Source organism: Diadema antillarum, unplaced genomic scaffold, assembly GCF_040938485.1.
Source record: "Diadema antillarum isolate AM-2024a unplaced genomic scaffold, OU_Dant_1.0 seq00000798_RagTag, whole genome shotgun sequence".
Taxonomy (NCBI): domain Eukaryota; kingdom Metazoa; phylum Echinodermata; class Echinoidea; order Diadematoida; family Diadematidae; genus Diadema; species Diadema antillarum.
This window is the reverse complement of record NW_027271682.1, coordinates 1,148,683-1,220,771: the sequence shown is the minus strand read 5'-3', so window position 1 is coordinate 1,220,771 and position 72,089 is coordinate 1,148,683. Positions and strand designations below refer to the sequence as shown.

The window sequence follows — 72,089 nt, the reverse complement described above, 5'->3', positions numbered from 1 at the left end:
GATAGCACATACATTGTGGCATTTGTCAGATAAACAATTATTGATAGTCATTATGTACAAGGGCAGGTTAATATCTATTTATTTACTTGATTGAATGTTTGATGACAGAAATTTTTCTATAATTATATTTTGGGATACATACGTAATCTTGTGCTGAATCTTTTTTGGAAAAAATTTTGCAACTGACAATTACTAAATGAAGCTGTGTAATTATGTCAAAATGCTGTGACATTTAAAGAGGTACTTTGTGTCAAGGTTTGTTTTGTTTTGTTTTTTTTTTTTACACATTTTTGATATAATTTATGTGGTAGACTTGTGCACAATAGTTTTACACATATTTAGATGAGTACTGGAAGAATAGAGAAGAGATTCCATATAGCTGAAAGCTTTCATGATTTGCTTTGTGACAGCAGGTATTTTCCTTCTCTTTTTGACTGAGATTGACATTAGCTTCATAATCGGATGCTACATCCAGCCCACTTTCTCTGTCTTTTAGTTTGTCAGTGATATTGTGTTGTTGTCATTTGAAGCTCTTGCGTGAATTGCATGTTTGCCATTAATATTCTGCAATGTTTCTTTCAGTATTTATTGACTTACATCATGTGAAAGCACATGGTCACAAGCTGAGAAAACAAAAACACAAACAAATTGAAACAAAACTGATGTGACCCTGGCACACAAAACCCTCAAATAAGTTGCTTGACAAGATTTTTGTGTTAAGGTCAAATCCATGAAGAAGAGTCGCTGCTGTACAATGATCATCTATGAGATTGGATGTTGTAACCTCCCAAAATAATGAATGGAAAGTAAATGTGTGAAATAGCTACTGTAAAAGTGGAAATTTTCGCGCATTTCGCACAACCACGCGCAACCAGAAGCTGGCGCGAAAATAAAAGCATGCAAATATTTTTGCATGCCATGTGTTCCCGTAGTCGATGTCTTGATTCGGTGGAATTATAAACACGCGAAATTCTTCTTAACGGGCCAAGCATGAAAAATTAGTCGCACGAAACTATCCACCTTTACAGTATATTTAAAGGGACTGTACAGTACTGGATGAGGTGGGGATTCATGTTTTGAACATTCCTAAGTGAGATAATGAGAAAACTCTTTGAAAGAACATGTAATTTTAAGAAGAATTCAATGTCTATTTGATGAAAATTTGTTTTCAAATGGCTGAGATATCCAAAAAAATGGTAATTTTAAAAGGTGACAGGCCACGCCTTTTATTAGGATCTCTTTGTTTCACCTTGTTTTTTTGATATCTCAGCCATTTGAAAACCGATTTTCATCAAATAAACTTTTGATACCCCTTAGAATTGCATGCTCTTTGACATCTCATAGAGTGGTTTCTGAATATCTTGCAAATGTTAAAAGCTAAATCCTCACCTCTACCAGAACAGTACACACCCTTTAACCTTTACCTTGCTTTCTGTGCCATTTGGTTGTGATGTCTGGATGCCATCTGCAAATGGAATAGAGACTACCTAACGCTGTTAATCCCTATTGTGTAACCGTGGCTTTACAGTTGGCATACTACAACTTATAATATAGACAAGTTTGGGGAAATGTACTGAATACTGATGAAAAAAACATTACATGCTTTTCAGAGAACCTGGACATGTAAAGGATTTTGAGATAAAAGGGGCTTTGTAGTTGAGAATTTGATTTAGTAAGTGCACTGAAACACCTTTCATTTGGGGTAGAATAAAATGAACAACCACTGTGAAGGGATCTTCAGTTACGTAGACAAGAGGATGAACTGATTTTGCTATATATGTGTAAACGCGCATTTCCCATAGACTCCTCCATGTATTGCTTTTCCATCCTTTTCATCATTTCGAATTTTCAGTTCGTTCATACTTAAATGTTTATTAATTGGTTGACAGGTTTGACAGGTATTTGGCAGGTACATATTTGACAGGTACAACTCTATAATTGTCATTCATCTCTTTCATCATTTCAAAAATTGCAGTGTGTTGATACTTTGAATAGTATTGGTTAATGCTTTAACAGGTACTTCAATGGCCCCACCTCTTGTCTTCTCCGCCCATCTGTCTTGACATCAGCCGAGGTAGCTCAATGACATCGCCGTCCTCATCGGCGCAGACATCGTTATCATCATCATCATCATCAGAGTCATTTGGGTCCTCGGAAGACTTTGTCTTTCTCTCCAGTCAGCTCTCAAGGGAGACACACTGCTTTCAGTTCTCATGCAAGTAGATAATCAACCACATATATCCCACATGTGCTTGTGAAGTACAGTCATCTTCGGATACCTCGACGTCGGATAAGCCAAATATCACTTACCTCGGGGGCAAAATGAAAGTCCCAATTGTTCCTATGGAGTTTCCGTGTATTAAAATTCGCGTAGCTCGAAGAAAATAACTCGAAGTTCGGTTACCTCGAAGTAAAATATACTGTCCCAATCTTAATTAACTTATTGTTTTTCCCAGCATGTAGCTCGAATCGAAATTGCAAACATCACTCAGCATCTCCGATTAGGGCGGACGTCCACTTGGGCGCGGACAAGCCCCGGAAGGGTTGCGGAAGCAAATTTTGTTATTTCGGCATCCTGTCCGCGACAGACGCGGAATAACTTTGTGAATCGGCTTATCCTGGGACATTCCTAGGACTGTCCGCGGACTGTCCGCGGACTGTCCGCGGACTGACTGCGGACATTCCTAGGAATCTCTCCGGAAGAGCGCGAAATACCTCGGAATATGCTAATCGTAGCCGGGCAGCGCGGAAACATCTAGGATTACACCAGGAATGAACGCGGACAATCAGGATGCCTTCCGGACAACACAAGTTAGGCATGCGGACAAACTGCGGACAATACCAGGAAAATGGAAAGGTATAAATTTGGCGCTGACTTTGACTTTTCCTCATTTGACTGCTAGCCGTCGTTGATGCTCCTTGTTGTGCTTCCGCAGTAGCGGCTGATATTATATTAATATGATTGGTCAATATCATTTGATAAATGTGACCACCAAAAGTCGAAGAATAGGATTGTCTGCATGTCGGCTGACGACTCATTTTTTTTTTTTATTTGTCTCATCTGGGAGAACAATTTTTTCTCTGCCTACAGTCACATGGATGATATTCGCAAACTTTTTGAACCATATATATATATATATATATATATATATATATATATATACATAAAAATGTAAATGTACATATATATATATATATATATATATATATATGTATATATAATCATGCTGATAAGGTAGTCCACGTGTGGGCAAGATAAAAAGATAAGTAACAAAACTGCAACAAAGTTCATGCTGTATTCACCAATGATTTATTTCTTCACAAGAAATAAACCGTTGGTGAATACAGCATGAACTTTGTTGCAGTTTTGTTACTTATTATATATATATATATATATATATATATATATATATATATTCTTTATTCCCTTTTTTTAAGACATGTGCTTTATCCATCGTGAGGTATACACATGTTTTGTCTGATACTTCTGTAGAGCATGCCAAAATGATCCTAATCATTACATTTTTTTCTTTCTCTGATATTTACCCTTGTGCATCTCTAACCCTCTCTTATTTTGATCACTTTTGAACATTTTTAAGTCCGAGAATTTTTTTTTTCATGCTTAGAGCTTACTTGCCTATTGTCAATGAAGTGTAAGAAATAGGGAAATATTTTTAACCTAGTTTAATTTACTTTTTTTTTGGGGGGGGGTTCAGCTGGGCTGTCAAATTGGACAATCGAGTTTATTTGCAACTAAAACAAAAAGAGAAGAAAAAATATTAGATAATAACAACTACGAAAATCATTCAGGTAAAGAATATTTCTGAAATGATTTGTGATGCTTAATGTGTACTTAAATATATACACTCAGCAAAAAAAAAAAAAAAATAAGACAGAAATTCAACACTTTTTCGAGTTCATGATTTATTGCTTTTTCTCTCATTTCACTTGAATTTTGAAGTGACAGAAAATTCTTCATTTTCCTCTATCATCTTTATCTTTCATTGTTATTTTGGGCTTCAAAGATATTACATTGTAATGAGACCACAGGTATATCTTTGCAACTGAATTCATGCTTTTCAGTGTGATGAATTTGTCTTTTGTTCTAATATGTTGTATCATTAGAAAGCATTTACGTATGAATAACAACTTGTTCATTCAAATTCATGATTTTCTTCCGTCGAGATGTTTTCATTGCAACTGATTGACAAATTGCCCTACATCGACGTATATAATACATTAACATTTGGCCAAAAATTCTATGCTTTTTTTCTGAGTGTACTTCCACCTACTTTTGTGATTTTTCAGCTGGGCTGTCACATGGGACAACCTAGTTTGTTTGCAAATAAGATACGAAAACAACATAAAGGAAAATGTACTATAGTAAGTAATAGGAACCAGGAAAGTCACCCAGATGAAAAATAATGTCTGAAAAGATCAAATCAAAACAAACTTACTAGGAAGTTAGGGGGCTGATTTCACTTCTTTCTGGTTGCTTTTGGCACAGTCTCCACTACCTTATTCTTTGCCTTCTGGGACCGGAAATTCCTTAGATTTAACTGTTCTTCATCACTAGACGAAAGGTGTGCCTGTGATGGGGATATTTGCATGGGGGCCTCGCCTCCCTTCTTACTCATTTTACGTTTCATTGGCATGACGCTCGCGGAAAGTGTCGACATTTTCGAGTCTGGATCACAAAATTTCCGCATCGGTTCCGGACACTTGCATATATAGATCCGCATCGGCTCCGCGCTGTCCTAAAACATTCCTGGTGGCTTCCGCTTTCATTCGGGAAGCTTCCCCACACCGCGGGATTCTTTCCGGAGCGTGTGCAGAAGGAGCGGAAGGGTTCCGGACAAGCGGGACATCCTCAGGACATCGTCAGGACAAGTCGCCGAAGGTGTCAGGAAGTTCATTTCCGCGTCCAAATTTTGGTCTCGATCAAAATTTGGACGCGGAAATTTTTCTCTCTCCCGAAGGTGCGGAAACGCCCGGACATGTTTAGGACAGTGAGCGGACAGGTTCAGGAACGTGCGGACAGGTTCCCGAAGGAGTGCGGAATACCAAATTTGCATTCCGGAGCTTGTCCGCGTCTTGTCCGCGCCCTAGTGGACGCCTGGTCTTAAGCGCGCGTGGACAGAGAAGAAGACATGTCAAAAATCTTTTCACACTCGACAGTAAATATTCCCGACCAGAACAATCGCGCGCCCAAAGAAATACCAGGTACACAGCTGACAAGAAAAATCCCCAACACCTACACTGTGTATCTACATATATACACGGTATGCACATAGCACTCTTGCCAATGGAGTGCTTATGATAGCACTACGCTCTGCCCCATCATCTCTTCTTTTCTTTAACCACTGTGTTTTAATTCTTGATCATGATAGTCATACCGTGTGCGTAGATATCTTGACCATTGTGGCGCACCTGCGTAGGTGTTGAAAGTTATGTCTTTGGCATTAATCACGGTCCACTGTCCAAACATCAATCTCCTGCGTAGTGCCTTTTTTTAACTTTTTTTTTTTTTGCTTTTCACGAAGTATGTTTCATTTATTCTTCCCCGAGAACGCAAGCACTGATTTTTTTTTTCAGCAATGCGATTATGAAACTATTGTGGAATATGATGTGGAAGTATATAGGCCGAGCATAATAAAGAATAGAATAGACAGGGCTCCACACTAACTTTTATCGGGCCACCAGTATCACTGATTTGTATTTTTTGGTAGTAGAATTTTATACTCGAAATTAAAATCTGGCGACACAAAAACAAAAATGAAGAAAAACATTAGAAAAACTAAATCGGTCCTACTAAACATAGAAAAATGAATATTAAGCATTATTAAAGCGATACAAATGCCCATGTCTACAACAAATGAATAGAAAATCTAATCATCTTATTCTGTGTTTTAAGATTTAGCAAATAGGCGTATAGATTATTATAAAAGTTGATGCCTATATATTTAGGAGGTCAAAACTTACGTTTGAAATGAAAAAGTGGGAGCATTTGCCGACATTTGTTAGCATCCGACATTTGTTTTAGCATTGTAAAGAGCCGAAAGTTACCGTTATTCATTTCTTATTGTAAAAGCAATCATTCAACATTTATTACTCTGTTAGCACCTTACGGAGCCGAATATTACCGTTAATCATTTTTAAATGTAAAAGCAAGCAACCGACATTCATTTTAGCATCTTACGGAGCTGAATGCTATCCTTATCCAATTCCAAACGTGAAAGCAAACATCCGCTATTTGTTTCAGCATCTAACTGAGCGGACTAATACCGTTAATCATTTCCAAATGTAAAAGCAACAATCTGTCATTTATTTTTGCATCGTACGAAGCAGAATATTACCGTTATTCATTTCAAACATACGACATTTATCTTATCATCGTACGGAGCCGAATGTTACTGCTGTCCACTTCCGAAAGTGAAATGAATCATCTGACAATTACTTTATCATCGTACGGAGCCGAATGTTACTGTTTTTCATTTTTGAACGTCAAAGCTGATATCAGACGTTTATTTTACCATCAAACGTAGCTGAATGTTACTGTTATTCATTTCGAAATGTAAGAGCAAATATCCAATATTTTTTTAGCATCATATGGGGCAGAATGTTACTGCTATTCACTTCCAAACATGCCAAACGTAAAAGCAATCATTCGAGATGTATTTTATCATCGTAAGGAGTTGAATGTTATTGTTACTCATTTCCGAACGTCAAAGCAAACATCAAACATTCATTTAACCATTGAACGCAGCTGAATGTTACTGTTATTCATTTCGAAATTAAAAGCAAACATCAGACAGTTATTTTAGCATCGTATGGAGCAGAATATTACTGCAACTTCCGAACATAAAAGCAATCATCTGACATTTATTTTAGCATCTTCTGGAGCCAAATGTTATTGCTATTTCCGTTCGAAAGTATAAGGAAACATCCGACACTTATCTAACCATCGTACGGAGTTGAATATTGTTTTTCATTGCCGAATGTCAAAGCGAATATTCGACATTTATTTCAGCATCTTCCAGAGCCGAATGTTATCCTCATTCATTTCTGAACGCAAGATCAAATATCTGACATTAGTTTTAGCACCATACGGAGCTGAGTCTTATCGTTTTTCATGTCCAAAAGTATGAGCAAACATCCAACATGTATTTTAGTATCTTACGGAGCCGATTGTTACCGCTGTTCATTATCAAAAGTAAAGGCAAACATCCGACTTTTTTTGGTGGCGCGATAGGGCCACCAAAATCTTCATTTCTGAAATTTTGATTTCAATTCCGATTTTCATTCAATTCATTCTTATAAAAGTCGATTCAATTCCAATTGACAAGCATGCAAACAATCGGTAGGCACTATAACAGATACCATGTTGAACATCGATAAACGTCGCATAAGTCGAAGAAAATTCGACGTACGTACGCGTACCTCGAATTTCGCGTACCTCGAACCATTTTCTTCAGTCCCGACGAATTCGAGGTATCCGAAGTTAACTGTAATTGATAAAGAAGCTAGGGTCTCTAGTGCCTGAAATAAATAACATTATGTAGCATGTGTCTCGCCATAAAGAAGACTCTTTACTGGCATCTTTGATCTGTATCAGTGCCAGAATGGATGATGCAAGCAAGAGGTATCTTTGTGGAAATCGTCTACCAGTATGCCTATTTTGCCTATTTTCTCTCTGAGCCTTGTAGACAGGGAATTGTATTATTGGAACAGATTTGCCAGTTAGCCTGTTGAGGACGAGTCCCTAGTATACTCAGGCAGGTGTCTATGGGAAATGCGGGTTGTACACCATAGCAAAATCAGTTCATCCTCAGTGGGTTAAAAACACCATTCATGTTGATCAGACAGATTCTCCTTATTGCAGTTTTCTAACTTTGCAGCAATTGAAGATGAAAGTTTTGTCATGAAGCTGCTTAACCAAAGAGAAATTATTATACAAATAATGACTGCTATGAGGGGCACAGTTAAAATTATGGGCCCGAGGTGATGTGAAAACCGTACCATGCCCGAAGCGAAGCTGAGGGCATGGTTAAGGTTTTCACATCACGGAGGGCCTACATAATTTTAACTGTACCCCGAATATCAAGCAGTCATTATTTGTTTTATATACCGAAAATATAGATTCTAGTCTCTTTTACAGCACTTGTAAGTTGTAATCAATGCTGATCGACAGCGCAGCGGTCGTTCGTATCATTGGTGCGTACATGAGTGATCATCTATGTGTACACAGTGTATGTACGTACGGGGTTGCGAGTTCCGACTGTCTCCAAACCAGTCCGCTAGTCTCTTTTACAGCACGCTGATCGAATGCGCGGCGGTCGTATCATTGGTGCGTACATATGAGCGATCTATGTGTACGGGGTTGCGACTGTTTTTAAAACCTATTTACTAACTGTGCCCGGGCCCCGGTCACAGTAACTCAAAAATAGGGCACAGCTATTTTAATGACTCCCCTTTTAACCAATCAGATGAGAGGATTCTAGAAATGAGGTATATAATAGATAATTTTAGATGATTTGAATACATCTGGAAACCAGGTTTAGTCTTCTTGCTCTCTTGGACAATACAAACAATCAGTCACAACTGTATAATATACATTCATTGATGTTTTGAAAGTTTTCAGGATATGAATAATGCTCTAAACCATTCCTGCTTGATTTTTGTAGAAGACTTGTATATTCATCATAAGGATTACTGGCATATATGTGATTGACAGTGACTGGTTTGCCAAGGAGTACTTTAAGAGCAGTTCATTTGAAAGATATTCAGAAATTTAGAATTTTAATGATAGCCGCTATGTCAAAGTTTTTAACAGGACAGGCTGTAATATGATTTGCTCTTGAATATCACAATGACCTAAGTACTGATATACATGGTAGTAATCTGGTAGTTTCTTCAAACAAGGCTTTGAAAATTCAGGCATGACCAGTAAACTGTTCTTTTTTCCCCTTCATGTAGGTTCTGCTAGTCAAGCGCCAGTGACAAGAAAAGGACCATGGAAAATCGAGGATAACGAGTAAGAATCTCACTTGGTTTGTGTTTCTTGTTCGGTATCACCTCGCTTTTTATCTTTATCCTTCACAGGTTACCCACTCATGAACTGTGTAGGGATCATCACTGGCTGTTCATTACTGTCCCTGCATGTTTAATAACTGACTCAATTGCTTTAATGCCCCTTCCATATCTTATTGGCTCCCTGCTTTTGACACTTGGACTACCCTTTTTGTTGTAATTGTTCCATGTCCGTCCTTTTTAGATAGTACATGCTACATTGATATGATATGTCTGTAGTCTATAAGTATATGTCTACTTTTTATGTTTGTCATTTTGTCTCTGATGAAAATTTTGCTAGGGTCGAAAGCTCAGGTCGTCTTTTTACTCAGTTTTACTCAGCTGGCGCTCTATTATTGGATGTGTAGTCTTTGGCACTTTGTTTGTTTGTGTGTGTGTGTGTCGCTCTGTGCATGCTGACATGGTTCTTATGACAGGGTATTTCTACACCATATTCAAAATGACTTTGATAAAGTAACAATGTAAAGACCTGATGAAAGTAGTGGTATATGTTTCATCAAAATTGGACTTTTAAGATTGGAATTGCAAATAAACAGCCACCAAATAATGATACTGGTCACAACCACATATTAATATCAATGATTCATGACAATACAAAATTTGATTCTGTCATATTCTTATTCTAGGTGCAATTTAGATGAAAGATCTCTTTTTGTTTGATATGACGTATTAAAACCATTGTAAATACGATATGGACTTAAATGTTTCGAGAAAAAGCGTGTACATCCCCGTTTACTTGTTCATGCCAAGCAGTAAGTTAATGTCTGTTGTCACAAAAATATGTAGAATTAATGATCTTGTTCACTGCACCAAAATGGTTCCTTTATACCAAACCACAGCAATTCTGTTATACAATCTCCATGAACGTTTCATCTCTTGTAGTCGCTGGGTGGACTTGCTACCTTCCGTTCCTAGCTGTGGGTATGATGGAGTACGGAGCAGGCTAAAGAGCCCCCTGGTAGGCATGTGTGCTGGAAAGCTGGCTACAGAACATTCCAACAGTATCACTGTCTTTCAGGTAAAATACCATATAAAGCCTATCCCCATGAAAGCCATGTGAAAGGTTTTTTTTGTGTGTCTTTTGTCTTTGTTTTTTCTTTTTAATGATATGTCTTTCTTTTTCTCAATTGTCCAGACTCCATGCACACTGGTATATTAATTTGTCAGGCTTTATGCTCACAAAATGTACCACAGAATCAGCATGAATGCCAGCCATTATTTGGATGAACAATTTGGAGCAACATGGACAATAAAGTTTAGACACTGTAAAGCAGGCAGGAGATTAGGTATTCAAGCTCAGTTGGTGAAATCAAAATACCATATCAGCAAAGTAAATTTAGATAGGCTTTTAAATGTATTGCGGTAACTAGCAGTTACTCATTTGTATGTGAGTATATGGTATTTTAAAGTACTGGTCAAGAAAGAGTGAAAGCATTAAACGTTTGAAGAATGTTTTTTTGCAACAAATGTGAAAAGTATGTCAGTATGGCAGACTGACTTTTGATGGCAAAAGTTCAGAAATTTACACAAACCTTCTCTGAAGAATGTAATCATGTGATATCTATCCTCAAAATGGGAATAATCTATTGACCCACACACACATTTGCTCACACACTTGATCATTTGTTTGTTTTTTATTCTACCATGTGAAATAGCAGCAATAAATGATAAAAGATACATGTATATATAAATAGAAACCTCAGAAATAGTGTTTCTGGCACTACAAGTGGTGATTAATAACATGATTCTAAAACCCATGCACTGTCTGCGTATCTATATCACAGCCGTATTTGTCTTTGATTCCAATCAAAGATGTCTCAGGTAGGCGATGTACACCACCAGGTTTTTAGCATCGAAGACAAGTCCGATTGTGAGGGCTGCCCCAGAAGTGCCGTGCTGCCCTCACGTGTCGAAAGGCAGTGCATGGATTTTGTGGAGAAAGTCCTGAAGTCTAGAGACAGTTCCACGGAGGCACGACCTCTCTTGCTTGGAAAGGCTCTGAAAAGGAAAACGACGAAAGCTGTGATGGAAGGTATTGAGGAGTCTTTTCAACCCCACCCTGAACATCCCTACCCCCTCCCCTAACAGAGCTGCCAAACCTCCCTGTGATGCAAATTGTTACTCTCTCTCTCTCTCTTTGCAGTATTTGTTTTTTAGAAAATGCTGCAGAATTCCTTGAAAATACTGTTTTTCCCAAAGAAAGGTAAACGTACTGAGTTTGCACTGAAAATATGCATTTTCACCCCTCAAAATACTGAAATGCTATGTATAAAACTGGCATCCCTAGAAAGTAAGCAGGGGATTAAGTGGTAGTAAACTAGTGTAGTAAGTAACATGAGGCATGGTCTCTAGAAAGAATTACAGTCATTATTCAATGAAATCACTTAACATGTGAAAGCTCCTACTCGATAATCCAGCAATTAAAAACAAAAGTTACCATAGGTAATGCAGTATTAGCTCCCTTGAGAGTACACCATTTAAATCATTGTGACGTAACATTATATTAGATTATATCTTTACATGTTGTGTTTATGGAACCCATGCAGCAATGAAGTGCTCCCAAGAGAAAGGGTGCCATCTGTGTCGCCATGACAACCACATGGAAGAGGATGCCGAAACAGTCAGACTGGATGCCTGTCTTCCATGCCTTGGGTGTGGCTTGAGTGCTGAAGAGGCCAGCACACACCTCTCAGCTGCTACTCACCCGAACACTGTCCTCACAGCTGCACAAGTAAGAACTTCACTCAGCAGACAAGATGTAACTCTTCCCCAGGTCAACCTGGTGTACATACAACATGTAACTGAACCAGCTTCATGGTGTTGAACCCTTTAGCACATAGTAGTTTCTCGGAAGGAAACGTTGCATGCCACACAATTCTACATAAATGGGGATTTAATGGCAGGGTTGGTAATACATGGGATGATAGGAACAAGACAAAGAAAGACACACAAACACATAAACTTAAAATGCTTTCAAATTATGTCACAATTTTCCATGGTGTTGCCCTTGGACAAAGTGCTATAGACAATAGAAGATGCAATTTATTGGTCCATGCAATGTTTGATCATATGTTTTGAGACAACATGAATGAATGCTGATTGTAACAATGCACTGTGCAATAACTGTTGCCACCCATTCCTTTGTTTCCAATGTTCAGCTTCAAGGAAACGTAAAGTCACCCAAAGTCCCTAAACTGATGGCGTCATACAAGATTCGCGGTTTGTTGGGGCATCGCCTTTGGGATCACTGGGAACATGGCTGGTCAAAGGTAAACTCTCCTTCATATTTGCATCAGTTGGATATCTCACATTTGGGTTTTCTTTGCATTGTGAATGACAACAACCACCATCACCATCATCATTATCGTCGTCCTCATCATCATCACCATTATCATTGTCATCATCGTCATCCTTATCATCTTCATCATTTTTGCCATCAGCGCCATTTTCACTGTTATTATTGTCAATATAGTCATAATTGATCATCGCCGTCGTCATGATGATCATCATCATCATCTCTTAACCCTAATCAGGCTGGGGGGGCGGAATCCGCCCCCCCCCTCGACGTTTCGCGCAATATCTTCGCAGCGCGATAAGCTCCCGCCGCGATGTTTCATGACTTTTTTCTTTCAAGTATCGCGCAACTTTTGAGACCAAAATTGTTGCGCCTGCGCGTACCATTTTGACGCGACGCCCGTTCGAAAAAAATTTGTCAACCCCAAAATTGCTCCAAAACGTGATTTTGTGTACAAATCCAATGCAAATTGTGTTTTTTCAATTAATTCCCCCCCCCCCCCCCCCCCAGATATAGCATAGCCAAAAAAGCCCAGCCTGATTAGGGTTAATGTGGTATACCGGTAGTGGACAGAACCAATTTCATACCATGAATGACTATGATTGTAGTTGCCATGGTAAAATTTGAACAGGAGATTATTCAAACACAGCCAAGCTGTTGCTATGGCAGCCACAATAATCACAGATCATGGTAGTAAAGATTCGAAGCCTGGAACCTTGATGCTCAGAGGTAGTTCTTTTTGATGTAGAGTTTGTGTCTATTGTTGTCTTTAATGTACCTTTACTTGGTTTGATGCTAATATTCTAGGGAGGATGAGGGAAGGAAGAGTTGTTGTTTCTCTTTTTAAGTCATAAGAGCCCAATGAATGGTAGACATAGTTGTCCATAGTGTCAAACCTCTTTATGTACTTCTGTTACCATCCAAGGTATGTGGGAGATATCCCTTCTGCTTGTCCAGCTTAGCAGCAATTGGTGTCCAGGTAGGATGCTAGGATCATATACACACTTGATATTGCTTCTAACCCTCAAATGACGTGAATGTACATTCATGATAAAGTGCAACTTTTGTTTTGTCACAAAATTTTCCAGAGATGTTTGTGAAATGTTGCATAAAACTTTTGTAGCATGTACATGTGGATTATACAACTGAAATTTGACTGAAGTCCATACAGTTGTACATTGTACTGGAATGAAACAAAATACTGTATCTCTTCTTATTTGTTCTTTCATATCTAATGTTGACTAAAGGTAGAGTGAAACAGACAACAACAACCAAAACAAAATAATTTTTGTTTTAACAAGATGAGTAGCAGCATAAGAACATTGATGGCGTGTCTTTAACTCCAGAAAATGGAACTTCCGGAATCACCATCCAAAAGTGTAAAGAAGACCCCATCGATCAAGAGGCGCACAGCTGTTACCCCTTCCAACACCTCATCTCGGAAAAAAGTCATCCCACCACAGCAGCCGGAAGATGAGGGATTGGAGAGCACAGCTCCACCCACAAAGGGGGTGTCCCAGGTGGGCATGCCCACTTTGGTGCTGAAGAAAGTCCCCCTTCCTCCAGATGGTTTAGGCCAAGTTTGGTCTGGCTGCAGCCCCGGGATGCTCCCTGGGCAGGGAACACCAGACAGTCAGAGCAGGAATGGTGTCAGATCCCAGTCTGCGATAAGGTCAATGCCATCGGTCAGCACAAAAACTCCGAGAAACTTTCACTCCCTGAAGAGACGAAGCAACCAGATAGGATTTTGAAGTGGCGTATTAAACCGAATCCTACAACACCTTTGATTCTATATTCCCTTCCTGTGAAGCACAGCTTAATGATTGGCATTAGAGAAGCATCTAAGCGCTGCTTTTATGATTTACAATTCGTCTCCCAAATGCAAGCATGCATCGCTTGTTTTACATACATGTAACTTACCCCGCCTGCTGAGCCACCTCCTCAAAAAGCCAATGAATGGATAATTGAATTGTATTCCTACCTTCACGCTCATGCTTCAATAATGTGTAAATCCAAATTATATCATACGAGGAACACAACAACTGAACAAATTTCACAGCTAGTGACAAAGTCTCCCATCACACACAGAGCAATGCAGTACATATGAAGAATTCCTTTCAAAAAGGTGCTAAAAATATGGAATCTTATTTCACACGTTTCTAAATGTTTTCATGCAGTGACATTATGTCTCATAATAGTCATTCAGAATGAGATAATCAGTGAAATATATGCATCAACACTGATTTTTAAAGAACTGATATGTTTTAGGATTTTGTGGATTTAGCACCCTTTGGAACAGACATTTTAGCATAGTGAAATACAGCACGTAAATATTGTTTAGTGACTAGTTTCTGTAACTCTCTGTATTTTGCTTGGATGATTTGTTTTCTCTGCACATCCTCCTGTTTCCTCCATCTCTTCAAGGAATTAGTATGAATAGAGCTGAAATATTTCACAGCCAGTAATTGTGCAGTATGTTGGTCATCTGGAAAGCAGGAAACTAGAAAGCTTGGCCTTCCTCTGGGGATCAAAGTGTGGTCAAGCATGCACATGAACTTCTGATTGGTTCCAGATGGATTTAGCATCTTTTAGAGCCAAATTCAATTTTCATTGTCTGATTTCTCCAATTTCTCACAGGAATTTCAATGCTTTGAAGAGTGTTTACTGTATGGGAGTACTAAAATGAATGCATTTACTGTCAAAAACTCCAAATTTGCTTATAAATGGATTTAGCAACTTTTGGAAAGGTAACCCATTGCCCGGACAAGTCAGATGGGTGTGGAATAAGTTTCACATTCTCACAGGGAATGGGGTAATATGATTTTGACCCACTGTATTTCAGAGTTAGAAAATTCATCCCCACGTATGTTAAATTGCAAGTAACAGTTATGTCAGGATTTTCTGGATATCATTACCATCATTGTTATTGTACCTTGTCTTTCTTTATTTCTTCGTTTTTGAAGGGGTTTGAGTAAAAGGTTGTATTAGGTAGGAGGCTCTGAGACCTTGATTTGAAGAAGTCTCATATGGAAGTTTGGAAAGCTGACTTTTCCTAAATCCAATGCCAGCTCTCTCTTTGAAAATGTGAAGGAAGTTGAGTTCTTCAAAAATCTGTTAACACTTAAATAAATGATCTGGTGAATGTGCATTGTCGTCCTGCTTTTGAGGTCGATTGCATATTGAAACAGAATAGATGGCTTCTTTCATGGCGCCTAGTATGATATTGGGTAAAAATGGTATTCTATTACCTTGTTACTTAATTTGCAAGCATGTTGTCATCTGCCACTGTGGTTTATATTGTGTAGCTCTGAAAATCAATAATAAATTATTGGGGGTTTTTTTATTGCTATTTTCTGATGCAGTTTTTTGGCTGCTAGAGGATTTTTTATGTACAGTGTTGTCAGATACGTGTTCTCAGTTTATTCTTTTATTCCTGACATAGCATTTTTTTTCTAATACTACTGAGTTGAAAATGAGTGTATTATATTCATTTGTGACCCGCCACGACAAAAGCGTCGGAAAGTTGCTGACGGCTGAGCCGAGAAAATTGAGTTTGAAGTCAGGTCATAAAAACTGGTCGAAACTTATTGAGTTTCTGTTTTTGACCTAATTTTGCAGTCTGGTGTTTCGTCCGTCCTCTGCTGAAATTTTGAAGCTGATTGAAATAGGACTGCTAACCTTTGTAGATCAAAAAGCATATTTGGCAGTAGTAAGAAATATTTTGACGAGAAAATCATATTTTGATAAAAAATTGCACATGCAAAGCATGCTAAATCAAACTTAACAACAACAAAACACATGTTGTACTTTTAAAAATCGTTTTAATGAAGAGGTGAAGAAACAGAGGCATGAAAATAAACTGAATACTGTAAAAGCTTATCAATTCGCAGCTTTGCAGAATCATTGACCTTATCAAGTCCAGTCAAATATTAAGGTCATTGACCAAAACTGAGGCATGAATTCAAGCTTCTGTTTTCTTTTTGCATTGTTAGTAAACAGCTACAGTGAGTGACAGAACAAAAGAAAAAAAATACCAGGTGCAATAACAGGTGCTTGTGCATGTTGGAAAGCTTGAACACTTTGTAGCAGAGCTATGACATTACAAACAAACAAGTTTTGCTAGTTGATTTCCATTGTATTGGCACACAAAGAAATGATTGATTTTTGTCCCCGCCGAACGAGTTCGAGCAGGGGACTATGAAACGGGCTCCGTACGTGTGTGTGTCCGTCCGTGTGTCCGTCCGTGTGTGATCAAAATCTTCAATTTGCTACTTCTCTGTCATTTATGAGCCAATTTTGATTCTGTTTGCTTTATATGATAGCACTACCTGGGAGCTTTGAAACTTCTACACAGAATTTCAGTCGTGACCTTTGACCTTGACCTTTGACCTATATTGTACATTTTGCTACAAAATGCTACTCCTTCGCCATTTCTAACCCGATTTCGATTCCGTTTGCTTTATGTGATGGCACTAGGTGAGGGCTTCAAAACTTCTACACAGAATATTGACCTTTGACTTCTTTGACCTTTGACCTTGATTTTTGACCTGTATTGTACATTTTGCTACAAAATGCTACTCCTTCGCCATTTCTAACCCGATTTCAATTCCGTTTGCTTTATGTGATGGCACTAGGTGAGGGCTTCAAAACTTCTACACAGAATTTTGACCTTTGACTTCTTTGACCTTTGACCTTGATTTTTTGACCTATATTATACATTTTGCTACAAAATGCTACTCCTTCACCATTTCTAACCCGATTTCGATTCCGTTTGCTTTATGTGATGGCACTAGGTGCGGGCTTTAACACTTCTACACAGAATTTTGACCTTTGACTTCTTTGACCTTTGACCTTGATTTTTTGACCTGTATTGTACATTTTGCTACAAAATGCTACTCCTTCGCCATTTCTAACCCGATTTCGATTCCGTTTGCTTTATGTGATGGCACTAGGTGAGGGCTTCAAAACTTCTACACAGAATGTTGACCTTTGACTTCTTTGACCTTTGACCTTGATCTTTTGACCTATATAGTACATTTTGATACTAAATGCTACTTCCGGCGGGGACATATTTTACGCACCGCATAATTTCTACTTTTCCTTGTTTTAATTAATCTGCCACCTGAATATTCACTTACACCACACAGCACATTCAACGTGTCAATTACAGTTGAAATGAACAGTATCATTTTTTGGCAGCATTCTTTGTAAACAAGTTATTTGTTTCACAGTCCTACCTTATGTGAACCTAAATAGTATGATTGTGAAAAGATTTTAATACTGTAACATGTCCGACTAGAAAACTGGAGAGAGTATGACAGTTGTGACCTGCAGCAAATAATTCAAATGGAGCTGTTCTAACACAAGTTAACTTAACCCTAACTAGGCCGGGCTATTTAGGTAGATGATAGAGTCGGGGGGGGGGGGGGGGGGGGAGCCTCCCAGGCCCCCCCCCTCCAAATGTCGGCCGTCGACTACGCGATCGCGACGAAAATTGGCACACACATTGCCCATGATGCAATCTATAGTACCATTAAGTTAATTTTTTCAAAAATTGTAATTTACACTAAATTATGCTAATTTATGCATAATGATGCATGAAATCAGACAATTTGGTATAAATCACTAAATAAAGCTCAAAACAGGTGCATTTTTGGGTAAATTTTCTTTAGCAAATGTAAGAGAAATAATTGTTTTTTGAATTTCGTATGTATTTCTTTGTTTTTCGACTTTATGTTTTTCATTGTTTTTTCGATGAAATTTGTCCGCGACATTGTTCCGAACAAGAAAATATGTTCTTGATCAACATAACCCCAAAATTATCATGCTTTTATGAAATTTGCCTGTAAACACAGTTTGCATTGAAATTGTGCACGAATTCACGTTTTTGAGCAATTTTTGGTCAGACATGCACTTGCATATTTATGCGCAACTTCGGAACCGCGCGCCCGGGCATCGCAAATTTGATGTCAAAAGATGCGGGAGACTCGAAAGAAAAAAGTCATGAAACGTCACGGCGATAGCTTCTCGCGATAGCATACATCGCGCGAAACGTCGAGAGCCCCCCCCCCCCCCCCCCCGGCCTAGTTAGGGTTAAAGTAAGTTAACTTCCAAGTATAGTGTGGCATATCATTGCCACCAGATATCCTTATTGGAGTAAAAAAAAAAAATGCATTTTATGTCAAAATGCGTGGAAAAAAAGTTGCACTTAAGGTTATAATATGAAGCATAATGTGTACATTTCCTATGCACGTTAGCAAATGACCTTTTTAAATTGTTATGTATTTCTCAGGAATTTCCTCAGGTACAATGTACTTCCCTATTAAACAGATGTTATGCATACTTTTTAAACAATAGGCCTTTCAATATGAACATGTTGGTCGAAGCCATGTGCTTTTTAATTCCAATTTGGGTTGATCACATTAATGTGCTAATGGCTATTTTGCTTCATGCCGCGTCTGCAAATTTTTAAAAGAGGTAGAGCTACAGCTTTCCTTGAAGCTGGGTTTCCGGTTAAGGAGGTGGCCAGGAGACTAGGGGTTTCGCCCAATGCCATTTGGAAATTTATTGAGCAAAGTTTCAGGAAGCTGGGGAGGTCAAAGATCTGCCAAGAAGTGGCCGACCAAGGGTGACATCTGTCAGACAATTTCAGCGCATCTTGCAGAGAGCATGGGCCAACATTGAGCAGCGCCAAGATTGACAAACTTTAGTTAACAGTATGAGGAAGAGATGCCGGCTGGTCATTGAAGCGGATGGTGGAAATATCAATTATTAAATACTTCACTGTATGCTCATGAAAAGAAGAGAAAGAGAAATATGCAGTAAACCATGCTTAATAGTTCAGAATCATGAGTGATTGTTTGATTATTTGTGTAAAAGTCAGTGCAAATCACTAAAGTGCAACTTTTTTTTCCATGCATTTTGACATTTTTTTTTTCACACCAATAATGAAATCTGGTGGCAATGATATGCAATTCATGTTATGAGTAATAAAATTCCCTATCCATTCCCGTTTGAATTGTGAAAATTGGTAAGATACTTTTTGAGATATATCCAATGAGATATATCCAAAGATGCTAGGAGGGAACTTACTTTTTTGGTTGAGTGTATTCACCTATCATCTCTCAGTCTCTCTCTCTCTCTCTCTGTCACTCTCAGTTACACATGTATGTATATGTATGTATGTATATATGTATATATATATATATATATATATATATATATATATATATATATATATATATATACGAGGGGCGACTGATAAGTTTTTAGCCTTCAAGAGATGGTAAGAGGCAGAAGTACTTTATTGCTCTATTTTTCTACATAGTCCCCTTGTGAGTCCACACACTTCCTCCAGAGGTGACGTAGTGCCTCTTTGCCGCTGCAGTAGAAGTTCTTTGGTTGGTCCTCCAGGTAGGAGTCAACAGCATCAATGACCTCCTCATCAGTGGTGAAGCGTTGTCCAGCCAAATCTTTTTTGAGGTTTGGAAAGAAGTGGAAGTCCAATGGGCTAGATCTGGTGAATACGATGGGTGCGGAACTACAGTTAGTTGAAACCCACAGTCATGAATGGTTGCCATTGCAACCGCTGATGAATGCGCTGGAGCATTGTCCTGGTGAAACAAGACACCTTTTGTGATCATTTTGTCCATTTTTTATGAATCACCTGATACAGAAAGTTCAAGAACCTGTAAAATAAGGATTAAAGTTTTTATGACCAAGAAATTTGGTTGGTAGGATTAAGATATAATGAAGACTTCATGGACCAAATTTGGCCTTCATATCTTAATCCTTTCTATGTTAGGCTCAAAACTTTTCAGTCGCCCCTCGTATATATATATATATATATATATATATATATATATATGTACATGCACACACGTAGATATAGATAAATTGTATATACTAATAGATAAAAATACTGAATTGTACATGACGATGCATATTACTATGTACATGGTTTCTGTGGCAACCGAAAAAAAAAACCAAAAAAGAAAATAAAAATGTGATGCTTCTGAGAGAAGTAGGAAATCAATTATGGTATTGAATACATACTTACAGTGCACGCACACATTCATATGCATACACACACTACCACCACCACCCATTCACACACCACCATCCATGACGCCAACAAACTATCAGCAAAAATCATTTGAACTCTGACTGAAGGGAGAATACGCTTTGAAAAGCAAAGTATGTAAGCACAAAGTCGAATCTGTATTTGTTTTTTGTCATAAATGAAACTATTTCAGTGAGATGATGAAACAAAATACAAATAAATCGCAAAAATGAATTTGTTGCAGTAAGCCTCAATAATTATGGACATCTATGATCATGAAACACTCTGTTAGTGTTAAAATATAAATATATGCTATCATTTTCAATATACTACATGTTCCCATTCGCACTGAGATATTATTTCATTATGGGTGTACGAAAATGGAAAATACCAATTCCTCTTATTCCCGAATAGTTCCCAGATCGGTTGTCTCTTTGTTAGTCCTCAACAACTTATACAGCTGTATAGGTGAGGCGTCCGGCTATTAAAGCAATTATCATTTTAATGTACTTCGACCAAAATATTAGACCTGACGTCTAATGATACATTGAGTGAAGTTTTCATGCTCTTTACATTCTCTATAACGTTTATGTGCGCGTGGTTTTGATTTGCAAGGATTATTCAGTCCATGGCTTGGTAGCTGCGCCAAACGCTGCAAGTAAATATCTATTTTGCAGCCAATTCTCTAGGGTGTTTTTGTTTTGTTTGTACACTGTTTTTACTGCTGTTACCTTCAGCTGGATGCTTTCCAGTCTAATAGAAGTAAAACAAGGTCTCACAAACAAGAAGAGATTCCTTAACAAAATGATTTCATGTAACTGACAAAGAAATACCCATGTGTAATTTACATAAATCAGGGAGTTGGAATGTCGCCAAATTGAAAGCATGAATATCATAGCTGTACAACAATACGCTTTACACGTAACAAGATAACAACGAGCTTCTCTACTGCCAATTATTATTACACGACAATAACGTTTTACAAATCAATGGTTACATGCAAACCATAACAATCAACCCTAATGCATCGTATTAACTGTACGGTAAAAACTTGGAAAATATATACTTGGGTCATACATCTTATTGAATGACATGATTATGTAACACACCGCAGTGAGAAGTGATAAGCAAAAGGTGTCAAGATAAAACTGATAACAGTTTCTCGTATCTGAAGGCCCTCTTATTATAAAAGTAGGAATTAGTCACTTCGATCTATACAATGCTGGCAATAAGGTTTCCGCTTTGCCTTCGCTGTAGATTCCATCAGATTGAAGTTACGTGAACTTTGATCGGACATGTGATAAGTAAAAATAATACTGACCTGAATGTTAATCGCTCTAGGCGATTTCACTCACGATGATGACTAAAGGTCTCCGCACACCGAACACGGTAATGGCAACGGTCCGTTGTTTTGTTTTGTTTTTTTTTTCAATGGCGCGCCAAAAGGAATCATATCTGGTTCTGTTAAAAAATCAATAATTTTGGCACAATCATCCAAAATTCTACTCTTACGTCAAAATCAAGAGCACCAACATCACCAGATGAAGATACATTTTGTAACAAATTTATTAGTGGGGAAGTGATATTGTAACAAAACCAGACATATTTCCCTTTGGCGCACCATAGCAAACAACAACAACAACAACAAAACAAACCCGGGACCGTTGCCGTTACCGTGCTCGGTGTGCGCGGAGATCACCCATTCTCTATTGCAAGGAACCTTCATGGACCCGACATGCATTTCATTGTCCAGAAATGATGGCATTCCTTCTTTTTTTTTTTTTTTTTTTTGAGGCAGTCTGTTAAATTGGTATTTGAGCTCTTCGAAATCTCCTCGACACACAGCAGACACTGATCACATGAGGACCACTGGATGTCGGAGCTTCCATCAATCACGAATGCAGACTGTCATAGCTGTTATGTTACCACGGGTAAACGACCAGCTGGGTTGAAGTACAAATCAATCATTGGTACCCTTGTGTGATTGAAAAATATTTTGTGTTTCACTCCCCCCCCCCCCCCCCCCCCCCCCGGTTGATAGTTCCCTTGCTAAGTTTTCTTCTATACCATGACTTTCCGTAGAAATATGATTAAGTGGTGAAATCGTGCTGTCAGAGGCGTGTTAGTGCCTGTCTCCGTTCAACACAGGGGCTGAGGTCCCGACTGTCCTTATGGGTTTTGCTGCCGTCTGTTATGCAATCTTCGGCTTATTTTGACATTGGTTGAAAAAGGCACAGTTGGACCACCACACACCTGTTTCACTCCCGTGAACTACAGCAACTTGGTCGACAGCGCCTATCCCTCCCCCCCCCCCCCCCCTTCTCCCGACAAACGGCGTTCTTTTGCGGCTTAAACGTGAACAGCCTTCAGACAGGGAGAAACGGCGCGGAGGAGGCTTCTGGTCCTGCCCCGTACCCCATGACACCCAATACAATGTATCACTTTAAACAGTGGACTCCCGTTATAACGCAGTCCTCGCGACTGGCAGTTTCCTTTCGTTATATCGATATTTCGTTCTAAATAACCGGACGAATAAACAATAAAGATACATAGTGTGGGTAACGTTGCGGCCTGAACTTTTATTCCGCTGTAACCGGAATTTCGTTATAACCGTATTCTTTATACCCTGGTCATAAGGCTGCGTTCACATAGAAGCATTCGGTATTCGCTATTCGCTATTCGCTATTCGCTATTCGCTATTCGCTATTCGCTATTCGCTATTCGCTATTCGCTATTCGCTATTCAGGCACCGAATACACCATCACCCGCACCGTCAACTCACCATCCCATGCATTTAGGATTTCTTCCTCCTACATCCCAGCAAATCTTATTAACAATTTCTAAACTGCAACAGAGTGTCATTCTACATGCCTATTTTTGCTAAAGGGCAAATTCAGACCAAAATTGTCATTATTTCATAAACGAGAGACGGTATACGCTGCAAGAAAATCGAACAAGCTCGATTCCCACTTTGCTATTCTATTCGCAGCTATTCGGTACTTTCGAATAGTGCCCTCTTATGTGAACCGGTGTGAGGAAATCTTATCGTTCGATTCAAGCTATTCGCGTGCCCTCGAAAAACGAGCCCGAATACCCGAATAGTATACTTCTATGTGAACGCAGCCTAACGGGAGTGCACTGTACAATGTACCACTAGATGCTGCCGGTTTAATGCCAGCTTGCATCTCTGGAAGCTTCGATCTTTACACCACCTTGCTGGTGCGGCGTTAGTGATCAAATTGCACAGCATATCGTTCAGGAATCAAAATCCCGGTCTTGATCCACCTGTAGATGTAAACCTTGCCTATCGCGATACGATGGCTTGAAAAGAAATTCCCTTAACAGCAAAAGTCATACATAATACATTGTAGCTGTTGTGTCACACGAAAGAATGAGAGGAATATGTGATGTACAGAAAAGCTATCCCTACCTGGACTCATAACCCTCCTCCCCCACCATACCACCAACACCTGTGATACGATATCCGATATAAACACGATGCACATAAAATATAGGATCTGTAAACAATGTGTTGATATTGCTGTACTGCGTGTCGTGCGGATGTGTTTTTTGAAGTGCCTCGTTGCAAATATCGCAGAGATTGGACAAATAACGTACAGCAAGAACTATTTTCATCATTACCATTCTTTTAATAACGAACAATAAACGCGATGGTTTCCGTACAGTAAAAGTCTCATTAAAGCGATGTCTTGAAAATAACAAATAAGCACACATTGTCTCTGCTTTTGTTTCAATAAAATATAAATGACTCTACACCTGTAATGAAATGACACTATAACTTTCTGTGTTTTTAATCTCTCTCTTTGGAAAATAGACAGAGATGTCCGATGTCGTATCGAAAAAAAAAGAAGAAGATAGTTTCTTGTATTCTTTTATCTTTGCGAATGATATAAAAAATACACGGGAGTACCAGAATCCAAGAGAACTCCATTCGGTTTGATAATCTCTCACACAGTCGTTTCAATGAATAGCTCACTACTCCGGTCAAACGTTCTCATCTTGCATGATTCGTCCTTGTGGTTATGAAGAAACATTAAAGGATCCGTCTCGTTCTTATCTGGGATGAGTTGGTACTGTCCATTCCCTGCCTTCTTCGACGATATGACATAGCAAGTCTCCTCAGTTAGCTTACCCTTCGACTTGTGAGGGCGCATGAAACCGAGCTGCTTTCGCGCCATCCAGAAGGTCCGGCTCCAGAATAGGATAAGAAACACCATGATGATAAGGAACCACGTGAGAATTAGAATCATTATGCTGTGTGGATTGGCGAAATGATTGCAGATCAAGTCAGCGGAATAATAGTTGATGGCTTCTTTGATATACATCCCTTCTGCAATGGGCGGTTTGACACACACCACATTCGCGCGGAGCGCGTCCCTCCAGTCAACCGGTGCGCTGTAATCCGCAGAGACGTCCGAAGGAATGTCACTAAACATGGCATAGTCACCGCCATCGGCACCAGCACTTGAACTGTAGTCATATTCTGCCGCTAGCCATTTGACATTGCAATCGCAGTGGACGGGGTTGTCCTCGGCGTTAAGCGTTGTAAGCGCAGGTAGCCCGCTGAATACTTCCTCGCGGATGGTCAAAATCCCGTTTCCCTGAAGTAAGATCGTCTCCAAGGCGATATCTCCATCAAAGGCATCGTATGGAATGGATGTTATGGCATTTGAAGACAGGTCGATCTCTCGGAGTTTGGTTAGGTTTCGGACGTTGGGAATCTCCCCAAGCATGCTGTTTTGTAGGTTCAAAAACTCTATACTGACCAGACTGGTGAAGCCAATGCTACTGACAACCTCAAGAGCATTGTAAGACATGTGTAGGTTTACGAGGGATCGCATTTTCACGCCAAGGAAGTTTACATCTCTGAGGTTGTTATGAGACATGTCCAGGTACGACATATCTTCGCTCCAATTGAATAGGTCATCTGGTAACTCCTGGAGTTGATTCCGATTCAAGTTCAAAAACTGTAAAGAGGGATTTCCCCGGAATTGCTGGCCGTGCAACGTCGTCAGATTATTTCCACTCATATCTAACTCGACAAGATAGCTCATGTTGTGAAACAAAGTCACAGGTAATGTCACGATCTCATTTTCGCTAAGATTTAGCGACGTTACTAATGGGAAATGAATGAAGGCATTGTCGGCAATTATTTTGATAATGTTACCAGCCAGATTCAGGTGAGTTAAGGCTGGGGCACCGTGGGAATGGAACCAGTCACTACAGTTTACCGGGAGCCCGTACATTAGCTCGGGTCCAGGAACGAGCTCCACCGTCTTTGGAGTGGGAATATCATCCCCGCGAAGTTCTGACTGTAAATCTAGATCAGCTCCTAATCTATTGTGAGACAAATCGAGTTGTTGTAACAATGATAGTCTGTCGAAGAGTCCACTAGATATATTGCTGATAAGGTTACTGTCTAGGTAGAGCTTTTTAAGCTGACCCAGAGAATTGAAGGCACCCTCTTGTATGATACTGATTTCGTTGCGACTTAAGTGAAGTTGTTCGATCATGCAGTTCTTTTGGGAAAAGTCAGCGTTTGTGATGTAGGAAATGTGATTGGAGCTAAGGTAGAGGTGTTTTAAGAAACGCATGGTACGAATGGTCTCCGGAATGCTCTGCAGATGGTTAAAACTCATGTCCAGTTTGATGATCCTTTCTTGGTGGGATAAAACATCATCATGCACCGCGATCAAAGAGTTGTTTGCCAAAGAAAGTTGTCGCAGCCGCGTGAGGGACGTGATATTGAAGCATTTCAGGGTGAGATTATCTTCTAAGTTGTTTCCCCTGAAGAGCAGAATTCGCGTGCTGACTGGCAGGCTTGATGGAAGCCTGGAGAGGCCATTGTCCGAGCAATCCACACGCTGCGTCACAATGTCACAATCGCAGCTTTCCGGACACGGAAAGATTTTCGAGATCCGCGCCACGGCTGTCTGCAAGAAAGGAGCCAGAATTGCTAAAGCTAGAGACACCCATCCAACACACCGGGCCACACTAAGCTTCATTGTGGCAAAAGCACTAGCCTCATCTACCGATGGGCTCGCTGGATATCGTATCATACGAGGACACCCCCGTCTCTCCCGCTTCGTGCTACATATCTAGCTTGTCGCAGCGACGTTATGGACGGAAAGCCGCTCTTCACTCAAACTTCATGAAAGGCAGTCCATGAAATGCCTCGTGAACAGGTACTATGTTAAAACTCCTGTTTATATGTCACTCCTGGCGAAAGTTGATGGAGAGCTGGACAACAAGTCGCATGTCGCTGAAATGCGCGTTGACATCAAACTTGTCGTCACCCGATATTGTAGGCAGGCGTTCGATGCTTGTATGTCGCTCTGCCGATGGTTACGTAAGAGAGCTTTGATGTCTGTAGAAGTAGAATAATAGAGAAGAGAAAGAAAAGGAAACGTAGCATTATTAGGAAATCCACCCAACAGTATATTAGTCTTGCTATATGTTTCGGGAAAGTATAACAACTTGGCAAAATAATTATGTCAAACACCACATACACAGACGCACACACTCAAACCATTATGATATAATGTCACCATATGTAATGGCATTATACTGCGTCACCATAATCATCATCGTGATAATTATTAGCATTTTTATTCATACTAAAAACTGACATGACTAGGGTTGTATATATTATATTTGTATGGTAGCTTACAAGTCGAGAATAGTGAGAAAACTTTAACAAAAATCACATGCAACAAGTCATTTTGCTAGATGTCCAACCACTCACTCATTCAACGATTGTCATCAGTACGGAGTAGCGCTTTTATTTCTCTCTTTTTTTCTCTCTCTCTCTTATACTCTTTATTTGCGTGCTTCAAATCTGAATGTGGATCATGCCTACGGCTGTCGCGAGAATTGCACGGGTTACATTCTCTCAAGATTTGCCTTCGCTGCAAGGAAGATTACAATGGATGCTTTAAATTTCAAAGAGAAGACTGAGGGACGACACAAAATATCGGTTACTCAAGGGACTGGGGAGAAACTCGACTCGACAGGGGCAAGAGATGCTGTTCGTAAGACTCAGGTAGGGATCAGTGTTAATTAGAACTATAGGGTTGAATGACACTCGGTTTGGTTTTCGGAGAGCTCAGGGGAGCGTTTGCTCGTTATCACCACGGTCTCCCCAGTTCGTTCCACACCCTGTAGTGCGCCAAATGATGTCTGTTTTGTAGAGTGTCGTATTACGCCTTGGCCTGAAAGTATCGACTAATTGGAGCTTACCGAGGATTTGTACCACGGTTGAATGGCGGCCAAAGAAACTATCTGTTACACAAGTCTTCAGGGCTCGGTCAGTCGGTGGCTGTTCTCTTTTCATTCCGTCACACTGTACCTTTATCTTTTAGCACGTGTCCGTTCCACGAAAAAATGTGGCAATATTATTTATTTCTAGCGGGCGTTGCTTCACACAACAGAACTGCAAAATCGTATACTGGTGTTTTTGCCTTCTCTGGTGAGAAATCGCGATTTCTATAAAGCACGGTTTTGCTTGTAAGAATTTCATCGTCATTCGACAAACCAAGATCGCATGCAATACCCTAGCAATACCCTAGTGCACACTACATGTATCATAGACGATTCACGAAGCTTTTCACATTGTAGTTTCGTTTCACTATTGTAATTTCTGTTCATATTTTGTAGGAAATTAAAAGAGATACAAAGTGTGCTTGCCAGACAAACAGTAGTAACTATCTTGTTTCCATCAGTAACAAATTCTCATCTTTTAAACTTGAGTAAATATGGCGAAGAATTACACTGTAGGAGACAACTCGCGGAATGTAATGGTGGTAAACAGAGGACGGGCTGCATCTTTTTTATGACATATTGTATTTATAAGTCTTAACCCTTTGTGTGTTTGAATACCGATTGGCGCAGAGAATCAGATAGTATTGTACACACTGTCTCAAGTCCCTGACACGTAGCCGCTGGACAAGGCCTCGCGCGCTGGTCTGGGCTGTCTGGGCCTCTGTATGTGATCGTTGTTGTATCGCGATTAGTCTCAATTCAGACACAAACGAGATATATGTCCAGACCGCGTTGGCTAAAGACTACTGCCACGAAAAGGTTAAACTAAGAGAGGAATGTACAACGAAGATTATGACAAATAAAGATTACAAAGAGGTTTTATTTTTTAATGGGAGAGGGGCGACTGGAATGGACAAGACACCATCTCGAGTCAGCTTCTGCACTACTGCATTCACAAAGTATTGCACATTTCAACCCATTTTTTTTTCCGAAGGAGAAAAGACTTCTTATGAGAGCATAAGACTAACAGATTATGTCAATTTACTAATGAGTTTAAAACATTTATGTCGTTCCTCCTGAGAAATTAGCCATTTTGAGTAACAGGTTTCTTATTCATTCCAACATTTGAAATGTATAGCAAATTTAACGTCCTCGTGTGGTTCTTTTTTTTCCGTGGTGAACATTCATTCAACACCATGGATTACATGACATACATTTGCAATTTCTTAATCACGTTTGGGACCTTCTCTGTCCGTTTTACTGCTAGGAGCTATCGGTCGGTTCAAAAGATGCTCTTTATAAGGTGCGCATTCCTCATATTCCTTGCGGCATGTCAGTTCTGTCGCATTACAATCTCTCCATCTCTCTCTCTCTCTCTCTCTCTCTCTTTCTATTTCTCTTTCCCCTTTCTCCTCCGAACAATCTGTCTCTTTCTTTCTCCTCTTCCTCCAATGTATTTGAAGTAGGTACTAGACTGTAGAGCAAAAAAGGGTTTTTGTTCGCTCGGGTTCTTGTTTTTGTCTTCGTGATTTGAGCTCTTGATATTCTTCGACATTACTCGATGATTCCGTGGTCCCTCGAGAGACCATTAGAAAAATCACATCAAAAATAAATGACACTTAGATGCTTGAAGTATGGATGATGATAATTATGGAGTGTTGATGATAACTCTGTATATTATACAGTCTGAAACCTACGTCCTTCTGATATTCATAGTAACGACAACACCAGCCAGTAGACGGCTACCCCACTGGATGCATTGTATTCTATGCACGTCTTGAGAATAATCGCCAACGGCTACCCGATGACAGCATTACAACGCCAAACAAGCAGTGATCAGACAGGACGCTGATAAAACAGGGAAAATGTTTCCACCCAGGGGCCTTATCGATCCTGAGGTGTTTTTTTTTCTGTCCTCCGTATGTTTGTGTGCTTGTTTGTGTGTGGGGGTGTTTGTGTGTGGGGGTGTATATGTGTGTGTGTGTGTGTGTGTGTGTGTGTGTGTGTGTGTGTGTGTGTGTGTGTCGCAGAGTACATGAGACATATTAAACCATAGCAGTGTAGATAGTGTAGTACAGAAACTGTGGGTACAGAGAAAGTAACTTCCAGACAGAGAACAATGCATGAGTACATTAAGCAAACACATCAGTTGATGACTAACCTGTCGTATTCTAAATCAGGCAGCCAGGACAGGAGGTAAATTATGTGTAACGTTTTTATGTAAAAACGATGCGATCCATCTACTAAATTGCACGAATCAAATCATAGATGTTAAACGACCTTAATTTTGATGATCTAAAGCAATTATGAATATGGAGATTTTTGTCTAAGAGTATACAAGAGAGATCAAAAAAGCACAGAGTCATCCCACTCTAAAGATGATGTTGTTTGAACATGATGTACAAGTATGAAAATAAAACTGCATGCTAGCTCAAAGGACTACGACTTCTGCATTCTTGGATTTACTTGTCCTTGTTTTTCCTATTATTCTCATAACGCTCAATTCTTTGTCTGGAATGCCGTCAGATCAAGAGTCTTCCTAGAGGGCTCATATTGCATCATGATCAGACACGGAAATCTGCTGGTGTCACGTGATATATGATATTATACTCTGATCAAACAGACAAAGAGATAGGAATCGATGTTATTAAATAAAGTTAACCCGTTTGATACGAGATCCTGAGAATTCTCCATCGACTCTGCACAGAAAACCAAGAAGGATTCCGTAGGAAACGTGTTGCAAAAAAGTAACCCATGAGTACACCCATCCACCGTAAGAGTTATCCCATACTGTTAAGAATCAGAAAAGGTACCCCATGAGTTACCCTGTAATGTTAAGAATCAAAAAAAGTTACCCCATCAGTTACCCCATAATGTTAAGAATGATAAATTTAAAGTTACCCCATGAGTTACCCGGTATGCTAATGTTAAAAATCAGAACGTTGTCGCATGAGTTACCCCTTAAACTCATGAGGTTTGTTTTATAATGAATGCAGGATCATACGAGCTAGGCTTACCCCATAAGGCCAGTAAGGTTGATAATCTTAAGAGTTACCCTAACGAGGGTAAAAGAGTTAGCCCACAATGTTAAGAATCGTAAGAGTTGCCCCGCCATGAGGTTTGTTTCTGTGGGGGAATGCAGGTTGGGAAAACAGAGGAGAGGATTGCCTCCCTTATGGAAGTTGGTTTGTTAGGACTTGGTAAGAGTGAGGGTACGTTATGTTTGAGTCATCAATGATGCAGTGACTTTGTAGCTGTACGCTTCGCACGGCTAAAAAGTGGGACATACTGGAATAAAACTTGTATGATGCTCCTCACGTGAGTTCTCCACCTGTTAACACTTTCCTATCATTTAACTTTTCTCACACCCCCTTCTTTCTAATCTCCGTCATGTCCGTCCCTCTCTCCATCTTTCTTTCATGTGTCCTGCTAACCTTCTACTTCTCTATAAATTGCAGCGCCTTAACTCTAGCCAAGTTTTCCCTTTGATCGCTGCCCCATCATCTCGCCCTGCATCATCTCGCCCCATCCCTCATCACTAACGCCCTGCTCGCTGGTGTACAATACGGACAGAACGCGGCATTTCCGAGGTCTAAGTGGCAATTAATCCCGGTCGATTCACGCCCGCTCCGATCTCGCACCTGCTGCATACGGGGGGTATGTAATTACCTTGTCTCGCGGAAACTCATGAACTTGCTCGCTAGAAATGGTCCCGCCAGGTCGATTCAAGTCGAACGGTGGGAATGTGGAACAAAGCTGGTAGACGAAGAGACACAGAAACAAGAAGGCAAACCGGAAAAGGGGGAGGGGGTGGGGGTGATGGAATAGAAAGAAGCTAAGGGAAGAAATTGGCGAACCTTTCACGGGTTGAGTACGGAGCATGGTCAGACCGAGGAAAGATCCATGGGTAATGTAACAGAGTATGGTTGAGTAGTTAATTTCAAAGGGAATTACATGCCGATCTTTGTGGTATACTGGTCCGGTGCGTAATGCGGCGCGTTTGTCGGCACAATGTGCAGTTGTGAAAGTCCGAGTTTCTATAGTCTGCAGTATAGGCCGACATGGTAGAGTAGAGTAGGCAAGCCCTCATTTAGAGAGGCAATCGTTATATGACTTCTGTTGCAACATTCTAAGCTGAAAAAGAATTATATGCAGGAAAAAAAAACTCAGATTAGAGGGGTGAAATACAGTGGCGTCGTATGCATTCCAGCACTGCAATGTTTCCATTGTGTCATCACTATCTGTAAGAGGTAAAACTAAATTTAAACACGTAATCATTTTTGAGAGAGTTTTTCCGAGAACTAGACGGCTACAAGTCCGTCGGTATAAATTGCATCTGCAGAGCGCGTTAAAGTTACTACATGTATGATACTATGTGTATGTTTACGACGTCGATTTCTTAAATAGCGTTCTCAAATTCTCATTGGCTAAATCACTCCAATATCGTTATGAAGCAGAAACTACCATGTCAACAGTGTGCAGTTTCCCCATACATAGCTGACTGTAACTAAGACAGTCAGCGCTTTGCCTCGAATCGACTTTGTATCACGTTTTGTCAGGGAAAGGATCTGATGGGAATCTGTTGATCGACCTGCCGTCTGCTTTCTGCGTCAGCTCACACCTCGCAGAGGTGTGAACGGCGCGAAATATGATTGTACAGCACTCGGCTCCCCATGATAAAGATCTTCCACTCTCACTATTCCTCTCTCTGGCCCAGTTAACGGGGGTAATTCATCTACGCAGTTTCTCCGCTTATCTGTGGCACCAAGCAGAGGGCCGAGGGAGACTTTGGAGTGACGTGCGCGTTGGAATCGACACCCACTTCTGCATCTCATCAGCCCCAAACTCTATCAACCAGTGGTAAAAGCTGCTTTCTCGCTTACTGTTCACACAACTGGTATACTAAGAAATATAAGGCAGATAGTGTGTGTGTGTGTGTGTGTGTGTGTGTGTGTGTGTGTGTGCATGTGTGTACATAAAATGGATAAAGCGGTAGATAGAGGAAGAGCACTGGAGAATCAATGAGAGCTGCAGGTTATACAGACAAACCGACTTACAGTTTGTGACGGTTCTCAAATCTTTTGAGGAGGGGGACACGCATGAAAAATGAAACATCAAGGAAAAAAGTTTCTAAGAAGTAAGCAGAAGAACGATGAGAGTATTTCATTGTGTCTAATATTACCAACATTATTTCTGTTTATTTCAAAGTACTAATTTAAGACACGAGAAAGAGATGGGGTTGCTATTGCAAAACATGTCTCCTATCAGTAGAATTCCCATGTATTTACGATAGAAAGCCTTGTATATCTGGGAAAATGAAGGCAAGTCTCGAGGTCGAAGATCATATTTTTTTCCCGTTTGTCTCAGATGTGTGTAATAAAAAGAAGAGATTTTACGATATCAAGAGGTCGAAGACTCACGTCTACCCTTTTACTCACTACAGAGTGAGAAGGATAACATTCTTGATTGTTGACGACACTTGCATTGCCTTTTTCAAGCACGCCCTCTACCCAGCATAATAAAGTTCAGATTATCACGGCGTCATTACCATCTTTAGTAGATATGAAACGAGCAAGCCATCGGGTCACGTCCTATCTTGCGATTTTGGGAATGCTAGAGAGATCTGAAAAAATGTGAGAAAATATAAGAACATCACCTAGTTGTAAAGGATCCCGCTGTGAGTATCAAAGAAAACGTGACATTACCAGAGGAGCTGCTCGATTAAAGTGGGTCTTTTCCCTTACTTCCTCCGTCCCCCTTCCCGTCAAATGTCCCACTCCGCCCTTGCCGAGTACCCTATCAGGCGACCTGCCATGGTCTCTCCTTAGTGATGGGCGGATAGCCGTAGCTGGCTTGACATGAATAATTCATGAGCACTCTTCTTCGTCTTTTCCGCCGCAGCATTAAACGCCTCAAAGAAAGGGAAAGTGGAAGGATATTGATGGGTTGGCAGGCTCCCAGGGTAGGGCCGCCAGTTGGCGGTAAAGCCTGTCATTTGAACGCTCGTTAAGATTGCGCTGCGAGCACGCGAGGACGTCACGTAGACAAGCAATGTCATATTAAAACAACAACTACTACAAAAATCGACTCTACGTCACGCACAATTGACTGTTAAATCCCCCCACGCACATACACACACACACACACACACACACATACACGCACATACTCATCTGTGTCAATGGGGCATGTCGTTTGGATTTGCTTCTATGTTCATTTTTTTCCTTCTCTTTAAATATTGAATAAAAGTCTATATTATATAAGTGTCTTAAACAAAAATAAGATTTACCACTTTGGCAAAGAAAGAATGAATACCGTGCATCTGATTCTGATGAGGTATGTTTTCTTGAAACTGAAGCTTGCTTAAACAACACTTTTTCTGTTGTTTTTGTGTCATCGACATCGAAGTGAAGTAGTGGTTTTCAAACTCTGACGGAGCAAAATGGTGAACAGAATATCATCACACCCGAAGACATTAATCTCTCATGCAGAAATAGAAATGTAACCCCAAAACTTTCTAAAGTATCTTCGCTTTTCTTGTACACCTTAAGTGGGTCGTGATAAGATTGAAACATGTTCCCATGGGGGATATCTGCAATTAATGTATTAAGTCTGAAAACATCTCTTTGCAGAATGCCCTTTCAATCAGTGGCAACCCCAGCGGAGCGATGACAGGTAGGGGAAAGGGATGACAAAATACCCAAAGAAAAGAGATACGTAGATGATAGTGAAGAAAATGTTCAATCTTTCTGGGCCGCTCAGACCTGTAGGCGATTTCTGTACTTTGCGTCTTTCCGAATTCGCGCCCAGCCCCCCATTAAGACCGGTGATGCCTGCTCGGAACGCGATATCGCGGCTGTAGTTACCCAATGTCATCCTATGATGAGTGTGAGACAATGCAGAGGGTTAGCCGAGAGGGATCGGATTTCATTTAAGGGTAATGGGAGAGAGAATCCGGTGTCTTGCGTCGAGGTTGCCACGAGACACGACGAACATTGATTTTTCGCCCTTGTAGCTTTTAACATTATCAAGTCGCAAAGGACCACCCCGGCAAATTGCAGCTTCTGGGTGCTCGACATTATGCCTTCGATGAGAGAAGAGGAAAGAGTCCCATCATCTGGGATTAAATAGTCTGGTGGTGAAAAAAGCCTGCAAAACACATTTTCACTGATCATTGACCCGGTCGTTGCAGCTGCTGCCTGACAATGTTATTACAATTTGGCGTTGTTTCATTTTGAATCTTTAACATAAACTTAATGCTTTTGGTCTCTGCAATATGCCAAAATTTGAAATCAAGATTACTTCCCTATTCACATTTTGTAAATTATTTTTCCCTCATTTAGTTTCCTTTTCAAACAGTATTCACTAACTATATCAGCTTAGATTCAGTATTTGATTCCACTCCAGTGCCTAACCACGCAAACCCGTCCTAATGTTTTAATGGCCGAATGATGTAAGTAAGATACTTTCCAGAACACGAAAAGTATATGATATTTGAAATATTTTGGTAAGCATAGTTCACATCTGCTTGTAGCATAAAATGATCAGTGAATTTAATGAGTGCGTGTTTCTGCTATAAAAACAAAAGAAAATTTGCGAATCGCAATCGCACTGTCAGATGTTCAAAGCTCAAACTTGTCCTAATATTAAACGTAACTACATCAGTCAATTTATAAGTGACAACTGCTATTTCAGTAGACTTGTTAAACCGTCTGGGAGGAGGGATTTTGTTATTCTAAAGCAATGGTAGCAACAACAAAAAATCTGAATAGATTTAGAACTTTTGGACTAATACAACGACTTGTTATAAAGACATGCTTTATAATATCAATGTTCATAATGAAGTGTATCTCTGCTGTACATTTTTGCGACACTCGGAGGCGATTCGAATGCAACGTTGACGCTTATGCGTTGTCATTCACTGAACAAGAGCACACGTGTACATTGTACATCTTGGCAGCAGATGTTCTCACAGGTAGAAGGATGTGAGAGTTTCCTCGCGCTTTGGATGCTGTGAAGTTTTTCTATGAGGATGGCCACACACTGTAACACAGTATGCCAGGTGCTAGGAAACGACAACGTGTGAAAAGAACACAAAAGAATGAATAACTTTCTTTCTTCACCCTAGTTTGTGACAGTGCATTGAATTGTCAATTTAAGAACAATGAGGAAAAAAGGAGAAAGCATTGATTGATTGATTGATTGGTTGATTGACTAACTGATCAATTGAATGATTGATTGATTGATTGATGGATTGATTTGATTTGATTTGATTTGATTTGATTTGATATGATTTGATTTGATTTGATTTGATATGATATGATATGATATGATATGATATGATATGATATGATATGATATGATATGATTTGGTTTGATTTGATTAGATTTGATTTGATTTTCTGTACTGAAGACAACGGCTGGATAGCCCATATTCCATGGGGTTCAAAACATCAGTGAACAGGCCGATTCATAACCAGCCAGCGACAAGCCTTTGATTCATGATATGTTCGTATCTTCTTTTTTGTTCAGGTCAAATTTAGCTCTAAACCGTCAATTTTGTCATATTTTGTCGCAACAAAATGGATTGGTTCTTTATGGCTTGATGAGAAGCTGCTGGCTCTGAAAATGGGCAAAGCTCAAAGCACAGGCGTTTAACATGCTACATGACTGTTTCGAGCTTTTAGATAAACATCTTGCCACAAGCAATCTTCCGCAGGTTCTTTAAACACTGTGTGACGTTTAGCGAAGTGCTTTTACGACGCTTTAGCTTCTCCAGCTCCCATAGGAATCGACAGACCTCTTGTTTGATATTTCTTGTTTAACAAGCAGATGTTATACTGCAAAGGACGTGCCCGTGTGCGTCTCTTCTGCACTCAGAGGTGTCATTCTATGTCCTATTTGATCGAATATGGACTCTGTCAACAATACACAGCTCAACAAACGTCAAAGTCATAAGGAAGTGTCAGACCTGTGACTCTCATCCGCGCCATCCTCTTTCCTGCTATCCCTTCATTTCCCGCCCATTATCATTGACATGTCATCTGCACACACTTCATCTCATCTGCCCCACGACTATTCCCCTCGCGTACTGTCCGTGTCACGTTTCGTTTGTCAACGCACGCGTGCTAATGTGTCAACTTCCCCGAGTTTTTACACCCGAGTGTACTTCAGGCCATCATAGCGATCTTGCTGATGTGTTCTCTCAAAAACCTGTTTTTCAGCCATGTTTGGCCTGAAGCGCAAGTACACAAAATCTGATTCCACCTGTCACATCTGATTTTATACAAAGTGAAGTTTCCGCATAACGAGATTCGACCGCTCGATAACGTGATTTATCAAGTAAAATGCTGACTCTGCATTGAACACACGGTTTGGATCGTGAAAAGGGGGTATTTACAAGACGACTCGACTTGACTGTAAAGATGCAGGTGACGCGACAGACAGCAATTGAAGCCAAAGGCCCTCAATGTTAAGCCAACTATACTACTAAACGCCTAGGTGACATTGAGATAAAAGCGGCATCGGAGTTAAGAGAAAACAAGCATACGTTCCTTTCAGAGACAACCTACAAGTCAACGAGTTTTTCCTCTCAGCTTCCTATTCTGTTTTGTATCTGTGTTTTAACTTTTCTCTCCAAAATATTATGTGATGTTGCCATAGTCTCCAAGGAATCCCGCTCATGAGATATTCTATTTACCAAATACCACAAATCTACATTTTTTTCTCGCTTGAAACCACTATGCTTAATTGTGAACCACAATCATTGTCCACACATCGTAGGTCCAATAGGAATTGATTAAGAACGCAGTGATTTGCTGCGAAAACACGTACCCACTTGGGAGTGTGGGTGTGTGTGTGTGTGTGTGTGTGTGTGACGGAGATAGGGAGGAAATTTCTTTTCCGAGTCTTGTGCAAAAACACGCAATCCTTGTCCGAGATATGAATTTTGTATGGCGTGGACCCGCCCTATACCTGCGCTTCATTCAATTATTCATTACGTGGCAAAACCCCTGGATTTTATTCATATCAGATGGCAGCTTTGTGTTATGCGCTGAGAGTTTTAAAGAATATGTGTTCGTGTGTGCGTGTCTGTTTGTGCTGGCATGTGTGTGTGTGTGTGTGTGTGTGTGTGTGTGTGTGTTGTATGTCAGTTAAGGATAAAGGAAATGCAATAGTGAAGTCAATTTCTCAACGGCCATACACATAAACATAACGAAACGTGGGTAATCATCACAGTAACATTCCACTCCATTTCATACATCCACATAATATTTGCAATTTATACATTGGCGTTTTGGTGTAAAGACAAAACAAAGCGAAGAAATACCGACTAGATACCGGATTGTATGGAGATGAGATGAAAACCAGCATAAATTGCTATGGAGTACATCTACTGTATTAGAATGGTACGAACATAGCTACCAACAAGACACAACTTTATCTCGTTTTTGTTCCATGTTCCAGCCTATGATCTGGGTGGGGAGACTGGAGAGATTCGTTGACACCCGATGATGTATTACTTGAAAGTTTAATCGCTCTAAAACAATGGACGGAAAGTTTGCATTGTGTTTGTAATGACGATGACAATGACAATGTTTTAGGGTTGTTGTTGTTGTTTTTTTTTTTCATTTTCCCATGTCACCCAAATATGGGGTATTGGGGAAAATCAAATCATGGTACAGTGTAATAACACGAATTGAGAAAAGAAAATACGACTACTATTTACATTATTTACAAATCAACAGGAAAGCACAATAGATACATCTTGAACGAAATGTGGTTGATAAACTACTTACATTATTTACAACTAACAGTAAAAGCAACTATAGATAAGATGCATTTATGGTATGAATAAAAATCTTGAATGAGTATGATGTACGTGGTTCATAAATCTATCCAAATATGCAGATGGGTTTAAAGGGATAATCTTATATCATATTGATTGAAATTTCTGCTAGGCAACACGTTTATTAGCATAATCATGATAATTGTTATCTGTACTGAGTTCAAGACACTGTTACAATATGAGATTGATTTAAAAAAATGAAAAACAAAACAATCCAAATAATTAGATACTTGAAGTATATACACAAACGAGGAAAAAAACTGACGAAACACAACAGTACAGTATAAACTAACTGTTTGCGTGTGTGTGCGCTAGCGCGTGTGCGTGTGTGTGCGTGAAATAGATAGATAGCTGGAGAAAGAGATGGAGAGAGGGGGGGGGGGGTCGGAGTAGAAGAGGAATACGAAAGGAGGAAGGTGGTCGTATAGCGTGATTGGCACGTCTGTCGCTGACTCGATTAGAGAGGTTTTGTCAGGCCATGACAGGTAAAGTGCATCATGCATAATGCGGCGGTCAAGAGAAAAACATGACAAGAATACGGCAATGTCACGATACATCATACATTTAATTCCTCTCTTTATTGCCCTTCTCCTTCCCTCTCTCTCACTAATGCATGCACAAACATAAACACATCGCACACATATACACACACAAACGAATCATACACACAAACAGTGACAAACGACATGCGCACACACACAAACATGACAAATCTCACACGTTCAAATTAAAGGCGTCCATGGTAACAGTCGCAGGTAGACGATAATTATCAAATGCCATTATTGTTATTACATATTCAGCAACACTGCGCACACTATCCAATCATGATACAGTGTACATAAATACTGATTTCTAAATCACCAACAGAAACTTTGGGTTTTGACATATTTTTTTCTGCTTTGTTTGGTTGTTTGTTTGTTTTTAGTAGGTGGGATGGAAAGTCAGAAATGATAAGCATACAAGAGGAGACCCCAGAGTAGTAGCGTTGATGCTGATTTCCCCGCTTGTGAATATGGAGCAATCAAACAACAACAACATCAACGCAACCTCAAGAACAAACGCCAAAATAAATAGCGACAAGGCAGAAGTGTCTACAGTCGAGGCAATTATGATTATCCCGTTGGGGTAAAATGAGCTTTATTTCTTGCTTCTATTCCAACACAAGGCCTCCTTAACCCAATTAGTGAGTCATGTTAAAAGTGGGTTTGTTTGTTTTGTTTTTTTTTTACATTTTTTCGGACTATTGTCACCAGTACAGCAAGACGAGTAATTTGTTTAAACCGTGAGAGTACAGTAGCCACCGTCGAGCCACAAGGGCGTTGTGTGAATGGGGGCATCTAATCAGGAATGTCTAGGGAACGCGTTTTCCTCTGCCTGACCTTCCCTTCAATACCAGTGAGGAGTTAATTCTGAATAGCAAACCTACATGCGACGAGCAATTTTCAGTTGGCATATCAGGTTTATTCTGGCACAATTCTTCTTACATAATGGAAGAAGTGATTGCTTTGCCTTCTTTTGTATGCTGATGTTTCATATAGTAGGCCTACATTTTTTTTTTAATGTCCAAGCATTCTTTCTGCGTATTTCTCACTCACTTTTCAATGCCGCATAGCATAAAAATGCAAGAAAATCTTACAAATAGACACCGTAATGGATGTCAGCGACAATGCTTTCAAATCAAGTAGAGCATTGCTGTATTTTGACATTGCGCAACAAGTTCAAAATTATACCTACAGCCTCATGCAATGACTCCTCCCTCCCCCTCCCCCTCCCCCTCCTCCTCCTCCATCTTCTCCTCCCCCTCCTTCATTTTTTCTCCTCCCATCCTTCCCCTCCTCCTGCGAGCGCTACAACCACTGCTATACTCCTCTTGATATTTTCATTGGTGCTATTGGTACGATATTGGCGCTGATACGGCACAAAAACCGCGAATATCTTTATTGAAAAAGATTGGTGTGGGTCGACCATGAAGTCAACGTACTTGTTTTTGACCGCTCGTTTAATCTGAAGAGAATGCTGGATATATACCGCGGGATTGTCGTTTTCTGTTTTTTTTTTTATTTCTCTCTCTCTCTATTTGGTGATTGAATAAATATACCTTAATCTAGCGGGCAGGATTACTTGGTTGTTTTCGTTTTTGGATTGTTTTTGTTTTGCATATAATTGCCGCTGTGCACAAAGTAGTCTAAACTGGTGAAGCCAAAAGAAAATATCATGGGCTGGGGCGGGGGACAAAAGCTTGCATGGCAGAAAGATCATGTGATCGAGTATCATTATTTTTCAATTATCGTCATTGCCATTTCTAAAAGTCATTAGTAACAATCATTATCATGTACTATGAATATCACTTTCTTTATTCGCCCACGTCATTATCATCTCTATAACTCACTTGCAAAAATAAACAAAAAGACCCAGCGATGCCCGTGCGGGGAGGGATATCTGAAGTCTATGTATATTAGTTCAGATGCAAAAAAAAACAAACACTGTAGTAAAAATACCTTTTTCATATCTCGCATGCATACAATATCCCCAAAAGGCTTACAGTCAACGCTATACCCTGGATGGGGATATAGACATGAACTCGGTATTGAGAGGAGAATGGATCACGATAGCAGACCGCAGAAAAGGGCAGAGTGGCTCAATGGATAGTGAGTAAAAACGAAAATGCCTCAAGGTGAGTACTCAACGGTGTGTATTGAAATATCATGCTATACGGAAGGTGACCGGAGGGGTTTCTAGGCAACGGGGAAGATGTCGACACAGAAAGGCGTGAATACCAATCAGAAAAATGAGTTTCAGGCTATATATATTTTTTTCCGCTCATCTTTGTGGGAAAATAGGAAAACAAATCTTTATTGGGTGTGGGCGTAGGTGATGAGCATTCGAGCATGTGTCCTATATCCGCCTGATCATTGATAAACAAATCCGAATAATGATGTGATTTTAAACTAGAATATTTCTTATCTATCCCCCTCCCCGTCGCCATCCCTTCCTCTCGCTCGTATCATACTTATTTTCATATCATTTTGTTTTTGTTGGATTTGATTATAATAATCAAAATAATAATCATCATCTTAATCATAATGATAATAATAATCATCATCATTATCATCATGATAACTAACACTTATATAGCGTTTCATATTGACGTTTAAGAGCACAATACGGAAAAATATCAAATTCAAATACAACATTATATACATATATAACAACAAAAATTAAGATTGAATAAATAGACAAGTTTTCAGCAATGATTTAAACTTATTAACGCTTTCAGCATTTAGGATATAAAGAGAGTTTGTTCCAAAGAGATGGAGAAATAACAGAAAAAGCCCCGCCACCATAACGGGTACAGGTGCGGAGGCCATGTGATAATTGGAGGGTGGAGGAAGAACGGAGAGAACAGGTTGAAGTTGAATAGCGGAGAGAAATCAAGTCTTTGAGATAAGATAGGGCATGATCATTACATATCTTATAAACAGTGAGGAAGAATTTAAAGGTGATACGTTGATGTCAATGGATGGATTTATGGGCATTCAATACACAAAAGTTTGTGGTATGACATCTGATGCGCACAGACACACATAGTTTATGCATATCACTGCACTAAAATAAGAAAACAGAGAGAGAGTGAGAAAGAGAGAGAGAGAGAGAGAGATAGAGAGAGAGAGAGAGAGAGAGAGAGAGAGAGAGAGAGAGAGAGAGAGAGAGACCTGCCATACACAAACTTGTGAACGTGTGAACCTGCGAGCGTTGGGTAGTTTACATTTTAAGGTCACTCCGCCCCGATATTCACCGGCCAAGACAACAATAACACGCGAACGCAGGAAATTAGAAAGCTCCGGTGTTCGAGTGTATGTAAACATATGTTTTAGGCACGTTTACATCAACACAATGGTCAGCGGATTCTATCATATATTATTATTATTACTATTATTGTTATTATTAGGTGATACGCTATCAGCGTATCACCTATTGTGATTGTCAAAATCTCTCTTTATTTTTTTTTATTCTTCTTTCTTTCTGGACAATTTTGTGTCGTCAATATCTCAAGAATGACATAACGAAATAACATGACATTTTCAGTCAACATGTCTCATGACAAAATCTAGCCACAATAAGGTTTTCATGACAGTAACATATCTATGACGTCATCTAGGCGCCATTTTGTGATTTTCGGACCTTGTCACATGATCGATCGTAACTTCATAACTAGATGTCATTTCTGTATCATTTTCGGTGGACATGAAGTTCAGGTCACGCTCTATCTTACTTTTTAACGCTAGTTACACAGGTCATCATTACGCGCGCGTAAGCGCGCGTCAAAATTTTAAAAGGCTCAAAACGACTTCCCATTGGGAAATCTCGAAGTTTCAGACAATTTTAAGCGTTTCAAACATTTTCTCGCGTGCGCGTCCGTCCGCGCAATTCCGCGCGCAGAGCCCGTAAGCAACATGAAAATGCAATTTTTTTGACTGATTTGGATTCCTGATACTTTGAGTAACAATATCCATTGATTTCCGATCGATTTCGACCTATAACAAAGGAATGCACTGGCGTCAAAGTTGAAATTCCACGTGCGCGTCTTTCTGCAAATATAGTGAAAAAACATGTCTTTGTTTATTTCGCCATGGCTCTTTAAATCGTCCGTTGACCCTATATTTCTATTGCATATTACAAAAGTATATGAATTGTAAATAACATTCCTGGTATCAATATTGCCAGGAAAACGCGATGACGTCATCATATCGTCATTTTAGATGAAAAAAGTGGAATTGATTTTTTTGAGGTACTGTTTCTGACATTCATTTGCTCGTATCTCTGTTGTTTAAGCTCAATATTATCCCAAATTCAGATATGTTGCAGTTTGAACATTTGCCTTTCAAGTCCATGTGATGGTTTTGAAATATGATGACGTCATCACACTAGAAATTGTGATTAAAGGTAAAGACTCAAAATCAGACAAGTTTACGTGTTATGTCTATGGGAGGTGATTTTTTTTTTTAAACCATGCATTGACTTGACAACGTTTAAGCACCTTTACCTCATCTGATTTTGCTCCATTTCCTCTGAAACATAAATATGTTGTAGTTTAGACAATAAGCTTTAGTAATCATGCATTTTATGTTTTCAAATCTCCTCATCAGGTTGACAATTTTGCAATTTAAAACTGAAAATGAGAATGCAATCTGTACGGAACGATTCCCAATTTTTCTTTGCAACTGTATATTGATCGAATCCACGCTGCCACTTGTGAGAAATTGAATAGCGCCATCACAAGTCGACACTGTCACAATAGTATTTACATTTAAGTTTTGCACTCGATCTTCAGGACAGCAATGTGGCATAATCTGTTAGCGCGCTGGTTCTTCATAACGCCATACCGGAAGGCGAGAGGTTCGACCCCCGCAGGACTTTTATCCGTTCTTTCTTCTTTTTTTTTCTCTCTTTTTTTTTTCGGCAGTTCAGCTTTACTCCGATGTCATTTATCGTATTATTTTATCAAGTGTACGTAACCCGTGAACACGGCTGCTCTATTTCCCTTGCTTTGTATTGGAGTTTGGAGATTGGGTTTGCTTCAATAATTTTGTCACACTTAATGTTGTAAATTTCCCCTTGTTACAGTGTCCCGCTTGCCACGATTCGTTTTCTCTTTCCTTTTCTCTTCATTTGTTCTTGTTATACTGTAGCAGGATATTTAGGAACGTGTTCGTTTACATAACTAACATGAATGGGAACTGAATTAATTAACTCTAGTCCAGGTGCATGGCGTCTCGCTTATCTCTTTGGAATTCCAGGTTATTGTTTGACCAAATAACGGAGTTAAAGACAGGCAGGGAAGGAAGTGACTTGATATTGCTTCATAATGAGGAATTTCGGGCAACACCTTTCCAAGTGTAGTGATTATGACGGGGTTCTCTGTCGTTTATTTTCGTCATGGCTGTTTCACTAGTTAGCCATAGGTGATATTATGTTGCTGGCATCTGGGAGAATAGAACAGATCAGTACCAAACTGGAATAGCCCTATAAGCAATGTGGTAAGCGTTCAATTTTTTGCATCATCTTTCTTCTTTAAAGTCAATCACTACTGATCGAAATACGCAATATAATATGACACGTTCCACTGGTAGTTTAGGCAAAGGGAGTTAATGCATGATGCAATGATAAATGTGCTACCATTGATTTTAGAGACGTCATTGTGGTGTGGTACTGGTGATGGTAAGGGAACCATAGATTGCTTTTAAAGTAATGAGACAATCATTGGACCTTTGCATCAAGACCGTATTCCCATCTAGAATATAATGCATGTTCGTGCGGCGTTTTTTTTTTTAATCCTGACGTGGACATTTTTTTTTCTTGTTTTTAATTTAAGAATGTTATATCTAAATTTGTTTCTTTCCCCTAACATTTGTTTTTTGTTGAATATAGAGTTAGACGTTCCGTGATCGAGTAGAAGAGCAGCGATTTAGTTACAGTTTCAATGCATCTTGTTTACCATCTTCTCTGACATTAAATTGATGGTTTTTATATTTGACATTGTCTGTCTATTTGCCAGTTTATGCTCATAAACCACTGCTATAACAACTAATACATTTGCTTCACCTGTCACACGCAATGACATGGATTGCAGTTGTGCATGCAGTTTTCCTTTTGCCACCTCTCGTTTTTCTCTCCCCTTTTCCCTCACTTTGGTTTTGTTATACTGCAGATGGGAATGATTACAATAGCATAACCCAACTTAAAGTAGGAATGAGAACTGAATAAATTAACTCTGGGCCAGGTGTATATAGCGTCTCGCTCATCTCTTTGAAATTTCAGGTTGCCATTGTTCGACCAACGGAGTTGAAGACAGGCTTTATGTTGCTATAGAGGTATCTCGCGCCACATGAATGGAATGCATACGCTGTTTAGTATTAGTAATACACTTTTTCATGCCCATCCCTGCCAATAAAAGTGTGTTTGACGGGGTTCTGTGTCATTCTGCCTACGAGAAAGCAAAGTTTTATTTTCGCCATGGCTGTTTCTCTATGCGTAGCCGTGGGTGATGGGTGTTGTTGGCATCTGGGCAGTAAAGAACCGAGTATCATGCTATAATACCCCCCCCCCCCCCGTTAGGTTCTAAGCGTTCAATACGGTGATATATCTTTCTTCTTTATTATATCGATCACTGCTGATGGAATTACAGAATTATGTTATGACACGTTTCACTCAAAGCTTAAAAAACAAAGTTTATGCACGATACAAGTAATGGTGCATGAGTCCTATAGGCCATTGATTTTAGATGAGAAATTATGATATGCCTAAAGTAGTGGTGTCATTGATTAGGAATTAATGACACGATTAAGCACTCCTTCCACTTCTAACTGTCCCCTTTGAATGTGTGTCGATCACGTGAGATCGTCATAAATTATCATTCACGTATAAGCTTACGTTCAAAGTGTACTCTTAGTTGGAGGAGACCTATAGTTACATGGTTAAAGGTGATGTTTTGCCCTTTTCTCTTTAATTGAGGTATCACTTTCGTCCAGGATAAATCACATTCTCATGTAAACAGACTCACTTGCTCTATATCCCCTGTTTTGTATCGGAGGCTTCATTGGTTTTACTGCTGGTAAATCTCACAGGCTTGTATATAGTTGTAAGAGCTCTCTGAACTGATCATTGTGATAGCAAGATTAGAGGGAGTCATATTGGTTATGTAAATAATGGTCAAAGGTCATGTTTTAAAAGGCCACTGTTAAAGCCAGGATGGTTATAAACACTTAATTGTCATGTTTTATTTGTACGTGCCGAGGATCACTTGGACCCCGTTTACAGTGCGAGGCTCGGCCGCGTTCGGTGTAAACGCGCAAAAGGCCAAATGCGGGGCCAAAATTGGCCTCGCATTAGGCCACGCTCTGGAGGTGGTCTCGGCCGCGGCCGAGCCGCGGTCGCGCCCGGCCTTTTTCTCAGTGTAAGCGCAAACTGGGCTAAATGCGCGGCCAATTTTAGTCTGGCTTCCAAACCCTCGCCTGTACTATTTCGCTATTCAGGATATTAACTACTTCAACGTCGAAAACTAGTATAGTTTAAGGTGGTTTTGTCCTGCAAAGGATTTTCTCCTTCGACAAAGGCCTTTGCCCGAACGGCGACTTCGTCGCCACGGAATTCAGTTGGCAAAGGATCTGAAAACCAGACAATACCAAATTGCGTTTGTTTAAAAGGGTAGAGCGCCACTACGACAAAATATTGAAAGGTTCGAATCAAAAGCGCGGCCGAGCCCGGCAGTGTAAACGGACTAAATTGCGGGGCTCGGCCTCGCAATTGAGGTTGTCCTTGATTGCAGCTCGGCCGCGGCTCGGCCCAGCCCCGCACCGTAAACGGGGTCTAAGTTTATGCACTGTAAGTACTCAAAAAGTCCGTAAATCGACTTAGTCGCACACGCACAGAATTTCCACTTAGTTTGTGTGACAGAAAAACAAATGTGATCTGAATAATGTAGGCCCAAAAAAGTTCAACTAAGTATCTCATTAGAACTTCAAGGTTCTGTATTACATTCTTTTCTTTGTCGATCACGGATGACCGACATCTGATGACCCCAAGCGTATCACCTAACTCGTCTTCAGTGTGACGAGTTTCATATCTCGTTGTTATTATTATTATTATTATTATTATTAATATTATTGTTATTGTCATTGTTATTGTTATCATTATTATTATCATTATTATCATTATTATTATTATTATTATTGTTATTATTATTATCATCATTATCATCATCATCATCATCATCATCATCATTATTATTATTATACACAGGAGTGAATATATGACTAGAATAATGACTTGTTTTAAAAAAATGATTAGTTTGACAGCGTCTTTTAAGGGTATTTTTGACTGGCATATAATTACGTAAGTTTGGATATGTATATCATTAAATGTATTTTATACATATTCTAAGGCCCATAAGTATATCAGCCAGTAACAAAATGCCCTATTAAGGTATAAACACTCTCAAACGAATGCATGAAATGGCTTTCCCAGAATGCTAGGAACACAGAAAGAGAGAAAGAGACAGGGGGTACAAAAAGAGAGACGATGAATGGTACAGAATAAATTGTCACAGCCACAGTTTAGTTGCGGCTGGCAGAAACCGTTTAGGCGAGTCCAATATTGAGCGATCTCTGGCAATGCTCTCGAAGCCTTTCCTGACCAGACAAGTGATAGTGGTAAAGTGATGGAGAGAGAGGTTGGCTACTCACCGCTTAGTTCTTTTTCCCCCTCCGTCTCTCTCCCTTTCCCCTCGTTTGGAGTGGACTTGTGTGCACGCGAGACTTATAAGGAGCCTTTGATTGATGGAGAGGCCCGCCCGCCAACAGAGGGTGACACTACCGACAAAAAAATGGACGCACTAAAGTTGCACCTGCATGCGAGTATAGGAGAAAAAAAGAAGAAGAGCATTAATAGGAGATGGAGAATAAAAGAAGTATATAGAAACTGACACAACTACTGTAGAGCAATGTGTAGATGTCTGTGTGTGTCTGTGTGTGTCTGTATATATATATATATATATATATATATATATATATATATATATATATATATATGTGTGTGTGTGTGTGTGTGTGTGTGTGTGTGTGTGTGTGTGTGTGTGTGTGTGTGTGTGAGGGGGTAGCTTTGTACATCACAGCGTACTATCTTGACTGTAGAGTAGGTCCTACACACCTTTTCATGCATTGAGAACAAATTGTTCATGCTATATACAGATGATATAATAGACATCTTTATATCTGTAAAGTTCATCATACAATGTATAGGAAATAAGAAAGCAATAAGGTAATGAAGTATACCTCTACCGAATTGAGCAAAAGAAAAATGGCCTAATTGACTACAGGAAAAAAAAAAGACGCATCACATTATTTCCATGGAAACGGTTTGGGTAGCAGATACCATAACGTGTAACTTCATCTCAGATCAAGAAGGTGATGAATCCTTAGTCATTCATGAATATGGACGTATCAAACATGATTCTACAGTCCAAAACCCAAGCGTAGAAGAACGGTTTTTCTAATGGGTTCAGTTTTCCCCTTGTATTTGCAGGTTGATCTCACTACCAGAAATCTGGGACGACCTCAAGACATCTTTTCTCACATAAGAATTCGAGCAACCTTTTTGTACATGTTAACATTTCGACCTGCCATAAGATTTAATGCGTTTTATTCATATTGAATGGATGCGGATATGACATGACACTGTGGGACTCTTAATAGCGTTGCTGATTGATGATATACGCCTTTTAAAAGCGGGGGATGATGCCTAAAGATATATCTTTTATAATCATGCTTCATTGCTAGAGTAATGCCTAATGGCGAAATTCGACATTTGAAAGTCTGGGGAAATGACAGCGAGAATAAAAGAAGAAAAAAAAATCAGCAGCAGAACGAACCCGGCATAAAAAAAGAAAACACACAAATAAAACCCCACAAAAACAAATGATTGCGAATAACGCTTACATATAATAAATGCTGCCTTTTTTATGCACATAAATATAGTAGTTCCCGGATCCCGGGGAAATATTTCATTTCGTCCTCTTTGACCTTCTGTGCGCAAGATGTATAGCAGGCATTTAACGACACGCGACTTTTAAAGGCAGCAGGTGGAAAGGCATCGACAATTTTAACGACAGATGGCTAAAGGGCAAACGACCCAACTTAAGTGCTTCCGGTGCATGCATGTGGTTTGCGACACGTTGCATCCAAGGCTTAGAACAAGGGTAACAACAAGTGACGTAGGTACGTAATGCTGCTTTGGTGGACAGTTTGCCCCTCTCCAGTCGCGCGGCTAATTTAAGTCCGCACTTCAGCCATAGTAATATGAATAGTTGAGAGACGAGTCTATAAGAATGCTTAGAAAAAGGAAAGAAAGCATGGGTGAAGAAGTGAAGGGGAGAGACGGGGGCGGATGGACTGCTATAAGTGCAGATACCTAAATTCATGTATTTGATTGATTAAAAAAGGAATTTTCGTAACGCGGAAATGCTACATCCACATAGATATAACCTGATGGTGAAATAGAATGCACAAAGCCATCTGAAACAGAACACCAAAGCCATTTCAATAAATACAGGATTTTTTAGGAGGCTGGATAAAGACCAAGGCCGGAAAAGGAAACCGAGAAAAGGAATCCAGTCGAGCGAGGAAACACTAACGGGGAGCGGAGAGACATAAGAGCAAATATTTTCTTCGCTTCTAAAGTATCCTTCGCCTCTAAATTACCCTTCGCCTCGCTCAGATTGGTTCTCTTTGTCATGTTACGCTTTCAGCTGAGTGCTCAAGTCTTTAGAGATACTGATATGACCTTTTCCGGTTTGTCACGATTTTGCCATTTTGTGGAGAGACATGCGTGCAGCAAAATCGGGACCGGCTCCCCGACCTTTACTTCCCGTCACGCGATAAGTACTAGCGTTTTGCTGATCATCATACACAACGATGGCTCGGTTTCCATGATTGTGAAGCAGAAACGTAAAAAAAAAGAAGATAATTAATGACAAGTCCATTGTTAATACCCGACTAGGAGGACCGAAGGAGGTAAAAACGTGGGTCACCTGGCGATGCCCTGTACCGCAAGGTCCTTCACCGTTATACATCCTGAACGTCTCGTCTGGTATTATAGTCCAGGGATGCTCTCCCGGGTAGAAGTCCAACGACGAATTTTAGCTTTGAGAGTCCAAAGCCATTATACCACTGTCAATGACTGTACTTCCCCTAAATGGTTTAAACTCGACTTTTTACGACAACATTTCAACAAATGCACAGACTATATACACTTTTCTCACAGTGACATAGGTCAGTCGACGCGATTGAAGCATTATACGAAAATACATTATGTGATATAACATTGAAAGCAAATTAACAAGGCAAAATGAAATGTCACTGTTGCTTTGTTACATGCAAAGTATGACCAGGTTTTAAATAGACAGTGTAGTCACCGGGTATTCGTTCACGTAGCGCAGGCTTGTTTACGTGGACGGCAGAAGTCAATAAGCGACCAAGACTTATCAATTCGATCGTGTCCATTTAACTGCCCTATACGGGCCGATAAACAGGAATGAATGATGACGTTGGTGGCTAGATCAGTGGCGTTTCGTGAGCGATCTCGTCATGCAATTCGTTTGGGTGGACGGGATGTGTTTATACCAGCGGGGAACGGGGTCGGTCTAGACATCAAACACACGTCACGTGATTTGTTTGGGAATCACGGGAGAGACTCAACGAGAAGGTCCGGCAGCCGCTGTCAATCTGTTTAGATCACCAGTTGTCAGTTTGCTATGGGGGAGGAAAGGCTATTTATGACGTAGCCATCATCATCCACACGTCATAATAATGCTGAGAAATGTAAGACATCTATAATGATGTCAGGGATCTCAATATACAACGTTTTGGCAATGTGTGTGTGTGTGTGTGTGTGTGTGTGTGTGAGTGAGTGTGTGTGCATGGGGACGGGGTAACGATGATAACAATAGTAATATTAGGAATGTAGCATTTGAAATTTCAAACACAACTTATTCAGTCTAGAGGATTAAAGCCCCCTTTTCGTGATTTCTTGTAACTCAATTGCACACAATATTTCTACGCGGCAGGAATTTCGCGAACTATACTCTGCAGAAACCCGTTTCATGATACTGATTTTAGTTATTCAAATTGCAATTTAACTACTTGAACAAGAATTCGATTACACTCACAGGTGCTTGGTTATATTATACTTGTCACCAAATTGCCAAAGCAACTGATGTAATTCTTACTACTGATAGCAACTGCGAATCAAGACGAAACCGGTGTCTCACACTGTAATTGAATAGGTAAGAACCTGCCGGGGTAAAAACGTGATGAACATGAGGGAGTTTGCTCTTTTATTTCGAGGATATTTGAAGGTTCACCGTCGATTTTAACTTTTCAGTTCAAAGACATAGAGTAGATAACGCTATTCTAGGCTAGTCCTGCAAGTAATTTAAGCCAGTTGCTCATTCTCTGTTAACATCTTCTATTTCTATTCTACTTCTCCTCTTTCTATATACTTTTTTCTCTATCTGTATGTCGCATCTACCACGTCGTCTCTGTTTCTTTCACCTGACACTGCCCAGTCGAAAGCAATGCTAGAATATCACTGACACACATGAAGTGGTTTATTTCTACATAAGAGTATTCGAACAAGACTATACAAGCAAAAACAAATCGATCGCGTGTTCGGAAAAAACGAAAGTGCGAATACCACAAACAAACATTCGAGGAAAATACGGTCAACTTCCAGCGCTTCAGGAGAAGAGCGCGTGTGGATTTCTCGATCTTGTGCCAGAGGTCTCGAGAATCGTTGGGGATGCGGTCGAGCTTGACTAGAGTCTTACTGGCAAGACTTGGGAGGGACAAGTACCCTACTCAGGTTCCCGCTAGAGCTGGCCAGTTGTCGGGTCGGGATCTTCGACATCGCTGCTGTCGCTACATGGTCCTACATCCTTAATATAGTACTCGAGTTTCTCTCCGTCTTTTGTCTCCAAAGGAAAAAACAAAAACAAAACAAAATTTTATTCGCACTCGTTTATTCTGAATGCAACAGTAGTTTCAATATAACGAATTGTATACAGTATGCGTACTTACATTCTTTGTTCTTTGAAACTATGAGAAAAATTGAGGATATTCGATAACTGTTATCAGCTTGTTACGTCATTCCAACCAATTTTCTTTTTTATAACATGTTTTTTTCATTATCATTTTTATTTGTTGCTCGACACTTGTGTAAGGGGTCGAAAAACGTGTTTGTTTGTTGTTGTTGTTTTTGTAGAAAACGCGACAGAAAGTCACTATAAAAGCTAAACATTTTCAGCACCATAACGACTGGCATTGTTTGAAAATTTGAGCTACATTACACAGCGCCCCCATTGGTTTTACGATACGAACGGATCTTAGAGCAATACGAGTCTCCGTATCGGACTTTACCCGGAATTGAGGATACCAACTGAAGACGGGCATGTTTTAAGCGTAATACGAGGTCATGCGGCAGGAGCAAAGAATGTATTACTGCGTTTTCGACGGTTGGCAAATCGTGAAGAAGAGAGAGAGAGAGAGAGAAGACGGAACGCAGTCCTTATTAGTGGATGAATATGTAAAGGAGATCTTTCATCGAGATGATTGATCTAATGCACGTCCCGACGCTGTTTCTATGAATAACAAATCTTATACAGAAAGAGAAGTAAGTATACGTCTCTATAATATATTCCTGTTTGCGTAGGTGAAGCTGACGGTAAAAAGTATTTATGTAAGACTCGTGGCTCAAGGTGCATTTTACCTCTGGATAATATTTTAGATAACGACTTCTTCTCGTATACCTTGTAATATGTTTGCCAACGGTAGAACGTAAATAATTTCATCGTATTCTGTAAGGGATTTATACAAGAATATTGTATAAATCAATTCCGTTTAATGCATTGATTGATGTGTATTTATTTTGTGTATGATATTATATCAAGTGCGTAATGTATTAGATGTTCTGTTAGATTTATGTTGAATGATTGCCATGATAACTTTTAGGGGTCACATTGGATAGGAAGGCTACTATGGCATGCGGGGAAAAAGGGGTAAGGATGAAAGGTAAAACTAAACATTTGGCGGGTTTTATGCTAGTCGTGAATGGCTGAAGAAAGTTACTAAAAAGGTGTGGAAAAAAAACTTCTATTTTAGGCTTGAAACACGGACGGCTCTGTTCCATGTACAGTGCAGTCATCTTGCAATTCGTGAAAGTGCCATGGTAATGGTTCGCAATCAATGTTGAGTATAGTTTGCTTGTTTGCTGTGGTGCAGTGTAGCTGTACTCATTACTAACAATTTAAATAATTTCCAGTCTCCTTAGGAACAAGTCCCTTAACTGTAAAATGGACTACTAGTAAACCCGCAGAAATCTTTGAATTCTTCCGTGGCTGTAGAAAGTTGGGTTGTAGAAGGCTTAACGATGTGCATGCCACATATTCTTTCTTGGGTATATATGTGGCCCTTTTCATGGCCACATAATTATTCTTTCTTGGGAATATATGTGGCCATTTTCAGGGCCACATACATACATGTGGCCCACCCTTAAGCCTAGTACATCCGTGCTGTTTGTACCATCGCTTAAACATTAATGTTCACTATTATGATGCAGTAACACGAACCGGCTCGCTCGATAGTCACTGTTTACGTTGCTCCGCGCCCCTTCGCTTGTTTTTCTTTGCGAAGCAGACAACGTACGGTGTCGGAAGTCAGTTTTACCATGAAAGCCAATACGACGTCGCTCGCACGGATTGTTTGCTTTCAACGCGTGGCCGACAAAATGACTAGCTTGCTTGCATCCACCCTGGACATTTAAAATACAAATATCTTCCGCATTCGGGTCTGTAGAGGTGATGAGAGGGGATAAAGTTCAGCTCACAAATTATTATGTTGAACATTTCGAGAACAAAATGTAAGCAATGCGGCAGAGGCAGGTTGGTCTTTTCTTATATCGAAACAAACCCATGACCAAATTTTCCTTTTTTGATAACGAAGGATGGCTCCTACTATACAGTATAAGATACTTTGTTTATGATGCGTTCAACGATCGATTTGTCGTATCATTTCAAGTGCATCTAATTTGATTTTGATATGGTTTTTGTAATGCTTTCATCGTTCTTTCCTCACAGTATGTATTTTCTACTTTGTTATACAAGATTTGCAATAGGCAGATAGGTCCATTCGACGTTTATGTTTTTTTTTTCTTTTCTTTTGGTGTGTGTGTATGTGTGTGGGGGTAGTTGTGCGTGATAGGGAGGCGTGGGTTTTTTCTCATTTGTTTTCATCCGACACTTCAATACAAACACAATGTGTTTGCCGCATCTTTTTTTTCACATTTTTTTAATAGTGCTAGAACAATAACGTGAACCATCTCGTTCAGTGGGTGCACTGTGTCGTGGTGAATAAAGATTTAGATTCTACATCAGAATAAATCATTCTGGGTTGAATTCTGCCTCATAGCGTGAATTCTTCCACAAGTTGTTCCACCTACTATATCCTCCTTGACCAAGGTGTGTGATGGATGCATGGTAATGCTGGACATGTGCCCGCCAAGAAGTACAAAACTTTCGCGGGAGAGAGCATACCATATACACCCCACGCAGAATTAGACTTTAATCTTGTCATAAGGAGCTTGGTTTATCATATGCATGGTATCGCCTCCGCAGCACAAATCCTGTGATGATGAATGTGATTTATTTGCGGAGGATTGGTAATTATCTTTCTTCCTATTAAAGCTGATCAGCATGCAGGAACAATGCTGGTTTTGCTAATGAGTAGACATTCGTTGATTAAATACGTCATTTGAAGAATTGCCCAGCTGCTATTGGAAGGCCGCGATTTAAATATGATACGGAAACGTCTCTCTCTCCCTCTTTCTCTCTCTCTCTCTCTCTCTCTCTCTCTCTCTCTCTCTGTCTCTGTTTCTGTCTCTCTCTCGTTGTAACAAATTTATCATACTTAATTTGGGAGAGCAAATCCATCATACGCACTCTTTTAGAATCACAGTTTATCCAGACGGACCAAACTCACAAGGGAGACATTATAACCTGAAGCAGCACCTGACGGCTTACGGATGTCTACAAGAATGTACCTGTTGAAAACGTAATGCCTTAAAGCATATAATTATAATTACTCTTTATGAACGTCACTCACAGAAACTGCAACAGCTGCTGGAATTTTGGCTACGGCAAGAAGAATTAAAGTTGATAACATAGATCATTGTAAATATCAAAATATATCGTAGTGCAACACACAAGGGCACATACCATAGTAAACCATTAATGTGTATTAAATGACACACATTATATCCTCTTACATCTATCACCGTGTATGCCTAAATACGATATCTGCATGCTAACTCCTATCCCGAGATAAACACACGAGTGTGTGATTCTGTTTGTTTGTCTGTTTTGTTTTGTTTTGTTTTGTTTTTTGTTTTTTGTTCTTTTAAAATATGCATACCATTACTTCATCCACTGCTGGATTTGGTTACCTTAAACTCATTGACTAAGAGGAAAAACAATATGAAAGCATCATATTGTTTGGTTATTTTCACCTTCCCTCACGAAAAGCAGAAAACAAAAATTATACCTTCTTCCTGTACACAGAATCTCGTCAACGCTGTGAAGTGTATAATTATGCTATTACCACATGCATATCAGTTGAAAAATGCTCTAGAGTACATAGATTTTGAATGAATATCTTATGTGCATATTGTTTTTCGAGTAATTCACTTCTGCAAGTTTTTGGTAGATCACTCTCTGCAATCATTACGATTAGTTCTTTGTTATTTGGCAAAAATATATTAATTGTTTCTCTCATTACATATCTATCTTTACATATATTTTGTATAGTACTTTATGACTCTCACTTCTTACAAATTGTTTAAACAATATTATGTCAAACGTATACTTTGTACTGCATGCGTATACTACCGTTTGTTGGATGGAAATAAAGTATATTCAAGTGAATGGAAAGTGTAAAAAGCAGATAGTCATAAAGTTTGTTGTGTCGCTGGAGGATTATATTAAAAACCTAACTAAGCTAGCCTTAGACCACAGATCTTTTTAAAAGCCACATTCTGACCATCACCATCAATTTCTGACCGCGACACTTTTGCAGAAAAAAAAAGGAAAAAATAATCGTCTTTTGCTTCACTTTTGCTGTAAATTCAAGAGATTCTATAGCCACTGACCACTATTGCTGGAAGTTGAAAAATGAAAATTGACGTTAGCACGTGAACTTTGGATAATTTGCCTACAGTTTGAAGACGCAAATCATCTTGATGTTCATGTGAACAATTAGTTTGTTCTACACAATCGGACAAAGCATCAACCTTAACTATATTCATTCTCCTCTTGTGTGGCATATCGAAGCAATATAAAACATATGTTCCATGTCTTATCTCTCTCTCTCTCTCTCTCTCTCACACACACATTATGTACAAAGTTAAGACGAACTACAAAAACGTTAAAAACGTTGAAATAGATAGACACCACTTCACTATAAGTACAAATTTGAACTTTCTTTGTCAGTAACTGCGTCTTTCAGAATTGTCATTTACAAATTATTCATTGAAGATACAAAGACAACAAAGTTATGGAAAGTAAAGGTTGGTAAGGAGCCAGGATGGTGAGCCAGGATGGTGAGCCAGGGTAAAGGTCGACTGCTAAGCCATCTGTGACATTAACTTCATTTTTGTTACTTCAAATGTACGGCTGTGTATGAAATACATACAATACACACAATAACTACGAGCTCTTGACAACTGCATTTAGTCACTTCAAAGGGTCGTAACTCCAAAGAAATCTACGCAAAATTTCAGGTTAGGTTTGAGAAACGGGTTTCTGACCATCCTTAATGCGATGCAAACATTGTCTGTATTTCACTTACCCTGCGAAATCCGTTGGCCGTTCCTTTTACACTAATCCTTTAAGGGCAGTGAACTACAAAGAGGGTGCTAGCACAGAGAGTTGAGATTGTAAAGGTACCCACTGAAGTACAAGGTGTATCAGTGGTTAGACAGGACGCTTGCATGCACCACCAGCATCTGCGGAGTTCGTCCGTCACTCTGGCAGAGCAGTTGCGCACTGGCTGTTTCTGAGCAAGTGAGGTGCGCGCGCCAGTGCACCAACATTGTGACCAATGACCGACGAAATGATGGGTCTTCACTCTTCAGTAGTGTACTGACATTACTCGTCCATTTAGCTTGTATTGTCAGCTGGATGTTTCTCTTGTGCTGACACATGCGTAGATATTGTCAACCAGTTTTAGTGCTCGTATTGTGCAGTCGTCACTCTCCTTTTCACTATTTTCCTCTTTAATATCCTCATTTGCAATTATCATTCCATCCTCCATTCTCACGGTGTTTTTAGTTTTACACATTCGAATTCTATGTCACTATTGCATCACTCTGGTTCATATCATCTGGAATTCCAAACTTTTTAAGCACTCGCTGGCTCATTTTAATTTCTGCGACTATAATTCATTTCCGCTCTAGATATTTCGTTTCGTCTTCCCTGCTTTTACTCCATTTACATCACAGGAAGAGCGAACTTGATTGCCACGTGTAAAAAAAAAAACAACAACAACAACCGAAGGATGACATCCTCGCTGACAGTTGCCATGGTGATGGAGGCAGATTCATTTATCAAGTCGATCTACCACTCAGGTGCGAGGCGTTTCAAGATGACCAAATTATGATCATTTCCATTTTCAGCTCTGGCTGTGTTGACCTTTCGAAGCCTCTTCATGACTACCCCGAAGGAAGTGCCAAATCAAAGACAACACTGAAAGGAAACGCTTCACTTTTATTTTCCATAGGAACGAAATGTCGTGATTATTTTTCGTCCTCCGATTTCAACATGCCAAACTGATCGCCCACAATTTATGGTTGAACATGCATCAGAACATAACTTATGATTATTTTGATAAATGAGCTATGTCTTTTGACATGCGCTTCGTAATTGTATATCGTGCATTAAACGTTTGCTAGCGCTGCGCAGACGACATCGTTGCTCCATTGTAATAGGCCTAATGTAAATATTTAACGATGGGTTTATCTTCGAATGATTTACGGCGGAAATTGTAGAATTGGGAAACGATCTAAATGGCCAAACGGGAGAGTTTCATCAACGTGTATTGTGTCAAAGATTGTTTTTGTATGCTTCAATGTCTCACGATAAATCGCCACCTTAATAGAAATTCTATCCTGATGTTATATTTTCAAGAAAACAGAACAATTAGGAGTAGATTAGTGAAAAACGATTAGTGAAAAAACACGTAAAAATAGTTATGAATGTTACTGTAAACGCTTAGAAAATAAACAAATTGACTGTGATCTAAGCATTTTACTAGCAACTCTCCATATGATCCACACACACACATTCGCTAATTTTCCTTTTTTTCCCTTAAATATCTGATAGGCACAGAGAATACTCAACCGCTGAGGAGACACGCACAGACATATTACCCTGATTACGTAACTATCTAGAACATATCTGAAGACATTTGGTTTCATAGAAGGCTACAGAATATCAGAATAGAATTTCCCTTTAGAACTTTGAAACGTATCCACTGAAGACAAACGCTTTGAATTTTCGCATCGAAAAAGAAAACACACACACAAACGTACATAAAAACAAAAATGAACAAAGTGAACATCGAAACTAATTAGAGCAAGGAATACCCTTGAAACTCAAATTTTCATATCAGAGATATTTAAGGAATAAGATAAAGAAGTGATTTCTTTCTAGTAGGACTATTTGCCTGCCCTTCTTTGACAGATTGGTGTTAAAATCATGTTTCTTGCTCAATTCATCAACGTAAGGGCTCAACGGGAATGGTATATATTCTATGATGAGATATTCCGCAATCTAAATAGTTTGAATACCACGATGCATGATAGCAAATGTCAAGGTTCTTCCTGCTGCACGCGCAACCGGTTACGAGTTCCTTAATTAGCTGAATTAGCGCACATTAGGTTTCTGCTGCGTTAGATTACTCTCTCACCAGTGTGCCTTGAAAAAGTCTACGTTGAATACAGAATCTCGCAGGAAAAAGAAACAACTATACGTGAAAGCAAGCATGTCGAGGATGCCATTTCTCTTTAACTATGCAACATGTGGTCGTCATCGTGAAGTCTCAGGAGTACTCATGTTTCGCGGCACTGCTTCTGATTCACCACAATCATCTGTTGCATTCATTATTCTCGTTTAGTTCATCAGCAACATTTCTATGTAATGCCTAAAGTATACCTGAAAATAGATAAAAGCTTCAGTTATAAGAGATAATGCATTTTTTCTTTTCAGTCTTTCGCACACGCACATTATATTATATTATGATATATTATATTATATTATACTATATCATATATCATATCATATTATATCATACCATATCATATCTTATTATATTATATTATATTATATTATATTATATTATATTATATTATATTATATTATATTATATTATATTATATTATATTGTATTATATCATATCATATTATATTATATCATATTAAGTCATATTATATTATATTATACATTTACAGAATGAGAAAGAAAGAGAGAGGAGGAATACGATTGCTTAGTATATTATTACCTTGACGGGTTGAATTTCAGGTCAATTGTATTCATCACTTAATTTTGCCACAGTTCTATGTTAGCCCAGTTTTCAACTACGCATTCTTCTCTGTTCTTGAAATATATATGTTTATTCATGAATTCGTTATAGATTGCCGGAACTTATCTTTTATTCATTTATTCGTTCATTCATTCATCATTTACTAAATATGCAGTGTAGCGTACCCTACAAGGAACAGCAAACTTGGGACGAATGTTTCAGAGAGGTTTTTTTTTTTTATCTTGCTACTTCGGAGAGCATTATTGGGTGTGCGGACAGGATATTTGGAGCATGATTGCGTCGATGGCTGTGGCTGATGATCACGTGACAGTGCATGCCATCCATTGAAATGAGCTCGCGACTTGATGCAAACTCCGATGAAACACGAAACGCTTATGCGATTTTGCAAATATCACTGCGAAAGATATGACGAATATGTGCGGTTTTAGGTCCTAGAACACGACAGCTCTTGAAATCGTATATCGTGGATTGATCGCCACTTTACGAATAACCAAATTGCGAGTCTCTCGTTCCTCCCAAGCTCACGACATTGTGGTGTCTGCGGAGCCTATCTGTGATTAAAGTGATGGGGGTTATGTAGCTCCCCATGGGGGCAATCATCGCATTCCAGCAGTCGAGTTTACTGACTTTAGTATATTTTCCTCTGACGAAGAGAGAGCTGGTCGACCACCCCAACAGTCACATCAAATTCGATGTCGCCCCCGCCCATAATCAATCCGGAAAATTCCTCTGAGAGCAAGATTATGTCTCAGGTTTTTTGCCAACGAGGGCCGCAATTTTAATACGTGGAACGGCAAAAGTTCTGGAGGGAAAACATCTTATATTGGCTCGTTTCTATAACAACCTACGTCAAGATTTATACTCAGCTTCATAAGAAGGAAGGATACAAGCGGTCAAAAAATATAACTTTGCTGCGCTACGTTAAAGAAAAAGAGGAAGAAGAAGAAGAAAAAGAAGAGGAAGAAGAAGAAAAAGAAGAAGAAGGAGAAGGAAGAGGATGAGACGAGGAAGAAGTAGGAGAAAAAAAGGAGATGATGAAGAAGTAGGAGAAGAAGGAGATGGTGAAGAAGAACAACAAGACGAAAGGGATAATAACATCGTTCCCATTACCAGAGGTCACAGACAAGACACGACGGCCAAAACTCATAGACTGATTCCAGGGCCCTGTTTCATAAAGCTGTTCGTAAAGTTACGAACAGCTTACGAGCGACTGGTGATCAGTTCTGATGTGCTATACACTATTGTACTTATCAGAATTTTCATAATTCAGCACAAGAACTGATCACCAGTCGCTCGTAAGTTGTTCGTAACTTTACGAGCAGCTTTATGAAACACCCCCAGGAAAGATGTAGGCCTAAAGGAGCAACGAAAATAGTTGTATCCAACAAAACCGGAGAAAAAAAAAAGTTCGCATGATGTTTGATACATATTATCATCTTCATATTGCGCGACAACGCTGTTTTTGCTCGAGGCATTATTTTCTAATGAAGAACCATGGTGAGTTTTCAAGAATCGGACGTAGAGTGCAGTATGGTCCAATCACCAGCAACACCCCGGCCATCTTTCAAACTCAGTTGTCCCAGCAACGACAGTGACGGAAAGAAAAGAACCTGAAACAGTTCTAGTTTCAGTTTTATTTTATTATCACAAATATTCACGTAGTTAGCGATACGCATGTATCACGTGGGAACATGTGCACTTAAATGTGTGTGTGCGTGTGTGTGTATGTCTGTCTATCTGTCTGTCTGTCTGTCTGTCTGTGTCTGTGTGTATGAATGTGTGTCTTTACATAGTATAGTGTTTATTTAGGTTTTTTTTTATTTAGTTTCTTTTTTTTGGGGGGGGGTTGGTTGGTTGGTAGTTTGCTGAACCAATTTCATTCCATTTGTTACAACTGTGTCTCAATTACCTTTGTTAATTTCTATTTCCAAGTGCGGAAATGTTTTATTAAAAATAACTATTTTTGTTTCGGTGTAAATCAATTTACCAAACTGATTTCCTGTTTTTGGCATGGAAGTGAATAGATATTATTGAAAAAAAAAAGTGACCACGTACTAGTGCATTGTGACGATCGATGACCATTTTAAAGGCAATGCTTGGAGGTGAAGTGGCAGACTGAATACAAGAGAACTCGTCTCTGATTCACATGAGCGTGGTCCGGGTTTGTGGATTCGAGCCCCACGATGCCTCACACCTTTGCCCTTCAGCAAGGCATTAATATTGTCCACATTGCTGCTCTCCACCTAAGAGCATAAATGGGTACCCGGTAGGATGAGAACGTATATGTTGGTTAATCAGCATATATTGTGCGCGCCTGTAAAATGGCGACTGGCTGGAATCTTCCCCAGAGAGTGGAGAGTGAGCACTCTATGTTGCTGGTTGGAAATAATGTATTCAGTGACCGGGGTTATTAATAGTCTGTAAAACGCATCGAAATTCTTACCAAGTTCGAACTGCGCTATAAAAAAAAATAGTTATTATTATCATTATTCATTACTATCATAAACGAACGAAGACATCGTTCCTTCTCTGTCCTTTTTTTCTCTCTCGCTCTCCTTTATACACACGCACAGACATACACAACAGAAAAAAAAAAAACACACACACACACATGCACAGTCAAATTGCCGATGGATATTTACAGGAAATAAAATTTGAGCCTGGTCAAGTTGGGTCGACCACGAATATTGATCTTTACAGGCGGCAGTCATGAATAAATGAATAATATCAATGGGCTCTTGATCGTTACATCGGAGCCACCAACGTGAAAAAAAAAGAAGAAGGAAAGAGAAGAATGAGAAAAATATATATGTAAACTGTGTCCCCTTCGCCCAAAGCCGAATGAACGAGCACGAATGGAGGCGAGAGATTCGTGTTTAGGCGCAATCTCCCCGACACGAAAGGATGGCGTCTTGACTTGTCGATCCTCATTCCTCATTATTCTAATTTACATTTCCAAATTGTGTAATTTCGTAAACGCAAGTACCGTTACCCCCCCCTTTTTTATGGCAGCTTTTGGAAAAGACGCTTGCAATAAGTGTAGAATGAGTAGCATTGTATTTCCGCTACCCGCCAACAAACATGACAAGCACGACAGTGATAGTCGTTAAAAGCAAAGAATCGCTTATTTTTCAAACCTTTATGTCTGAACATAATTATCAAACTTGGAGCTAAATCTGACGTACAGTCTTTTTTTTTTTTTTTTTAGCTTAACCTCAGAGACATAAAAGAAGATAATTGAACGCTGGAACAGTGAGATATCGATTCTCTTCTATCTCTCAAAATGTAGGACTACTTAACAGCACGAGATCTCTGAAATGATTAACACACTGCTAATCAAATCACACACACGTCCTTCCTGTTGTGAGAAAGATCTGGTCTTCATGCATTATACAATAAACATTGTACTCAAAAGCTTGACGCTTTAAAATGGATGCGGGTAACACATGTCAATGAGTGAGTAACGAAAGCTACGACTATAACAATAACAAAGAGATTTTGTAATGTCTTTGAACAATAACATAAACAACACACACGCGCGCACACATACACACACACGCACACGCACACACACGTACCCACACACTGCTACGCATCTCGGCTACTACGGTATCGGCAGTGATGCTATAGACATGATAGAGACAAGAATCTCACACAAGCATTCAACAGAGATAGCAGACCTTTCCTTCTTAGTTCTTCCCCAGTAGCTAAAACGAAATCGAAACCGAAATGTATATCACGGTACCAGCTACTTTTCTTCCCTGACAGGTTAATTCAATCTGATGTATTACGTGTCGATTTCGAGAAACCTAAGTTGAATCCCAACGCAGCCTATTTCCAAGCAATTAGCTTATCAACCGTCAGAATTTATGTAAGTCTTGCTCGGCAATTGCTTGGGGAGCCAATTTCAGTTCTCTCATGAGAGCCACGTTCAAACAAGTTGTGGTTCACCAAAGTTCTAAAGCAAGTTGCGGTTATCTAACATTAATACAAATTGTCTGTTTGTTGATATATTTACCAGGCATCATAACTAAAGCCTAACTTTGTTTGCTTATACATACTTAGATAACATATTACTGGTAATTGAATAAAACGACGAATCAATCCACCAACCAACCAACCAATCAATCAATCAATCAATCAATCAATCAATCAATCAATCAATCAATCAATCAATCAATCAATCAATCAATCAATCAATCAATCAATCAATCAATCAATCAATCGACTGTAACCAATTAATCTATATAGAGATGATGGATGAAGTTGATAAAAATAATGAACATTTTTTTGAAATGTCAGTCATGTATAGCCTACAACATCTACCCAGTACAGTGTGATCAAGATAAGTTGTGTTAAGATAAGCATTGTATACCGCCTTCGATTTCAAATGACCTTTTTTTCTTTTTTATGAAGGGGACATAATTGTTGAGAAGGTCTCGCGGCTTTGAGATATACTCGATCATGTTTCGGGGAAGCGGCTGTCTCGTGACGGAAAATCAATTGAATGCTTCAGAGGATCCCCTTGACAAGAGCTGATAAACTGGGTCATTACAGCAGAAATTGCCCTTGTTTGTCTGTTTGTCTGTCCGTCCATCTGTCTATCTGTCTGCCTGTCTGTTTTTCTGTCTGTTTGTCTGTCTGTTTGTCTGTCTGTCTGTCAATGTATGGCTGTGTGTTTGCATGCGTAACTTTTCATCTTTCTAGTTTAACCCGTGGTCACGTATCTCGTTCGTTCTTGTTGAGATAACGCCTCCGTACTTATCGTCATCTTTTTCAGAAGATCGATTCTCCATACATTTTCATGTGGATGTCTTTCACAACAGTGTATCGTTACCGTGGCATTAGGATTACAGATATAATTTATAAATGGCAAAAGGCTATCCAAGCTAAAATATTGATAAATGTTACACTCCGCCCCCTCCATCTCCTATGCCACATTATAAATGAGCATGCATGATATGGTTATGAGGCGTCACGAACTTAGAACTGTTGCAGCGCGGTGTGCGATTTCGCACATGGATTGGAATTTGCGACTACCTACATGTATATTGTGTTATTCATGTATTGTTAGAAAGAGGAAAGAACAACTTGGAAAAGGCAGCCGTATTCAGTTATAGAGACAATACTTTTAAGATCATCTTAATGCACGTTAAAGGAGAGCAGGTGTACGTGTAAATATATCAACTAAAATAAGGGACCATGCATGGTGGAAATTCTTGAGACGTCTTGATTGTCAACAGACGTGCAATGACTTGTATTTACAATATGACATGCCAGATTCACTGCTACCATTTAAATGTAAAGACATTCCATTTCGGCCTCAAAATCTCCACCTGTTACTCTCTCGAATAATATGTCATATTTTCAAAATCGACATGGTTAAGACGCATTATACTAAGTGCCACTTTTATAGAACTCTGATATAAGAGTGAGCAACAAGCATGCCTTATATTTCGAAAACACGTATTTTTTGCCTGATATTGGAAATTGAAAGTGTACTTTTACTCCGCTTCACTCCCCTGAGGCAAGTATTTTCATGATAATATAGTAAATTGAAGGTTTTTGGGGGTAGCTTACAAATGGTGTACTTGGCGTTGTGTTCTTCTGAAGCAAGCAAGAAAGACCTAAATTGCTATCGCTCGCCTCCAGATCCTGACCGGCAGCTGATGAACTATACAGCTGTTGCTTTCACATTACTCATTCCCTCTTCCTCTCCCCCTCTCTCTTTCTTTCTCTATCTCTTTTCCTTCTTCCTTCGTCCTTTTAAACAATCATACATTCACAAGCCTATAAACAAAAATATTTACATATCCACTTATTCATGGCGAACCAACCCCTATCTTTTTTATATATGTCTATCTCTCGCAAAAACCATATGCTTTTCTGTATATCATGATAAATTATGAAACACAATATAAACAGCCAACCAATCCTCTCTTTCCCTCTCTCCCTCTCTCTCCCGCTCCCTCCTTTTTTTTTTCTCTCTTTCTCTCACTCTCTCTCTCGTTCTTAATCTCAACCGACAGCATTTTCCGCCTCTATCTGATTCTTCCTTCGTGTTCTTTAATTTTCTCCCTTGACGCCTTCCCGGTTCTCTGGGAGGAGGAGACGATCGATGAACAAGCTCATTGCCATGGTGACCCACATGTGCTGGGTATAGAAGAGTCGTGTAAAGCTTCCCTCATCCAATAAGGCTGAATAAGGAGGAATCTTCCTCCGAGGTGAATCCGGTAGACAAACATAAATAGGGTAGAGATGGATACAATCTGTCGGCTGACATGACATCGTGGCGTGTCAAAAGCTCCAAAGCTTCTTTGCGGACTTAGAGGTGATATGGTCGGTTTTCCTCCATTTCAAACACCCACACGCCCTCGCCATCTATCTTACTCACACCATCCATTAGAAGTGAAGATATTATAATACTGTGATATCTCTATCGAAATATTGCTGTATCAAGCCATCAATAACATCAATTGTAATGATGACACTCTTAATCATTTATGGTTCCAAAACTAATATTGCAACGATGTAAATGGAGACGGTATATATACATATATGTAAGATATTGTAATGCAAAATTTACATTTCACACAACATTTTCTCACGTAATCAGCTGCATCTAGGTTGTTTGTTTGGTTGTTTTTTTGCAACCGTAGCTTCCATATTTGTTAATCTTTGAAATCTGCATTACTTAAGGGTTAAATATTTCATCGACGACGAACTCCAACCTCTGTTATCAAAATCCACTATGTAGTCTGCTTCTGAATCGGAGATACTTCAGATACACTTACCGCTGCGATGCGAAAATGTTAAAGGTTTAAATTTGAAGGACATCTATATCTATGCTCATACCATTCAAATCCAAAAAGGTCACCCCTCGATTGGGGGAAAAAAGATAGAGTCCCGCTGCTCCTCTACATTTTGTTTTATGGATAAGTATTTGGTTGGTAAATGTTTGTCCTGCAGTCCCAGCATTAAGATAATGGACGCCTTCTTTCATGACCTTACATGGACTTACTCAATGGTTCAGGCGCAATGGTCGAAAAACGTCTTTCAAAATGAAGGAAAATCCCTCGAAGCATCCTACGGGATTACGAAGCCCAAACCCATCGCTGACTTCCCATAAGATTCACCTAACTGCGAGAATGACCAAGAATTGCAACATGCCCTTTCCAATACGCCCAGGAAATCCCTTCTATACAGACAACAAAAGATGGGTGTAAGAGTTTGCATATGACATCCCGTTGATCCAAACAAACTACCTTGAAGAAATCTTTCAAGGACAGTTCTTCTCAGATTGAGGTTGACATTTCTGCCGACAAAGCGCCATGCCCCTCATTACTTATTTCCAACCAGCGTATTGGTGAATCTCAGCATACTGTCGCCAATGCATGATTGTCCGTTTTGAGTTATACGAAACAAGTTTTCTTGAAAAATAGTTCTTTTTGCAGTAGTTTTGAATGTCTCATTTTGCTAGACGTTGGATAACACCCACTAGATGTTTGTCAAATGCGGATTCTTATTTTTCCCACCATTTTCTCATGATTGATGGTAAGTATCCCCATATGTAATGTGAATCTTCTTTCTTATTTGCTCAGACTCCTACCAGAGCTTGTTTGTCTGTGCCATTTCGTAATAAAACATTACTGTTCATTTTTTCCCACGTCAACGAAAAGGCCATTGCCAAGAGCTATGGATATTCTGGAACCCAGAAATTCGAAGTTGATGGAAACACGATCTCGCATATTTCCCCGTCTCTCAGATTTCAAGTCGATGCTTTAAGGACGAGGAGTGTGGGATCGTTGTCATGACTACCGTTGGCGTTTTGGCGGGAAGAGGCTCCCATTTCACGGCAGCCGCGCAGAAAAGTATGTGCGACCTCGTCAGGGAAGATCAGAAGATAGGCTACGGTATCCTCCAAGGATGCATGCCGAAGAAAACTACCCCTAGAGTGTTTGCCGATTATTTTATTAGAGGGCAGACCTTTGTTACATCCGGCGAGGTGCGACATTTGATACATGCTCTGCCTTCCCATCATGCATTTTGCCTTCGCCCATGCTATTCTCCTATTTGGCGCGAATGACGCTGTTGGACGTTAATGTTCAGGACGAATCAGAACAAGGTACTAGGAATCAGAACAAGGTACTAGTAATCAGTGTGGGAGAGACGCTACTCGACATGTACTTATCTACATCGAGGAATGGAGTAAGGAGCTGTAAAGTGAACTTTTCAGTAATCTGTACTGAATAAAACATTACTAGTCCGGGTTGCGTTTCAAAAGAAAAGAACGGAAAAAGAACGGCAAAACAAAAGTAAGAACCAAAAACAAACAGACAAACACAACAGACATACACTGGAAACCGTACTAGAAAATGAACTGTACATCACACAATGATGGGTTCACATTAGTAAATCGCCAAGTTACGTGTGTGTCTGATGTTTGAATTCCAAGAGATCTATAGTCATTCACTATGACCCTTACAAAGAGTCCATTCCCTCTTTTGGAACTTTAATTCTTTGTACTTAGAGTTGTAGACCCCCTTTTGAAGATCTTGCGCCGCAACTCATAAACTTGTTTTCAATAGTTTACCAAGGAGGTTCAGGAGATGGAGGTCCAACAGGCTATAACCATTCAAACAGCTGAGCTGTCAGTTTTCTTTGGATGCTCAAGAGAATTCCACAGGTGCATTTTGTGCCTTTGATCTTGCCGTTTGATGCCGCCGTCTGTTTGAGCAATCTGAATTTCTGTTCGCAAATCCCCTTGTCTTTACCATTATGTACCCTTCATCTTTAAAGTACGGATAGCAAAAAAAGTAATTACCATCACAAAAAAAGTTCTTCCCAATAGAGCGGCGGATCACTACGCAATGAGACTCAAATCCATTGTCCTCACATCTGTGGGGAAAGTCCACTTTGTTTGACACATTCTTCGATTATTTTTGAGTGGCGGCATCAAACATGATTGTGATCAAAGGAAATAAGACTATTGTGACTTTATCTCTCGAATCTCCTTGGGTTCATAGAAGTTGCATTAAATTGCACCCGTGACTTTGAATATGCAAGGCACTGTCTAACTATAACTGACAGAGTTGTATGATATTAAAATACGCAAACACACACACACACACACACACACACACACAAACAAACAGCATTAAAAATATTCAGAATCATGATCATAATGTTTTTATCAAGAAACCTTTTAACCAATATCACCATCACGGTAGTAAAACATTCACTGTATGGTTTATATCATTTTGCACTGCCTCCTACAGTATGTAAACTATTGAGTACGGTCGAGTAGGTCAGTCGCAAAAGCCCGCGTCAATTTTCAACCCTAAATTTTCATAGCTTCATGCTTGCACAATGTCAGAGCAGCAGAGATTGTGGTGGCTTATAGAGTACCTTTAAAGTAGGCGCTTTCCTTGGATGCATTAGTGTGCTCCAAGTTGATTGCTACACAGAGTTAAAGACGCCACGAGTGCCCGATCAAGGATAAAGTCATCAGGGAGCCATGTTTAATGACTTGTATTCAAGCAGCGCAAGTCCCCGACCGACGGCATCCCTTGCCCACGAAATCTGATAGATCCCGCGAAGAGCATATTCGGAACTTGTGAATATCCCGAAGGGAAAGGGTTAATTGATCAGAAGCGATAATCTGCCTTCCTCGCCCATTAACTTTCACCCGCTCTTGCTTCTCTATACGCTCGGCTAGACTTCAATGAGTTCGCGATCAATAGAAACGATGCCGTCCTTACTCCTTATATTGTACTGTAACTCCCATCATGTTGCCATAGAAGCGATATATGATTTTTTTTTTTTTTTTTTTTAGGATGGTGGTACGAAGACCATTGGGCCATCAGGTGTGAAATTCTTATCTTTGCTCAATCAGCACATTCTACATACAAAAGAGAATGACACCGATCAGATAATTCTGCAAGTTCCTATCTGCAAATGGCATCTGTACGCGACAAACATTTATGACAAATGTGTCCAGCTAGTCGCACCAGCTTGTGTAGAAAAAACAAAACCCAACAGCAACAGGAACTGCTGTGAGCAATTATACAAATAGTTAATGATGTGTATGCTGAGGGTTAAAGGCATAAAACCCAACAGCAACAGGAACTGCTGTGAGCAATTATACAAATAGTTAATGATGTGTATGCTGAGGGTTAAAGGCATAATTTACCATTTGCAGATGAAACAAAAACCCTGCGTTAGTGCTTCAAAATAGTTTTAAAATGTGAGTTAGGGATAGTGTACCAACCAATGTAAAAATTTGAACCAGCATAATCGATGTTAAGTGTTGTTAGATATGTAAAATGTGAACAATAGTTATGATAAAAATGTTCCCAGACTAAACCGTCTACAGTCATGGTTTAATGAGAAAATAGTGATATGTCCTTCTATTTCAGGCTTTATAGCAAAAATCCTATATGGTAGCATGTTTTGTGATACAACTGACTTACATTATACAGTATGCATCAAAAGTGATATCTTGAATATTTTCAAATCACTGCTCCCAAAGGTCAACAGGACCCTTAAAGGGATGGTACAGTTTTGGTGGAGATGAAAATTGGGCTTTTAACTTTTTGCGAGAAACCAAGAAAACACTTATGTTAAAGTACAGACCATACCATTTTAAGAGGAATTCAAAGTTTATTTGATGAAAATTGGGTTTGGAATGACTGAAACATCCAAAAACAAAGTAGAACAAAGCGATCGTAATAAAGTGTGGGTCCCACACTTTATTAGATTTGCTCTTATTTGGATATCTCAGCCATTTCAAAACCAATTTTCATCAAATAAACATTGAATTCCTCATAGAATTACATGCTCTTTCATATTTCATAAGAGGTTTCTCATTATCTGACCAAAAAGTGTTAGAAACCTGAAATTAGGTCTCAACCAAAACTGTACGATCCCTTTAAGATGACTTTTATATCAACTAGAACTAGAAGTACGAAACTTTGTGATTTCTGCGACATTTGGGAAATTTGGTGAAATCGAATACTACTCCGTAAAAAATCACATCGGGACATCATTTTCACCCTTGGATTCATCATGATTATGTAAATATCCAGATTCGTCTAGTTTAACTGTCGCATAAACGTTCAATACGAATACGTCGGTAATCAAAATTTCATTGATTGCGCTAATCTACCATCGTTTTATCGTTAGTTATCCTATGCAATGTGTTTTCATGAAGTTGTGCTCTTTCAACCATAGGAGGTACATTGCAAAATGTTTTGACGAATATGAATACGTTCCACAATTACATGATAAAGTTTATGAAATCGCTGATTCGTAATCTAATCTTATGTAAGATTGTGCAAGAATGTTTGAAATGTTGTACACAACATGATCCTAACTATTTAAGTTTACACCTCATGGTTGATACGCCCCCCCCCACACACACGCACTCACTCTCTTCCTCCTCCCCCCCCCCCCTCTCTCTCTCTCTCTCTCCCTCTCTTAGCCTTTTCTCTTTCTCCTTTTCTCCCCCTTTTAGAGATGCAGAGTTTATAATGGCCTTTCTAACGGAGAGCGATCTTACCACAAACAAATAAACTGTAAAAATATTCTCTGGATCATTTTTCTACAATCTGCCGATGATGCTCATTTGGACCTTCCCTAATGACAAACCCTGTCATTGCGCAGCTCTTGTAATTGCCTGATAATCGCCGTCATATTTGAAATATCCCTTGTGATTCCAACACGCATTAACCTTTCCATCGTCATATGAAGAGAAGAGGGAAATAAAAGAAAAGCAAGACAGCAGAACGAATCTGGCTCCTTCTGGAAAGCCAATTAGGCAAGGTCAGTTTAACCCCTCAACTGCCTTTCAAATGCTGATAGCTTCGGGTGTACAATCTGTATATTCGTATACCGTCAAGGTTATCAAACACAACCCATGAATTTTGTTCTTTGCAATTTAGAGAAGGGATTTACTCAGCTTTAGATAACTGGCAAAGAATTGGTAGAGTCGTGGGCTCATCATCTTTTTTTTTTAGAAAAAACAAATATCACCAAGACCCAGGAGTTCCATATTACAAACAAATTGATCAATATTTCTTTACAAGAAATGTCATAACCAAGGTACTCAGAGAATACCATTCTATCGCCTTAAACTATTGATCACTGAAATCGGAAAAGAAGAGGGCCAATCTTGAAAAAAAAAAGATGCAATATGTAAAACTGAAGAAGATTTTCTTAACTTATCTGTATTGTAATTCCTCATACACTTGATATGAAGCACGACCAAGAGTAAGGAATGACGGGTTTAATTTAGAAAGTATTTTTAACAG

At 39.5% G+C, this 72,089-nt stretch overlaps 1 protein-coding gene across 1 annotated transcript; it reads right to left on the bottom strand.

Moving 5' to 3' along the window:
* Positions 1 to 24,415: 24,415 nt before the first annotated feature.
* LOC139739376 (uncharacterized) lies at positions 24,416 to 26,473 on the bottom strand. The gene has a single exon (XM_071649996.1). It carries the CDS (start codon positions 26,471 to 26,473, stop codon positions 24,416 to 24,418), a length of 2,058 nt encoding a protein of 685 aa, XP_071506097.1.
* Between the last annotated feature and the right edge of the window lie 45,616 nt (positions 26,474 to 72,089).

Bases quoted from the DNA above. Each gene is read 5' to 3' on its own strand.
- LOC139739376 (XM_071649996.1), bottom strand. From the start codon at position 26,473: ATGAAGCTTAGTGTGGCCCGGTGTGTTGGATGGGTGTCTCTAGCTTTA.